The sequence below is a fragment of the Benincasa hispida genome, chromosome 2, assembly GCF_027475165.1.
Source record: "Benincasa hispida cultivar pf3 chromosome 2, pf3_genome.v1.1, whole genome shotgun sequence".
In the NCBI taxonomy this organism is placed as follows: domain Eukaryota; kingdom Viridiplantae; phylum Streptophyta; class Magnoliopsida; order Cucurbitales; family Cucurbitaceae; genus Benincasa; species Benincasa hispida.
The window spans coordinates 49,474,042-49,546,130 of NC_143479.1; the positions used below are offsets into that span (position 1 = coordinate 49,474,042).

The following is a 72,089-nucleotide window of genomic DNA, read 5'->3' on the forward strand; positions in this document are numbered from 1 at the left end:
ATAAAAAGTGAAAATTTGCAAGTTGGCTATCAAAATAGTAATTTGCTCATTGAATCCGCTTTCCTTCCTTCTCTATATATATTCTAAATAATCTTCACCTCCTAATTCTCACACTAAAAAGATAATCAGAAATCGACTTCTTCAAGAAATTTGTAAATCGAAACCAAACAAAATCTTTAATGTAATTTTAAGTAATTAAGAGCAATCGTGAATCGAACGAAATCAATTTGAAATCTTAGGGCTGCTGGTACTGTACAATGTCAAAGGTTGTAAAGCACAGAAGAAAAATATGGAAGATGAAGACTGATTTTAATTACAAGGGTAATTTTGGAATAAAAAAATAAATATGAAAATCCTGGTCTGAATAAATAACGTGATTTTAGTCATTTTAATAATTTTCAAGATTTTGACATATTTGCAAAAATTCAAATTTTGATGACATAGTTGCTAAACCATAATCTTAATTTGATACCTATTACAATTTCTCAAAAAAAAAATGACTTTACAAGTTTATACCATAGTGGATGGAAGTTTTTTTAATCTACAAAGTACCATACTCCTCTTATTCATATTAGGGGTGTTCAAAAAATCCGATGACCCGAAAAAAACGATCAACCCAATCTAACTCATGCGGTTTGGGTTGAGTTGGATTAGGTTTAAATAAATTAAATTTTTGTGAGTTGGATTGATTCATAAGTTCACCTAAAATGGCCTGAACCAACCCGAACTTATTATTAACTTTACAATGTATATTTTTTTACTTATGATACAATCATATATACATATATTTATTTAAGTTTTATATTTATTTTTTTTTTTTGATAATTTATTCTCCAACGACTAAACAGTTTTTTAGCACTTTGGAAAGAAAATATTCATTATATAAATTGAAATTGAGTTGTTAATCTTAATTCAATATATGAAAATAATTAAATCAAATTTTTACATATTAACAACTTACTTTCTTTTAGAACAAAAATAACCGATCAACCCGAACCAATCCAACCCAAATATTTCATGGTTAAGTTGGGTTGAGTTTATTTTTTAAGAAGGGTTATTTTGGTTGAAGAAATTAACAACCCGAACAATTGGGTTGGGTCCAAAAAGTTCTTCAACCCAACCCACGAACACCCCTAACTCACACTATAAATTTAGCTTTATAAATATTTGTAAACTTCACATTAATGTCACTAAATCCCAATCTATTTTTAAAAATACATTGACATGACATTCAATAAGTAGAGATAGTATGAAAAATGGTCGAATTAGTTTTTCACTCATAAAAGTTCAAAAGTCAATAACCAATTATGCTAAGTGGATCCAATTGAAATCTCTCCAATAGGATGGAAGAAAACAAAGCTTTTTTCTTTCTAAGTGAATCCTTTTGAAAAAAAAAAGTTTCTTGATTCAGATTATGATTTTTTATTATGAATGTAATATTTAGTAGATATTCATAACCCGCAAAAGTTATAAAATTCTATAACCTCTCATTGAATATCATCTTGTAACATATATCCTTCTATGTCTTATAAATAGTATTGTATGATGACTTTGTAAGATACGTCACAATTGAGTTCAATTGTTCTCTCTACTTTCTTCTCTTTACTTTGCTCTCTAATTTACTTCTTTTGTGTTTTTGTTTTGTTTTTATTTTACAATACGTTATCAGCACGAATCTCTACCACTTTAGGGATTTTGTAGAAATTGAAGTCGATTCATTATAATGCAACAACGTTAAAAACATGTTAGAATTATCTACATATTTTTAAGATACTTAGAATTTAAATTTGGAATATGGTGGGTATTTTTAATTAAGGTAGTTTGGCCTTTTTTTGTTTCTTATTTTTGGCAATATACATTTTGATTAGAACTACTTGGGTCCAAATTTTTATATTAAAACTCAGCTCACAAAAACATGGTCTTTTATTCTTGAAAAAGATGAATGTTGGTGAGTTTTATCTTTACATCAAAAGATATAGGCTAAAGTAATTGGCTTTAAAGTTGCCGAAATTTTTGTTTATAAGCTGAAACTTTTCCTATTTATGTGTGATAAATGAATCACTGTATTTAAGTTTTAATTTTAAATTAATTCTAAATTTCATACGTTAAGATTAAAAGTGGTACATAAATAATAAGGAAAACACCAAACATTAGTTTGATAATTAAACAAATAACAAAGTAATAAAATTTCTAAGAAATAAAATAATGATGATATGGGATGATATTTAAGTAGAAAAATCTAGTAAAATTAAGAATAAAATAAATAAATAAAATAACTAAGAACATTTGAGAAATATCTAGATAAGTTAAAATAAAAATAACAATAATAATAAATAATAAAAATTGAGTTGAGTTGAGTTGATTAGAAAATAGATAACAAAAAAATAAAATAATAAAATAATAATAATAATAAAATAGATAGATAAATAGATAAATTGGTTAATGGTTAGTAAGAGAGAGAGATAAATATTAAAAAAAAAAAAAAAAGAAAGAGAGAAAATCGGTTTGGAAAGGAAATAAAAATAAAAAATAAAATAAAAAGGAAGATAAGGATAGGAGAGGCGGTTTGGGGAAAAAAAGGGATGGAACACTCCTATAAAGAGGTGGATTGAAATCTGAGTATAAAAAAATAATAATAAAGTAAGTTATTTTTGGAGGAGTTGGTTAATTTAAGTAAGTCTTCTTCTTTAACATTTAAAAATTTCTTTTCTTTTTTTTTTTTTATAAAACTTCAATCATGAAAGATAAAATAAATCAACAAGATTATTAAGGTAATAAAGCTTCTCTATAGATTACAAACATCAAAAGAATAACAACTTAACAAAATGTATGAAATTTCTTTACTATTACTATTATTATGTTATATACTATTAATATCACTACAACTAATATTATTAGTACTATTACAATTAATACAAATAATATTATTACTATTACTATTATTGTTATTATTATTATTCTAGTACTATTACAATTATTATTATTATTTTTGTTATTGTTATACTAAGGCTATTATTATCATTATTATTATTATTATTCTACTACAACTACTATCATTATTATTATTATTCTACTATTACTATTATTATTATCATCAGCATCATCATCATTGTTAAATAATTAAGCATAGTTGTATTAGTATTCCAAAGATTTAATAATTATAATTCTAAAAATAAGTAACTATGTTCATCAAATTTCCTAATCCAATAGTCTTAAAACTAGTTTTAATAATAAGTGTTCTTTATGAAATCTATAGGACCAAACCATAAAGGAATAATTAGGATCGTAGTCGAGGTAAGTAGTTTGTCTCACCCTCTCTTTAAGTATTTTATGGTAGTGTACCTTTATTATGTTGAATAATTATGTTATTTTATGTTGTATTACATGTTTAAAATACGTTTCTCGACAAAGGACCCATGCATTATGTTTGTTCACGATGATGAAATAAGATTAAATTTTAATTAGATAAAGGTTACGCTTACAGGGTTAGCAGGGCATGTATGGTTGCACCCCTCTAGACCCAATTCTATGTCAAGTTTATGCTAGGGACTAGCCGTGTATGTATGGTTGCACCCCTCAAGTCCAATCTTACGTTTATGTTAATGGTGGATGTTGGATGCGACTCTGGCCCTACTGACTGCATGACCCACTAATCATCAGATGGGTTAGTTTCCGCTTAAGTCATCATCTTCCTACCAGGGCGGAGAAATTTACGTTGGAAGCATAACCGACCACCTCATGTTATTATATATTTTGTCTCAATCATATGCTTTCATGACATGTTGCATGTAATTGTGCATCTGGTCACTACCTTAAGTGAGAACTACTTACTGGGTATATTATATACTCATTCTATTTTATAGACTTTGTAGGTAAGGACACAACGTAGATGGCAGGATTGGACGTCGCTCAAAGGGCCAAACATCAAACTCACTATTATGCCATATATGCATTTTGTATCACTACGCTAAATATTTTATGGATCTTGATGTTTTGTAAAATAAATTTTTTATACAGTTTTCTACCTAATTAATAAAATTTTAGATATGTTCTTTTGAAATTTTTACCAAAACTCATCTCATGATAGAAAAGTCTAAGTATACATGTCGTAGCGGTCGGACCTTAATATGTAAGGGTCAGGTCGTTACAAAGATTCTCTCTCAATATAATATTATAATTTTATTGATTTATATCCTCTCCCAATAATATTACATTTTATTTGTTAAGCTTTCTTCTAATAATATTATCTTTTATCTTTTAAATATGATTAGAATAATTATCCATGGTTATCTTTAATTTTATTTTGAGTGGTTTAAGATTTAAGATATTGAAGATTATTTCTTAAATGAATTGATTTTAATAAGATTAAATATAAAAGTTAATAATTAAGTTTCATTAATCTATTAATTTACTCTTAATTAAAAGATTAAGGAATTTGAAATAAACTAAAAAATTGACTATAAAAGAACTCTGTTTAAAGATTGTTCTGGCTAGATCGAAGTAGTGACACTAGGGAAACACCTCTACCTGGTAATTACCTGAGAGTTAAAATTAGTCAAATTTTTGTTTGTCAAGTTAATGAATTACTTTATGGAAAAGTTTGAAAGTATTGCATAATAGTGAATTAGTGGTCCTATAGATAATTTTAATGAAATGCACCTGAAAGCTGCATTAATCAATTAGTACTTATTTTATTATATAAAACACAATTAAAGGTGCATGGTTTTTACTCATTTTTATTAGATGCATATGTAGTTGCACATCATTTAGAATAATAAATGTTTATAAACTAATAAGCATATGCTACTTTCATATATCAAACATGTTCCTGCAGTAGCAATTTGATAAAGAAATTTTGAAACATTTTGATAGACAAACATTATGCCATTGAGATTGAATAAAACAAATGAGAATATGAGCTTATGAAAATAATGAATTTCGATCAAATAATTTAATATCATTCCCTAAAGTGAATGTTGCAATATTTATTAATTATAGTCGGAATAATAAGGAAGAAATAATCAAATTAAGACCAAACACATATATAATGTTTGGAAGGAGAATTTTATTTTATTTTTTAAAAGTGGTGCAAAAGAGACAATAATCTTGTATATGTTTTACATTAAAAGTCTTTGAAAATTAAAATCTTCCGTCATTAAAAGGTGAATGATGTGTGAAAGCAAACTTTGAAAATTTATTTGGTATTGCAAATAGTAAATCTAAGCACATTATACTTAAAAGTAAAAATTATATTCTCCAAAATTTAAAATGTAAAATCAATATAATATCAAGTCTCATAGATTAAAGATATTGGTAAATACAATAGTATTTTGCCAATGTGAGCAAAATACTAGTAAATCTAATAGAAGTCTATTAAATTTGAAAGATATATCATCTATAAAGATAGTTATTAAAAATAATATATGGTATTTATATACTATATATTATTTCCTATAGGAAATGGATATAGGCAAGTTGTCTACTTTTCTTTCTAAATTATATTACACATATATTCGTGTGACTGAAATATATGTTATAATGAACTTGAAATTTATTGATCCAAATATCTTTAATATTTAACGTAATGAGTCATTTCATGTCAATAATGATGAAACTTCTGATTGGAAATATACATGGACATCCATTGTCAAATAAGTTGTCATGTATTGTTTGCTCTAAAGAGTTTAATTATTAACCTCTCACTAGTTAAAATCGAAACTGAATCTCTCATATTTTTAGAAAAAGTATGTGGTTGTGTATACCTGGATTTATTAATCCACAAGTAAACCATTTAAATATTTTATGATTTTTATTAACACATTCAGTAGATGATTACATATATGCTTATTATCATTTCAAAACCTTGTATTTGCAAGTTTAGTTGCTCAAATAATTAAGATATAGCAAAATTTCGTGATTTTTAAAATAAAAGAATCCTTTTGATAATGCTAGTGAGTTTATATCCCACATTTGATATTTATTTTATTTAAAATGGGTCCTCAAAAGAGGTTATAAATCTATGTTAGAATTGATTTTCCATCAATTATTAAATATTTTGAACCCCTAACAAGTGATATATTTACAGCACAATTTGCTAATTATCATTAATGAAATAAATTTTCCAATGTTGGGGGAGGAATTAAGAAGTTAGAAAAATAAATTGAATGAATACATAAGTATTGATTTTGATCATCATATAAATCACTTTGAACTAGAAGTTCAAAAGATAATATTTCACTTGTGAAATATATTACAAATCAAATGCCAAATATATTTACAAATGCCAAATATATTTACAAAGCAGGCAAGAAAATAACTAAGTTATATATATATTATATATGTTGCAAGTGTACCATCTAAGAGCAATACCTCGGTACAAGAAGTTATCACTACTAATGAGTCTTTAACATACTTGAAACGCAGTAAACCATTGGATTCCAAAAATAAAAATACTCGAAAAAAAAGTAATTAATAATCAAAATGACTCAATTGAAAATGTAGATATTTTAGAAAAAATATTGAATACAAGTAATTATAAGAATCTTGAAGTAAATGAGGATAATAAAGAGATTTCAATAAATTACATTTTGCATACAATGAGGATAATGTCATGAAAGAAAAAGCACGGAACCATACATACATAATTTGACAACATTTTTGCATACAATATTGCTCACGATATTATTTTTGAAAATGAGTATTACATACTTAGATATATTAAGAAATTGTTGATATAGAAAGGATTGACTAATATGAAAAGAAACAATTTGATAGAAATAAACTTATTTTGAAAAATCATGAAACTAGTAATTCAGACATTAGAGAATGTCAAACATGTGGAATACAAGTGAGTATTTGTAAGAAAAATAAATAGAAAGATCACAAGATATAAAGCGAGATAGATTCCAAAATAATTCTCACAATAGACTGGTACAGATTATGAAAAGACATTCTTTAATAGTGAATACAATAATACCATGAGATATCTAACTATGTATGAATAGCTTAGTATACATTTTAAGGATGTAATCATACCACATTGATATGAATTTTTTAATAATTATATTTATTTATGAAAATCAAAGTACCAAAATCATATCATTCAAATATAAAAGAATATATATATATCACATAGATTCTTATAAAACAATTTGTCGAATATGACACAATCATATTAAATATTTGTTGAAGTTAGGGTATAAAAATAACACTGTGTCCATATGTTCTCATAAAGAAAGTTGTGAAAAATAAAGTTTTATCTCAACTTACAAAGTATAAAGCATATGAGATTGTATTAATTTACAGATAAAGAATCTTATATAGACCAGTACATAATGAAACACTCTTATCCGGTCATTGACTCGATGTAAAAAGATGTATCATCCAATCTAAGGATATGATAATGAAGAAATTTAGATCTTAAAGAACCATAGCTTTTGAAAATAAGTGTATTAATATATTTACTAGTTATACACTACCTGTTAGTATTTCTAGTAATTTTATTACATAGATATAATATTCCTTCAAAAGTAAAATATTGGAGTAGAATTGAACGTATATTATGTTTTATTTGAGAATTAGTTTACATTGATTTATTTTTTTCATAATAAATTTAACTGTGATCTAGTTGATTGTAAAGATGCAGGTTACTTATCTAACCATAAGAGCTAGATCTTAAACAAGTTATTTAGTACATGGAGAAGAATTTTTATACTATGGCAGTTTATGAAGCAAACTATAACAGTTACTAAAATTCTGACGATTCATGAGGTTTGCCAAGAATCTTATTATATGAAGATAACACCACAGATGAACTTCTACATTCAAAAACTTGAAGAAAATGGTGACACCATTATCTATCAAATTTCTTTAAAAAGACAACTTGGCAAACGTATTATGAAGGTGTTATTTACAATAATATTTGAGAAGTTAGTACACAACATTTGAATGTGACAACTATGAGATGTCAAGTGATGTTTCCATCGGGGAGAGTAAACTTACTGCCCTCTTTTTTCCTTCACTATGGTTTTTTCCACTGAGTTTTTCTAGCAACGTTTTTAATAAGGCAACCATTAAAGTATATAAAATAATGTATGCCTTCTTTCACTAGAATTTTTTCCCATTGGATTTTTTCTTAGTAAGGTTTTAACGAGGCATTTACTTTATACAATATAGATGTCTGAGGGAGAGTATTATGAATATAATGTTTAATAGATATCCATAATCTAGATAGATTACAAAATTTCATAGACTCTCATTGAATTTTATCTTATAACATACATCATTCCACGTCTTATAAATAGTGTTATACGTTGACTTTGTAAGATACAACACAATTGAGTTAAATTATTCTTTATACTTTCTTCTCTTTACTTTACTCTCTAATTTACTTCTTTTGTTCGTGTCATTCTTATTTTACAATAATTTTACATTTATTAATAAATTTTAATTTTAATGGACTTATCATTTATAAAATGATGATGTGGGTAAGAATAGAATATGAGTATATATACTCGTAGTACTATAATTGTATTCAAAAATAAAACACAAGTAGTTGTATGGGTTAGAAGAATAATGAGATTCTCAACTTATACGTTTCAAAAGAATGTTTGAGAATCTTATAAGTTCAAAGACTTCAAGTTTTACTATAACCATATTCTATATATGTCTATGCATAAAAAAAATAGGGCGGTTAAAATATCATTTTAGTTTCCATACTATGAAGTTTGTTCGATTTTAATCTTTGTAGTTTTAATTATCCGATTTTAGTCTTCATATTTTCAATAAATCTTAAATTTAGTCTTTCAAAGTTAATTCTTACCCAAATTATTTAATAAAATACTTATAGATAACAAAAAAATAAAATTAAAAATTAAACAAAACCAATGATAAACTAGTACCGAAGACTAATTAAAGACTTATTGAAAATACAATGATTAAAATTGGACGATTGAAAGTACAACAACTAAAATTAAATAAACTTTAAAGTATGGGGACCAAAATTCTACTTTAGCCAAAAAGTCTCTGAGGGCCTGTTTTGTAAAGGATCCAGATTCTATTTATTTTTTCAAATTTATTGAATTTAGCAAATATGTGTTTGGCGGATAATCTAGATTCCGAGCAGGTTCGGATCACTTACGATACACGGCTCTACGAAGGAAGGGCTTGGTGGGTTAGGAACGTTTTTTAAAACAACATTTTTGTGTTTTCAATGTATCCTGATTTTAAATTTTAAATTTTAAAATACATAATTATGTTCAATAAAAATAAAAATATTTAGAAATACAATATGTCATGTTATAAACTCAATTCATTTTTTTTTAAAAAAAATATAATATGTATTTGTAATGTATTATGAGTTATATAATATTACAAAATAATAATTATATAAATTTTTTAAAAATAAATCATAGTCATAAATAAATTAATAATAGTTTATTGTCAACTGAATATTAGTTGGTAAATATAACTAGTTTTACAATTTATAAATATATACTATGAAATATATTTTAAATAATTTTTTAAATTAAAATCTAATTTTGAATATACTATCAAACACATATCCTAAAACAACTCTGTTTTCATATTTTTATATTCAAAATTTCTACCAGACAGTCGTAAGTCATTCAATTTTAAAAATTTTATTAATACCATCAAAATAATGATCTTTTAGTACAACAAGTAGAGATATGAGTGTTTGTATATCCGAACTAAAAAAAAATGTAATACATATAAATTACCGCTAAGTTATAGTCAACTTTTGATTTTATGAAAAGAATTTGTGAAATTTTTATAGTACAAGAATATAATAGACTGAGATATGGAGAATGAAATTTTCCCTTTTAAACACTCTTTTTATATAACTTGAAACTATTGTTGGAACACCAACCTATTAATTTTTTTAGTACAATGCGGGATTGAGGATTGAATCTTCGATCAGTTCGATTAGAGTACATGCTAACCCCATTAAATTAAGCTCATTTTGGCACGAACCTATTAATTGTTGTGTTATATAGTTTATTACTTGAAATATTCGTTAGTGGAAGTCCTTACCCATTTTCCTATTTAACTTACTACGGATTAGTGTACTTTAAAAAGTATATTTATTGAAGAAAATTTTTAATTTTTGTTATTGATTTTAAAAAATCTAATTATTTGATAAACTAGATCATAGCTTGAATATCAATAATTGAAAAAAAAAAAAATTGATCCTTAACTTTATGATCCACCCTTACAAATTATAAATCACATGAGCAAAATTGATTAACCCAAGTCCCAAAACAAGAAATCTACACACTAAAATCAAACACTTCTCTATTTGAGTGAGTTTGAAACTCAAAGCTGAAAAACTTAAAAAGTGATGAAAATAAGTGATAAAAATTACATATGTGAAATTGTGATTTATAAAAACTAATAGGAAAAATATTCACATCTAATTTGGGGTTGTATCAATTTAAACTTGAACTAATAATTTTAAGAATTGAATGCACCGACGATTTTAATTTATACCCTTCATTATATTTTGTTTGGATAAATATTGGGAGAGACTTATAATTTTATCTACTAAACTTGAGAAATCGTCAGAAATAATACGTTTAAGTTTTCACCTTACAAAACTAACACGCTTTTTGAAAACTCGCTAGAATAGTTTTTCTCGGTACATCTCGTTCAATATCGGTCGCTGAGATTTTGTTAAAAGAAAATAAGTTTTTCTAACTTATCAATTATTTTGAACCTTCTCGGTACATCTCAGCAGAATTACACACCAAGATTTACTAATTTTTCCAAATGTTATGTAATTTTTCCAAATCTTTCCAAAATTAAAAAATCACATTACCAAATATTAAACAATTTGGAGAAATTTGAAAGATAATTGGTAAATTATTTAGATAATCGGTAACTCAATTTTGAAATTCGTATAATTATGTAGATCTCGGTGTTAATCCCAACCAAAATAACACCGAGATTCTATATATTTAGGTTTTTTTTCGGTGAAACCGAGCATAATTGACACTAAAATTTGATATATTTGAGCTTTTTCGATGGAATCTCAGGTAGGATTAACACCGAAATTCAATATATATCCCAAATCTTACCCAATTTTTTGCAAAATTTGATCTTTCCCAAAATTTTGAAAATGACCGTGCAATCATCTTGAATCAATTTGAGAAATCTATTTTGATAATTGGAAAACCCATTTGAAATTTTGAAAACTCATACCATTGTGAAAATATAAAATTATACTAAAGATTTGAAAAATTACAAAATAATTTGATATAAGATTTAGTAAAGATAACTTAATTAGGAGAAATTTCAAAAGATATAAGATTTGGTATAGGGTTTGGGAAGATTATATAAAAAATTAGCAAATATGTGTAATCTGACGAGATGTACCGCCCAAAACAATCGATAAGTTGGAAAAAAATTATTTTTCTAACTAAATCTCGGGTAAGATGGATGAGAAAAATTATTCTAACGAATTTTCAAAAAATGTGAAAACTTAAAAATGTTATTTCTGACAATTTCCCACTAGACCTCCATAAACAAATCAATTTAGACTCTCAATTAAGATTTTCTTTGAAAATTGGTCATATATCATTTAAAAAAACTCTTGTAAGAATCAAATACATAGACGATTTTAAATATAATCTTAATAAGAAATCTAAATTAATTCACTTATAACAATTTAGAAGTTTAACCAAAAGAATTATATGTTTCACTTTCACACGATAGTTTTTTAACTAAGTCAAAAGGAGAGTATTAATTAATTAGGACAAATATCAATTTATACCCTAAACTTTTTGGATTGTATCAATTTAAATCCTAAACTATGAATTGTATCAATTTAAATCTTAAATTTTTGGGTTGCATCAATTTAAATCTTGGATTTTAGGATTTGTATCAATTTGAAACTCAAACAAATAATTATATCAATTTAAACCATGAACTTTCATAGATGTATCAATTTAAACCCTAAACTTTCATAAATATATCAATTTAAACTCGAAACAATATAAGTTGATACAATTACGAAGATTCAGGATTTAAATTGATGCACTTGTAAAAATTCAAAGTTTAAATTGATAAAATTATTAATTTAAGATTTAAATTGATACAATCTCCAAAGTTCAGAATTTATTGATACAATCCAAAAAGTTTAGAATTTAAATTGATACAATTATCAATTTAAGATCTAAATTGATACATCCAAAATCCAAAAATATAAAGTGATATTTACCTTAATTAATACACTTTTAAAAAGTTTATAATTTAAATGGATACAATCAATAATTCACAATCTAAATTTATACAACCCTCAAAGTGATTATCTAACATTTTCAACAACTATTGCTAGGACAAATTGCAAATGAAACACTAGCTTGTTTTCTAATTTCTTTTTTTTCTTTTTCTTTTCTTTTCTTTTCTTTTTTTTCAAAAAAAAAAAAAGAAAGAAAGAAAGAAAGAATCTAGTTGTTACTTTCAAGCTTATTGATTGATTGTCTTAAAAATATCATTGCACATAACTTGCAAGTTGCAAGTCAACTCCATCTGGGTGAGGAGAAATTTCAATTCTAGCACTATTCTTCCTTTAAATATGTCTGAAAAGGTTTACAATCAATATAATATGAAAAATAGGGGTAAAAAACAATAGTTTAAAAAAAAATCCAAAACTTCCTAAGATTCTATAGAAACTAAACACTCTATGTTACTCTAAATAAAGATCCTAAAATTGCATATCCATGGTACAATGGCCTTTTCAACAGCATCATCATGGATTTCTCAGTGAATAGAATTCATTCAAATCCAGATTTCATTGGATCCAACAAGCTCAAGTTTCGAATTTCTTCCACGAACATAGATGAAACCTGGCACGAACCTTCTTGATGCTTCTCTTTGCTTCAAAGATCCCTTCCAAGTACTTTGAAGTTGAGTTTCAAAATTTACATCTTCACAAAACTATAAAAAGAAAATTGCAATTGAGAGATATTGTCAAAAACCAAATATTACAATATGAAGAACACAAAACAAACATATATGGAAGAATCCTGAGAAGGAAAAGAAAAGAGGGGGGAGGGGTGTTGTTGGTTGAGGTTAATAGGTGAAGCCCCAGAACATACATTGCAAGAGATTATGTCACCACTGAACTAATCTGCATCGTTAGGAGTGATGGTCTTTCTTCTTTTTCCTCTTATTCTTTGGCTTCACGGCATCTTTCAAAGTTTTCTTCCCGTTATCTTCTGACAAAGTTTTAGCAGCAGCAGGAGGTAAATTTGTCTGATCAACTTTGGTTTCTTGTTCGTCAACCTCAGTCTCGGAGGACATCATTTCATCGCTCGGGTTCTCTTTTTTTGTCACAGTTAGATTTCCTGCAGCAAGCCAGCATAAGAAAAGGCAGACTGAAATGGAAGAGAATGATTTTGCAAGTTGATTTTTATAAACAATGAACTTTCGACTGCTGGATGCCATGAGCATATTTGGTTTCTAAGAGGGCCCAAATTAAGATGAAAAAGCAGAAAATATATCAAGATAAAGTTGTTCTTTTCACTCAGTAAGCCTGCAAATGCACTACAGTATACTTCCATATTTATTTACCCGATCCAACAAAATGCAACTACATGGATTGAACTCCCATCATTACCAGTAAACAAATGCAGACACAAAAAAGGGTGGGAAGGAAGCTATGCTAGTGTATGATGACTAAATTGAAACTAAGCCAATAAAAGAACAAATTCTACTGAATAACATCTAATCTGCTTAGATATTTTGTTCCTGAAATAGATATGCCACCTAGGAAACAATCATGAAGTTAGATAAGCATAGGAATAGTCCTTCCAGCTCTTCCACAGTTTTTGTGCCCCCTCTCTCTATCTTTAGAAGAACAGAAAAGGAGTTTGTTGAATTGAATTGATTTTCATCCATCCTCAATTGAATTGATTTTCTCATGAATTTTACTTTGATCAGCTTTTCTAAGATTTAGCCCGATCAGGAGTTTGTTGTTCAAAAAGTCTTCAAACTAACCATTCCAAAATCATAATGCATGTAAATTTTCCAGTTGCTTTGGTAGTCTTATTTCACAATCCTCAAGGGAGTGGGCATGGTCTTTTTTTTTCCTGGGCTCAACGCAACATTTGGAGCAGAGAGATTCAGGTCTTTTAACCTCTTGGTCAAAGGCATACGCCTTAACCAATTGAGCGATGCTTGGGTTGGTAACATGTAGTTAGCCTCTATAAAATAAAATAAAGCATATTTTAATTAATCAAAATTAAGATTCAATCAAAAAGATGAATCACGTTGAAGTATTAATTGTTTATGCCTATAACATCTCTATCTCAATGTGCATTCTTCTTTCATGCTCTTTATATGACTTTTCTGCATTATTGACACAAGATAAAGTAGTTATTCTTCCTAATGCTTTTAGCCATAATTGCAACAAGTTTCCCTCAAGACAGCCATAAAGCACGAGTTTTAAAGCTTTTCTGCATCAGTTGGCGTCAACATTGAAAACTAATTAAGAAAACATCCATACTTAACTCATATATACTACAGGGAAAAATGGATATGGAGCAACTGTTTCAGAGAATCATATAAAAATGATTTTTTTAAAAAAAAAATTAAAGCAAGAGAAATTATAGGGTCTCAGTGAAGTACCACGTGAAGCTAATGTAGCTTTCAAGAAATCTGAATCAACACCTTTGGAGTATGGGTCCCTGGAAAAAAAAATAGAGGTTGAGAAAAAAATTCTGAAGACAACACTATCAGATGGCATGTATATTAATGTACGATATTTGATCACAAAAATTCAGAGTTTATAACTGAGATTTTCTTTTTGGGAAGAACACATTAAATAACAGAAAAAGTCCTATTGTTGGGCACATAAATTGGTTAAAACTTATACGTAACCATAATCAAGGTAACACCTTACCAGCACGAAGGCCCCCCAATGAAATTCTTAGCATCAAAATCTCTCTTGTTTAATTGTCCTTGATTTGTTGATACATCACTCTTAATACTCCTGCTTGGACTGGCGATACTCTCTTCAGAATTCAATTTCAATCTGTCGGAAACATCATTGATACTCTTTCGACCATCGGATATGCCTTGGCTATGCTTCAGATTAGCTGCACCTTCGCCAACATCCAAATTAACAGAAGGGTGACGCTTAATCTTCCGCAATTGTCTAGCTGAATTGTGAGTCTCAACCTAACATAAAGTCATGGTGGAAATGAGTAAAAGGGGAGGTCCTATATATATTACCCACAAAATATACAAACAAAAGAAAATAATTGTCTCCATCATATAGCATAAGAAAAAAATATTAAATTATATTTCCCAAAAAGTACTAATTTTAATAATGGTTATAGGAAGCATTATTCAATGAAAACCCAACAGCATTATCTAAAATAAAGAACACGAAAATAAGAAATAGTAAAAAGACTCATACTATCGGGACATGGTGGAGGAGGTGCTCATACATCCCCCTCCCTTGGGGATGTATTATTTAGAAGGTTCTCACTACTTTGAGGAAGCCATAGATCAAGATAGACAAAGGAATCTTCAGAGGTTCATAGAAATCTTAGCAAAAAGGTTTCAAATGCCTTCACATTTCAGTGCCTCTAGGTGTTCTTCTTCGGAGTGTCTTACAAGTTAAACTAGGGCAAATTGCAAAAATCACCTTTGAAGTATGATAGTAGTTACAATTACACCCTCAAACTTTCAACTGTAAAAATTGGGGCCTCAAACTACTACAAGTATTAAAATTGGACCCTCAAACTAACAATAGTTGTAGCAATTGGACCCCCAAATGATAAAAATTGAACCCTCAAACTTATACAATTGTTACAATTTCTACAATTATGCAAGTATAAAATTCTAATTTTAACACTTGTATAAGTTTGAGTAAGGCTCCTAGTTAGGAATATATTGGGATAATTAGTATGATTAGTAGTAAGGAACATTCTAGTAATTAGTCATTAAGTTTGTTAAGGGAGAGAGTATGACTAGGGGTGTGAAGAATTTAGAAGAGTGTTTGGCTCTTGGAGAGAGGATTATCAACCCTCTAGAATGTGTTGAGGAGTTTGTTCATCTATCTTTACTTGTTCTAGATATTATCTTGATATTGTATTAAGAAATTTTCCTTCAAGTAAATATATAATCACAAGGGAGTTTGTCTTGTGAATTTCTAGGATATTGCTGTTTTTGTTGGGATTTCCTATTTGCAAAAAGAAGAATCCTAACAAATTGGTATCATAGCTTGTTCAATCATCATTTTAATAATGGATCTTGATCGAAGGAATGAAACACTGTTAGAGATATAGAGAGAAAAGAAAGCATTGCAACAAAGGATCAAGGATTCTCTGCAAAGAAATAGAGAAAGAAGAGGGAAGACTAACGGCTATCGAAGCAGAGAAAGAAGAATCGACTAAGAAAAAGTCAGAAAAATAGATAACGCTCGTGTCGGGTGTTGAACCTGAAATTTCTAGTCAGCTTACAGTCGGAAGTGTGTTTATAGAAGGATTTTCACAAACGCGCAAGGCATCGAGGACGAAGGAATGTTGTCAAGCTCTACTGAGAGGAAATCGCCACTGAAGATAGTAGTGAAGGAAGGTGAATCCAATGAAACCAGCAAGAATGGCAAGAAGATAAAATCGATGGAAACAAAAGAAAAGAATGGAAGGAGATGAAGAGCTCCAAGGCAGAGGGGAAGAAAGAAAGAAGAAGATGGTGCTCGAAGATGGAGGAATCAGAGGAAATGGGTCATGAAGAAGACGAAAGAAGAAGCATCGCCTGATTGTTAGTGTCCATGACTAGCAACGACGAAGGGTGAGATGATCGAAGAAAAGGAGATGGTGCAAGTGGAACTCCAATCAAAGGAGGCAGAAGCATCAAAGAGGAGACAAACATTATTGACGAGAAGGCGAGGAGGCAAACGGATGAAGAAAAAGGAGTCGTCGAGGATTCAGTGGCTTAGATGGCAAAGAGATCGAAAGAAATGTTGGTTTAGCAGTTGCAAGTTCCAAGAGAGGAGATAAGAGCGATGAAGACTATTGTCAGAGGAGATGGCATAAGTAGTCGGAGATGATGAATAATCGACATGGATAGGTTGAGGCTGAGTTGTGAAAGAAGAATTGGGGAAGATGGCATGGACAGTTCCAAAGGCCGAGGGGTATCCAAGTTAGATCCAAAAGCAAAGGGGACGTCCACCAAGGCCAACGACGAAAGGGAAGGTGGTTGACGGTGAGTACAACCTGGTGGTTAATGGTAGAAGAAGTCGCGATGACAGAAGGAAGGGAGCAATTGCATGACAAATGGGGACCACTAATGTGTCAAAAGCTAACGAGAAAAGCAATTAAATGGGAAGGGAAAGCCAACCGGAATGTTATGGGCTTAATTTGTTTGTATGGGCTAAGTGAGTTTGAAGCTTTGGAGGCCCATGATTATATTTTTACGTCAAGGAAAATTCAATGATACAATATCAAGATAATATCTATAACAAGTAAAGATAGATGAACAAACTCCTCATCACATTCGAGAAGCTGAGAATCCTCTTTCCAAGAACCAAACACTCTTCTAAATTTTTTACACCCCTAGCCATACTCTCTCCCACTATTTATAACCCAAAAACCTAACAAACTTAATGATTAATTACTAGAATGTCTTTTACTACTGATAATACTAATTGTCCCAATATATTCCTAACTAGAAGCCTTACAATTAAAAGTTTAAGGGTGCAATTGAAACTACCACCACATTGGGGGGTTTGCAAAACTAAAACACGTGGAGTGTCTCATAAGTTAAAACTATCCTCTGTTGTTTAATTTATATTAGAGTATTACGTAATTTTGTTTTACAGTTCTCTTCAACCTTATCCATTTTCTTTTTGTTCCTTTGTGTAGGCCATCTTTTCATTCTTCAAGGGCCTTCCTTGTGTACTTCCATTCAGCTTAACCAAGCTGATTTCTTATCCAAAATTATAGATATTTGAAACACAAGGCAATGATTTTTCCCTAAGCAAAATGGAACTAACTGTAGAGAAGCAGAAGTCAAGTTAGCTACCATAACTACAAGAGGTAAAACAAGGGAAAACAGAGTAGGATGCTACATCATTAAGTCTTATTCAAAAAGAATCTCACTGCATTTTTTATTTTAGTTGTAATATCACCAGCTTTGACACAAGCAATTCGCAGACATTGCATGATCACACTCTGAAGTACACCCTCTCCTCCTGCTTTTTGAATAGCGCAAACATCATTATTAGCATTAAGTGTGACGGTCATTCTTCCTCCCATAACGGCCTCTTCATAGTGAGTTGGATCTATCACCTGCACAGCACCCCAAAATTAGGAAAACCCTGCTATATAACTGAACTCTTTACAGAACACATTGAAATAACTTGAGCTTACCAGAGTGCTCTCACTACGAAAAAATGCAAAGGTTACTGCAATAGGGAGATGATGTATGATCAATGGAAGTGGCTCCCTAACCTGTCAAATAGCAACGTCCCTGTGATACATTCAAGGAACAGGCAGCTAGGATAGAATATAAACCCAAATGCTATTGTTTGTTTCACAAGAAAATAAATAAATCTAAGACCATGGATAAACATGTGGATGTCAAAGCAGAAAATTTGACGTTTACAATACATAAAACTGCTCAGATATGGGATAGTTGTGTTTGTATATAACATCATGTATTTAAGTAGATAATGTCACATCCTTTGAACAGGATGCACGTCAAGTTAACTTCCATGAAAATTTTGAAGAGCTTACCTCAGGGGGATGAACTATCACTTCCTGACCATCATCTCCCCCCAATGAGCATTCAGGTCTTCGAAAAGTTGATAAAGCAGCCAAAGCAGCAATATTAGCCGCATCCACAAGGTTTCTGCTTGCAGGATTGTTAAAAACCATAAATTAGCATCATTATAGCAATATGCAAAACCAAATAAAATAAAAGTTCAAAAGCTTACCCTCCATTATCTAAAATGTGGAGATCAACTCGGATGGCCCACACAGATTTGCCAGAAACAACACAAAGTGATTCCATATCCACTGCCCTACTCTCCCTACATTAAAACCTCCAACCTTAGATTACTGTTTATGGATTGATGTAATAGGTTACTTGTTGACTGTGAAGCTCGAGAAAAGGATAGTGCTCAATTTATTCTCTATCTACTATTTAGTCAACACAACAGGATTTAGATTGATAGTAAGAGAACCAAAAAGATAATTACCGCAGACCACGGTCTATTACACGCCCCAACTCGACAGCAGACTCTCCTGGACGGCCAGGCTCAAATGAGGGATCAGCCATAGGAGAAAACTCAGTATAGATAGAAAGAGTGCCCTCATTAGGACGATCCCTATATGGTTGAACTATCTGAGCAGTCACAAAGCCCATTACGTGTGTTTGGCCAAGCTGCACCTCTGAAGAACCATCATCCCTGCACAAAATTCATTATTACCACCAACAACAAAAAAACACACCAGAAAGGGAAAATACATAGTATGAAAGAAAACAAAACGTAAGAGAAACATTACTTGCCAAAGTTGATGGTGAGATTACGGTAGTCAAATGGGCGACGACCATCAACCCTCAAATCCGAAAGAAGGGCGGTTTCAATGAATTTCTTTTCGTTCGCAGAGAGACGCCATGTATTGGCTAATCGCTGCTCCATTTAGTGCACCCTTTTTCCTGCGACTTCAAACTATAACATTAGAGAGGCATTATGTTAAGGTGATGAAGAAGAGCACACCACAGACTAAAACAACCCAACAATTGAAGGAACAAGTAAGGATTTCCCATGCGTCTGATTTCGTAACGACCCAACTTCCTATGTAACACCCCCAAACTTTATATTGAATTAAGGAAACATTACCAAAGCTTTTACCTAATTAACACAAGTTCAACATTAAGAGACAATTGAAACAAACTAACATACTAATTTTTGCTCGAAGAACCTGAACAATACTAAAAAATTTAAAACTTACAACATTAAACAGAACAACAGAACACCTGAAATAACTAATATGATCCAAACTTAACTTAAAGGAAACATTCTAGTTAAACCGCTAAGGACAACTCAGTTAAGAATAACAATAACAATCCAACACTAAATTTCCAACCCACACTTAATGATAAAAAACAAGAGAATGAATTAGTAGTAAGTTCACACCAATCACCCAACTATAAAAAGCAAATGAAAATGATTTAGGGTTGTGTATTTCAAGTTTGGAAGTTGAAAAGTTGTTGCGAGATATTGCAAGATAAAAACAATACTTGAACAATTATCTAAAACATGTCTAAACCTATCCTAAATCACCTATAACACATAAAAATGAGTTCCAGTTGAGTGTTTCACGTTTGGAAGTTGTTGCATAGACCTAAAAAGGTAGCTAAAAACTGTCCATATTCACCCTAAATCACCTAAAACATATATAAAAATGAGTTCGAAATCATCGTTTCAAGTTTGGAAGTTGTTGCAATATGTTGTGAGTCAGAACCTAAAATGATATTCCAAACCTTCCTAATGTCTTCTATACCCACTCTAAATCACTTAAAAGATGCATATAAATGTGCCACAATGAGTTAAAAGTGGTGGTTACAAGTTTTTGTGCTTGGGTGAGATATTTGAAAGATAAAAAAATAACACCTAAATGTGGAGCAGCTGTTGTTTTCACAGAATAAAACTAACCAACAATGGTATTCACAAGAAGCAAAGAAAAATAAACCTTACTCTTCCATTTTGACAGCAAATATAAATATAAAAATCACAAAACTCAATTATAACAAAATCAGAAACCTCCAAAAAAATACAACAAAAATCAGCAGAGAATAAACTTAAAGAAAAAAGAACAGAAATCAGTAAACAACCCAAATTTCTAAAAGAAGTAGAAATTTTATCACAATTCAAAATCAAGGTTTAAGTTCCTTACAACAGTTGAAGTTTGAGTAAGAAGTTGCCAAGAAGTTGTTGTCCACGTCGCTGAAACGCGTGTTCACAGTTGTCCACGTCAAGGAAACGCGCCGCTGCAGCGGCTGTCCAACCCGTCGATCTTTCTGCCACCGTCCGAGTGCTGCTGCCAGGACTTGTGCGCAAGGGAGAGGGAATCGTGAAGAGAGGGAATGCAGAACAATTCAAGTTTTAGGGCTTTTAGTAAGGGACAATTTAGACATTTCAAATATTCATTTGTCCCAAAAAATAAATAAAAAATAAAAACTGCACGTCTTATGGCTCTTACTAGGATGTTCAAAAAATCTGATGACCCAAAAAAATTGATCAATCCAACTTGTGCAGTTTGGTTGAATTATCAACTCATTTGGATTGAATTTGGTTCAAATAAATAAAATTTTGAGTTTGGTTGGTTCATGATCACCTAATATAATCCAAAATAACCTGAATTTATTATTAACTTTAAAATATATATATATATTTTTAAAATATATATATATTTACTTATAACACAATTATGTATACTGATTTTAATTTTATTTAATTTTAATATTTTTTTAATAATTTATTCTTCAACAACTCTTAAAAATAATTTCTTTGTACTTTAAAAAGAAAATTCTCTATATAAATTGAAATTGAGTTGTTAATTTTAATTTAATATATGAAAATAATTAAATTAGATTTTTACATATTTATGTTTTGCTTCTTTTTAGAACAAAATTTTAAATAAATGACCCGATTAACCCAAACCAACCCAACCCAACCATAAACACCCCTAATTCTTACCGCACCCGTGTCAATTAAGCTATGTTCAATTTGGCTTCTTTTAATAATTAAAAGTTTGGGGTTATGTGGGAACATGTTAAATTAAGGGATTATTAGTTCTTGAGGTTTTTGTTTTTGTTAAGTTTAAATCATATTTTAGTCCTTAAACTTTGAATCTTGTTCTAGTTTGGTCCCCAAACATTCAAAAATGTTCATTTTATTCCCTAAATTTTTTTAAAAATTATTTATTTTGGTCTCTACTGTTAAATTATGTTAACTCTTCAATAGAAATGTGAAAGAGCTTGTATTTTTGAATGACTAGACTCTAGATGCATTGAGTAAGATGAATGTGAAATAAAATGCCAACAAACGATGTACACTAAAATACAAAACGACCAAAATTTTGAACTAAAATTCTTTTTTAAATTCTTCCGCTTTGTCATTTATTCAAAACTGAAACTCTAAATTTTTTAGCATAGCTAACTTTGGTAGTCTAGTCATCTAAAAATATAAGTCACTTAGCTATTTTGTAAAAAATTTAATAAAATCTTAATATATTATTGACTAAAATAAACACTTTTTAAAAGTTTAAGGATTAAACGATCATTTTTAAAAGTTTAAGAATTAAAATAAAATAATATTCAAAATTTAGGGACTAAAGTACGTTTTTTAAAATTTAGGGACCAAAATATAACATTATTCAAAGTTCAGGGACCAATATAAGATTTAACTTTTTTTGTTATTATATAATATTTTGATTGTTTAATGGTAACTTGTTTGGATTAAACCTTTAGATTTAGATTTTATATATAAGTAATTTGATAGCTGCAAATTTTGAGTAATTTTTTAAATTCAAATTGTAAGTGAAATCAATCCTATAAAAAAAAGGTCGAGAAATTTAACTATTGAGTAATTATTTAAATTAATTATATTTTTAAAAAATAAACGAGAAAAAAGAATTTGATCCTGTGAAATTGATAAATTTTGCACTGGTGGAGAATGAAATGGGAATGGATACAGAGAAGTCATCCCTAATCTCAATCCATATCGTGTAAACTTTACCACTAAGAGAGATTAGTTTAAATAATAAAATCACTAAAGATATTTTTAAATATAACAAAATGACAACACGAAATTTTGTGTATTTATAGATAAATTGGCCATTTTACTATATATTTGATCTTTTTGTTTCAAAATTTTAGATTTAATTTGAAGTTTTTTTTTTTTCAATTTCAAAAAAGAAACCACTCAAGTTTTCAATTAGATCTTTCCTCCCATCTTTTAGGTCTCGACTCTCTATTTTGGATTAATATTGGAAAATAAAAGTACATGTTGAATTAATAAATCCAAATTATTTCCTTTTTAAATAAAATAAAATTTGAAAATGGAAAAAATTATATATTTCTTATATTTATTTATTACTAAACTCAATGTTATTTTAATTCTAAAAACCTTTTAAAATCACATATCTTCATTTTTTCCTTTATTTTTTTAATTTCCTTAATCTTGTTTCGATTTTAAAATCCAATGTCTTTATCTCTAGCTCCACCTTCACGCCACCTTCGGTAAGTAAGTTTCTTTTTCCCTCTCGGTGCAATAGATCTCACCTTTTCACCAACTTTTGTTATGTTGTATAACTCAATCTAAGGCATGACAAAAAAAACAAGATTTGTAATTGTTGAATGAGAAATTTTGGACCAATCACAAGTCACCGTTGTTTGCTAAATTAACGATGAATTTCTAAATCATTGACTTTGGGTCCAATTGGAAGTTGACACATGTCCCGAATTGAATCAAGTTTCGATGACATCACGCGTGAATCAGATGATATTAAATTGGTCCAAGTTGATATTACTATTTAGGCTTAAAGTCCAAACTACAAAAAAAAAAAAGTTGAATTGGACCCAAATTCCAGATCAGGCCCAAAACCAACTAATTAGGCCCAAGGCTCAGACCCATGGACCAACCAAGCCCACGAAGCCCACCTGAGAACTCTATAAATAGAGAAGTTCCCTTCATTTGTAAGGGCAGCATTTTCAACACTCAGGAGACCCAGAGAGAATTCACTAACAAGCAGATGACTCCCAGGACTCCTGAAACTGCACTCCTAAAAGGCAGAAGACCTTTCCTTTGAAGAGACAAATACTCTTCTAAGACTTCTACTTCAAGCTTCCAAGACTCCTGAAGCTACACTCCTATAAGGCAGAAGATCTTTGAAAACATAAATACTCTTCCAAGACTTCTACTTCAAGCTTCCAAAATCCCTGAAGCTGCACTCCTATAAGGCAGAAGACCTTTGAAGATACAAATACTCTTCCAAGACTTCGACTTCAAGCTTTCTAGACTCCTGAAGCTGCACTCCTATAAGGCAAAAGACCTCTGAAGACACAAATACTCTTTCAAGACTTCTACTTCAAGCTTCCAAGACTTCTGAAGCTGCACTCCTATAAGGTAGAAGACCTTTGAAGACACAAATACTCTTCCAAGACTTCTACTTTAAGCTTCCAAGACTCCTGAAGCTGCACTCCTATAAGGCAGAAGACCTTTGAAGACACAAATACTCTTCCAAGACTTCTACTTCAAGCTTCCAAGACTCCTGAAGCTGCACTCCTATAAGGCAAAAGACCTCTGAAGACACAAATACTCTTTCAAGACTTCTACTTCAAGCTTCCAAGACTTCTGAAGCTACACTCCTATAAGGCAGAAGACTTTTGAAGACACAAATACTCTTTCAAGACTTCTACTTCAAGCTTCCAAGACTTTTGAAGCTGCACTCCTATAAGGCAAAAAATCTTTGAAGACATAAATACTCTTCCAAAACTTCTACTTCAAGCTTCCAAGACTCCTAAAGCTGCACTCCTATAAGGCAGAAGACCTTTGAAGACACAAATACTTTTCCAAGACTTTTACTCCAAGCTTCCAAGACTTCTACTTCAAGAACGTTCGGTGCTTTCCTTCTCCAAGTCAAGCATATTCACCCAACTGAGAGAGAATCAAAGGATCAAATATTAAAGATCGAACCACATCGCATCAAATCAACACCAACTCAAGTTCAACTCCACGAAACACGTTTCTTCGGAAACCTCGTGCAAACAAATTCCGACACAAAACAAGACTCAATAAAAGAAAGGCAAAAAGATGACACGAAAGCTTAAGCCTGCTAAGAAAGAAGACAAAGACTTCCCTCAATTTCGACGGCCGGCAACTTCGGCAGAATTTCTCCCAATAAGCTTTCTCAATAATCATCTAGAGAAAGTATCAGAAGTTATTGCATGTCACACTGTCGGCATAGTGGAAGTTGACAACAATCATGTGACTGCTGAAGAAGTCAAAGACTCCGAAGAAATGAAGCAAAGAACTTCTGTCTTCGATCGTATTAAGCCTTCAAGTGCTCGATCTTCAGTCTTTCAAAGATTGAGTATGGCCACGGTAGGAGAAGAAGACCAATGTCCAACGACTACTTCTGCTCAAAATTCAGCCTTCAAAAGGCTAAGTATATCCACATCAAAGAAAGATCAACCTCTAGCATCTGTTTTTGATCGTCTTAAGACAACAAGCGATCAACGTAAAGGAAGGATGAAAATCTTGAAGCCAACGTCATTCCATGAAGAAAACAATGACGAAAATATTCACAGTCGTATCCATTCATGCATGAAGAGGAAATTTTCTGTTGACATAAGTACAGAAAGTTCCTTGATAGTGAAGCCAAAACTCATCATATTAACGAATCCTACAAGTGAAGAGGATAATCAAAACCATGATGAAATAAGAGCTTCTAAAGTTTAAATGAAGAAGCTCCTCATCGCACAGCCTAAACTGCATGATGCTCCTAGCCCACATGAGCTTAAAATGTGAACGGCCCAAAAAAAAATTGTATGAACTACGTTACGACTTGATCCCTTTCGGTACGTAGGCAACTTAAAGTAATTTAAGTTCAGTCGCGCATAAAAAGAAAAAAAAAATCTCTTTGAACTACATTATGACTTGATTCCTATCATTAAGAAGGGTATGTAGGCAGCTTGAAAGAAACTTCAAGTTCAGTCCGGTTAAAAAAAAAAAAATTTGAACTACATCATGATTCGATCCCTTTCTTTAAAGGTATGAAGGAAATTTAAAGAAATTTAAGTTTAGTCCATCAGAAGAGGTACCACAACCACCTAAGTATAATACTACAAGATTGATGTTAATCATCCCCGTCAAAGAATGACACTTTAGATTGAAGATGTTCATCCCTATTGGGGGCAACACAATGGGTTGAAGATGTTCATCCCTCGTAAGGAGCCAACACAGTAAATAAAAGGAACACACATGGAATGCGCTTCGCTTCCTCTTTAAAAGTAAACTTATATGCTCCTCCATCTTCAAGTTTAGAGGCTCCATTGATGCTTCATCTTCATGCTCAAAATCACAAAGTCTAGCCTACTGCCAAAGCTTCATGCTTCATCAAACTCAAATGCGAAGAATTTGTCGATGCTTTGTCAAACTCAAGTGCGAAGGTCTCGTCGATGCTTCTCCATATTTAAGTTCAAAGGCTTCATCGATGCTTCTCCATCTTTAAGTTCAAAGGTTTCGTTGATGCCTTTCCATCTTTAAGTTCAAGATTGGCATTCATGGCCCTACTTCCATCTTCAAGTTAAAGGTCGATGTGCATGACTCCGCCCCATCTTCAAGTTCAAGGTCGGTGTGCATGGCTCGGCTCCATCTTCAATGACTCGGTCTACAAAATCATGACGCAGCTTCGCTTCATCTCCAAACTAATGACGCGGCTTCACTTCATCTCCAAGTCGTGGCGTGGCTTCGTGTCATCTCCAAACTAATGACACGGCTTCGCTTCATCTCCAAGTCGTGGCGTGGCTTCGTTTCATCTCAAAACTAATGACGCGGCTTCGCTTCATCTCCAAGTCGTGGCGTGGCTTCGTTTCATCTTAAAACTAATGACGTGGCTTCACTTCATCTTCAAAGTTGTGGCGTGGCTTCGTTTCATCTCTAAACTAACGATGCGGCTTTTCTTCATCTCTAAGTCGTGGCGTGGCTTCGTTTCATCTCCAAACTAATGACGCGACTTTGCTTCATCTCCAAGTCGTGGCGTGGTTTCGTTTCATCTCCAAACTAATGACGTAGCTTTCCTTCATCTTCAAAGTCGTGGCATGGCTTCGTTTTATCTCAAAACTAACGACGCGGCTTCGCTTCATCTCCAAGTCGTGGCATGGCTTCGTTTCATCTCCAAACTAATGACGCGGTTCCGCTTAATCTCCAAGTCATGGCGTGGCTTCGTTTCATCTCCAAACTAATGACGAGACTTCGCTTCATCTCCAAGTCGTGGCCTAGTTTTGTTTCATCTCAAAACTGATTATGCGACTTTGCTTCATCTTCAAAGTTGTGGTGCGGTTTCGTTTCCTCTCCAAAATATTGGTACAACTTCACCACTTCTCTAAAATTTGTGTAACTTCGCTTCCTCTCCAAAAATGTGGGTGTGGTTACACCTCATATGCGAGGACGACTCTAGTCCATCCGGCTCCACTTCATATGCGAGGACAACTCTGGTCCGTCTGGCTCCGCCTTGTACGCGAGGACGACTCTAGTCCATCCGGCTCCACTTCATATGCGAGGACAACTCTGGTCCGTCTGGCTCCGCCTTGTACGCGAGATCGACTCTAGCCAACCTGACTCCGTTCAAAATCTTGATGGCACATTCTTCTCATCTTCAAGGTTTAATGGCATATCTGCCTCATCTTCAAATACTCAATGGCATATTTCCCTTATCTTCAAATTTTGATCAAGGAGTAACATAACAAGGCAAACCTTTCGAGGATCCTCCCTAGGGTGATCGAATGGGAGAGTTGTATGCCTTTGCGGGGCCCTTTACCATGACGATCAGGATACACGAGCGACGCTACAAGGTAGACCTTCCCGAGATTCTCCCTAGGGTAATCAAATGGGAGAGTTGTAAGCCTTTGTGGGGCCCCTCTCATGACAATCAGGATACACAAGTGATGCTACAAGGTAGACCTTTTTGAGATCCTCCCTAGGGTCATCGAATGGGAGAGTTGTAAGCCTTTGCGGAGCCCATCCTATGACGATCAAGATGTACGAATGGTGCTACGAAGTAGACCTTTACGGGATCCACCTAAGGTGATCGAATGGGAGAGTTGTAAGCCTTTACGGGGCCCCTCCCATGACGATCAGGATACACGAGCGCACCAAAGACGGGTCGATGAGATTAAAAAAAAACTTGTTTTGTTGTACTCCTTTGGTTGCACCGTAACTCCTACAAAAAAATAGTAGGAGGGCAAGTTAGTAAAAAAAATAATAATAAAAAAAAGAGAGCAAAAAAAAAAAAAAAAAAAAAAAGAAAAAAAAAAAATATATATGAAAACAAAAAAGGAAGGGAAGCCTTAATTCCCCATCTTTCCTTCTTTCTCCCTTCTCCTCACTTACAGCTTCCTACTGCAATTCAAGGCTGATTTGCAATCCGAGTCCGATTGACAAAGGATGTAAAGAACGTAAGATCGAAAGAGAATCACAATTCAAACTGCAAAGGACGTAAGAACGAAGGAGATCACACTACAAGATGAAGAAGAGCATGCGTCCTGCCAGTATTTATATATCTAAGTTCGATGGGATTTTTTCTACTAATAAGTTGAAATCTAATAAAATCACGGGTTACTCGAACTGAATACTGTTTATTTTGTTGTGGAACTCCGATTCTTGCTGAAATTAGTTAAGAGTCAACAAAAAAGATCATGCTCGATTGGAGGCTGCCAGAATTAGGGGTCACGGTGGAGTTTTGAATCCCAAATTCAACGACGAGGAGTTTTAAGCTTACGACTTGAGAGAATCTGGCATAAGCCAACAGTATGGAGAAGGAAATCTCGCTAAGGCTGGTATCGCTAGCCACAAAGCAGACGGTTGCCTGAGATAAAAAAAAAAAAGAAAAAAATATTAATAATAAATAATAATAATAAGAATAATAAAAAGGGAGAATCTCGCTCGAAATCCTCTCGCTGATCTCGCTCTCTCCCACGATCTCGCTCTCTTCAGTGTCGGACACTCTCTCCAAAATCTTGCTCTCTCCACTCTCTCTCTCTCTCCCACTTTCTCGTTCACAATCTCGCTCTCTCCACTCTCGCTCTCTCCCACTTTCTCGCTCATAATCTCGCTCTGTCCCACGATCTCGCTCTCTCCAAAATCTCGCTCTCTCCACTCTCGCTCTTTCCCACTTTCTCGCTCACAATCTCGCTCTGTCCCACGATCTCGCTCTCTCTAAAATCTCGCTCTCTCCACTCTCGTTCTCTCCCACTTTCTCGCTCACAATCTCGCTCTCTCCAAAATCTCACTCTCGCTGGTGTCGCTCTCTCCCACAATCTTGCACGAAATGCTCTCGCTGATCTCGCTCTTTCCCACGATCTTGTTGGTAATGGCTTGGTATCGCTAGTAATGGCCTGATCTCGCTAGTAAGGTTGTCTTCCAAATACGTTGGCTCTCCAAAATCTCTTCCATTTAAGTTCAAATTCATATTCCATTCAGATTGGAATTAAAATCAACTGTTATTCCAAATCTCAATCTAAAGCTTTTAATCCAAATTTTTATTCTAAATTCAAGCCAGCCAAATCGAGTGAGATAAAAGTCAAATCCGTTCCAAATTAAAATTTGGCCATATCCCAAATTTTATCAATATTCGAATGGTTAACCTTGATATTGAGCTATGAATAAAATGACGAGTCAAAATTTGGCTATATTCTAAATTTTATCTCAAATTTAAATCAACCTTAGTTTTTATACTCATTTCCAAGTAAAATTGAGCATATCCCAAATTTTTATCTCAAACCAAAATTGATCAAGATTCAGTTTCACCCCAAATTCTATTCCGAATTCGAATTAAATTAAATTTGCAATTAAAGTGGAACATAAATTCTTCTTTAGTTCAAATTAAAGTTTACTTAGCGATAGTGTGTCAAACGAACAAGATTTCAAATCAAAATTTTGAGCTAAATTCTCATATTTTGATCATGATGATGCATCAAATTAAAATAGTCAAAAAATCATACTTTGATCTCAAATTACATTTTTTTCGAGATTCATCCACCCATATACGTACATAAATCTCGAAAAGGGGCATTTGTTGAATGAGAAATTTTGGACCAATCACAAGTCACCACGTCGTTTGCTAAATTAATGATGAATTTCTAAATCATTGACTTTGGGTCCAATTAGAAGTTGACACATGTCCCGAATTGAATCAAGTTTCAATGACATCATGCGGATGAATCAGATGAGATTAAATTGGTCCAATTTGATATTACTATTTAGGCTTAAAGTCTAAACTGCAAAAAAAAGTTGAATTTGACCCAAATTCCAGATCAGGCCCAAAACCAACTAATTGGGCCCAAGGGGCAGGCCCATGGACCAACCAAGCCCACGAAGCCCACCTGAGAACTCTATAAATAGAGAAGTTCTCTTCATTTGTAAGGGCAGCATTTTCTACAACCAAGAGACCCAAAGAGAATTCACTAACAAGTAGAGGACTCCTGAAGCTGCACTCCTATAAGGCATAAGACCTTTGAAGACACAAACACTCTTCCAAGACTTCCAAGACTTCTACTTCAAGCTTCCAAGACTCCTAAAGCTACACTCCTATAAGGCAGCTTCCAAGACTCTTAAAGCTACACTCTTATAAGGCAGAAGACCTTTGAAGACACAAATACTTGGACCTTTGAAGACACAAATACTTTTCCAAGACTTCTACTTCAAGCTTCCAAGACTCCTGAAGCTGCACTCATATAAGGCAGAAGACCTTTGAAGACACAAATACTCTTCCAAAACTTCTACTTTAAGCTTCCAAGACTCCTGAAGCTGCACTTCTATAAGACAGAAGACATTTGAAGACACAAATACTCTTTCAAGACTTCTACTTCAAGCTTCCAAGACTTTTGAAGCTGCACTCCTATGAGGCAGAAGACCTTTGAAGACACAAATACTCTTTCAAGACTTCTACTTCAAGTTTCCAAGACTTTTGAAGCTGCACTCCTATAAGGCAGAAGACCTTTGAAGACACAAATACTCTTCCAAGACTTCTACTTCAAGCTTCCAAGACTTCTGAAGCTACATTCCTATAAGACAGAAGACCTTTGAAGACACAAATACTCTTCCAAGACTTCTACTTCAAGCTTCCAATACTCCTGAAGCTGCACTCCTATAAGGCAGAAGACCTTTGAAGACACAAATACTTTTCCAAGACTTCTACTCCAAGCTTCCAAGACTTACAAGAACGTTCGGTGCTTTTCTTTTCCAAGTCAAGCATATTCACCCAACTGAGATAGAATCAGAGGATCAAATATTAGAGATCGAACCACATCGCATCAAATCAACTCCAACATCAACACCAACTCAAGTTCAACTCCACGAAACACGTTTCTCTCCGGAAACCTCGTGCGAACAGTAATTAATTTCTTTTTACGTCAATCAATTTTAATTTACAATGGAGGGTTTTATTTTTTCAGTTTTGGAGTTCGAAGAATTACACTGTAATTTATTCTTTTATAATGTCAATCATTAGATATTTTTTGTGTTGTTAGGTCAACCATTTATTTTAAATGGTAATTTATTCTTTTATAATGTCAATCATCATATATTTTTTTGTATTGTGAGGTCAACCATTTATTTTAAATGTTTATATCACATTTTAGTTTTTCAGGAAATTGGATATAGAAGGATGAATCAAATCCTTTTTTTTTTTTTATAAATAAAATATATTTTAAATATCAATAAAATCTAGTTTGTTATGGCTTTAAAAAATATGTATTTTTATTATATGTATTTTTATTTTGTTCTTCAAATATCCTCTATAAAAATCAAAACTTAAAATTATGGAGTAAGTGAAAAGAAATCAAAATAACTATATCTTAAAAAATCATTTTGATTTTTTTTTAAAAAAAATCACATATTTTTTAATGGGAACAAAAATAGATCGGTTCGTTTTTAAAATAATCTTAACTAACAAAATCTTCAACGTCAAAAAAGATTGATCAAAACTTTTGAAATGTGAGGTGAAAATACCAAATAAAGTATACTTTTACTTAATTTATGTATATGAAAATATTGAAAAAATAAAAGTTGATAGTAATAATAAAAACAACTTACCAATCTGCACAGACTGCAATTCGACCATACAACCTATCCAACTGCATACACGTCAGAGTAATTACAAAATTTTCATGGTTAGTCCACAACATTCAAATTCCTTTCGACTTTGATCTATTTATGGTTCACTCGTTTTAGTACCTCCCGTGAAATTTCTCAAAATTTGTGATCCATTCAAATCCAACCTTAAAAGATTCTCCGTTTTTCACTTCCATGATGACGACACCACTCAAAGCGGTGACCTTAACGCTAGGGGTGGTCATTCAAACCGCAAAAATCAAATCGAAAACTCAGTGAAACCGAAAAATGCGGTTTGAAAAAATTTTGAAACCGAAATAATTTGATTCGGTTCGGTTTCATTCTCAAAAATCGAACCGAACCGTTTTTAACTAATATATATCTATATTTATATTTTAAAAAAAGAGTAAAACCGAATTTAAAACCTTTTAATTTAAGGAACAAAACCAAATTTAAAACTAAACCGAATCGAATCGTTTTTTTAGTTAAAAAAGAATATAACATGGATTTTTTAAAAATGTCATTCGGTTTCAAATTCTAAAAAATTCGATTTGATTCGGTTTGACTATTAAATCGAACCGAATCGAACCGTTTTCACCCCTAGTTGACGCATGTCCAATACCAGAGGGAAATCAACTCGACCATTCTTTTGGCTTGAGTCTTTTTGGTCCCTGTCTTCATTAGCGTTGTACAGGTTTTGTATAGGTTTTTGTTAGAGCTACATTTGGTATGTTTCTTGGAGATTTGTGGTTTTAGGTTGTCAATTATGTGTTTTTCATCTACTTCCCAACATTAGAAGATGAACACTTGTCGAATACAAAAACGATGGATGCTTTGTCGATATTAAAAAAAAGTGAAAATCTAATTATAGTGAGAGTATTTTAGAACTTTAAAAAATCAGGAGTACGTGAGAGGAACCACTTTGCTATAATTCAAAATATTTATGCGATTTGCTATTTTTCTAAAGGAAAGTTTATTTAGTGCTATATGACTGAATTTCCCATAAGTAATCTCATTACCGTGATCAAACTATGAGTTTGAATGACTTTAAACTATTTGGTAAAGTAATCTCAATAAGTAATCACATACAACCTGAGTTGAATGAATTTAAACTAAATTTAAGGATCACAAATGTTTTTAAACTTTTTTTTTTTTCATTTCTCTTAAACATCCAAACAAGAAAATATAATTTAAGTAATATCAAATCAAATTGGTTCTAAATCCAGACACCAAATAAAGTATAATGAATAGTTTTAAGAGTATAATAGTTAGAAAGGAAAGGAGAAGGATGAATTATTTTAGTTTAGTTATGTCACAATTAAGATTTCAGGTGCTAATAATTCAAATAGTTGTTACACAATTTCTATACTTTCTTTGAAACTCCTATCAACATTAGTAACACTTTATTACTTCTTTTGTATGTTTCATGGACTTTTTAAAGATATAATAAAAAAGATGTCGAACTCATGAAAAATGTTGATAGAAATTTAATATCACTAGCATATCACTATCCATCTTCTCAATCCAATTAACCTTATTAAAAAAATAATAAAAATTATCTTAGATAATAAAATTAAGGCCCGTTTGACAACCATTTCATTTTTTGTTTTTGGTTTTTCAAAATTAAGTCTCTTTCTCCCTATTCTTTACAATGATTTGCATCTTTATTAATTACAATGGTAAAATTCTTAACCAAATTTCAAAAACAAACTTTTTAATAATTATTTTTTTTAATTTTTAAAATTTGACTTATTTTTTTTAACCATTGGTAAAAGGTGGATAACGAAGAAGAAATTTTACTTAATTTTTTTAAAAAAATAACAAAAAAATCAAATAGTTACCTACGAGTACTAAAATACTCTATTGTGGATTTTTGACGCATTCCTCAAGCATTAATATGTTGTTAACCAACATGAGCACATTTCTAAAAAAGACGAGAAATCTCTGTGACAAAATGAAATGAAATCATTAACTTTCCAAGAACTTAAGAACTTATTCATCTGCTGTGTTAGTTGTTCAGAACAAAATGAAATGAAATAATTGATTTTCCAATCAAATAAACAATGCAAATTTGAATTATGGATCCTGAAGAAACCCAAACAAATTATATAAATATTTGTTGGGCTCATGCACTGTCTATCTCTACAAATCTCACATAGAAAATTGCTCTCTTCTGCTGATGGTAACTAGAAAAATTTACACCAGTCATCTTCCCATCTATCAATCCTAATGCACATGAACTAACAATACATTTGAAAGTCCTCTAAAAGTGGTTGGTGTGGTTAAAAAATGGTACTACTTGGTGACTACTGTGTTTTTCTCAGTCGAAACTCCGTTCTCAACTTGGCTGTCAAATCCGTGGTAAGGTACTTCGATCATGGGTCGTGGCAAAGGACGACCTTGAAAGTCCTCTGGAAAGCATTCAAAATCAGGGCCGAAGTTGAACTTGACAACACAATTTGGTTGATTAGGTAGAGTGTACATGGAGGCTGCAGGATAATAGCGACCTCCGTTCAGATCCGTAAAAGCAACCCCTTGGCATACTCCGTTTTTGAAGAACGAAATTTCGCTTCCTGCATAACGAATGTTGGACACATCATGCAACTTCATAAAGGAGATGATATTTCAATCAAGATTTGAACTAGGAAAAGGGAGAAAGGAAAAGAGAATGAAAAAACACAACAGAGTTCAGGGGCATCTATCTCTAGTTTCCTGAATTCTCAATCAATCAATATATAACCAACATAACAGTTGATTCATAACGTGGAAAATGGTTGGTTATTAGATGATAATAGATGTGACCCAAAAGACAGACAGGCTCCAATTTTGGGAGTGATTAGTGCTGAAATTAAAACAAATCAGCACCCAACTGATGCAAATTCAAGTACTCAACTCAATTCAAGTAAAAGAAATGCAACCTCCTTCATTAATGACAAAATAACCAAATGGACTAACCCCTCTGCACCCTCCTGACCAAACAGCCCCCTCGCAGTCCTTCATTTCTATTATTTAATTGCACTACTGTTAATGAGCTAACTCCTCTCCCAACCCCATATATGCTCGAACTTGGAGCGTGCAAACATAAGGTGGTGGTAGGGGAAATTACTTCCCAAATGGCCCAGTTGACAGTCCAGTCAACCTTAAGAGTTAAGACAACGCATTGTAGAGGGTCAACAGGGCAATCTTAGCCTCAAGCCTAATTTTTGCCAGGCAAAGTTGGGACAAAAGGGTGATTTCTCCCAGTCCACGGATAATGGACTACTCTGTTAGGGACTTTTATGTGTGCCCTCCCTTGACCCACTTCTTTGGAGCGTTTATTCATCTTGGAATGAGTGGATTGAACGGTTGGCTTGAGTTTTATCACTTACTATCAAATACAACCAATTGCAGACATTTGAAGTATCAAATAAGGTGGAAACAGCATGCACCTTGTATTTATTACAATATCTTGTACTTCAGAGATTTTTTTCCTACAAAATTTGCACACGTTTATGAATTTTTTAACTTATTGATCTGGGCATCCTATTTTTATAGGTCACTTTTCTTTGCTGTCTCTCAAGTTGTTCTTGCAGTGAAATGGTTTCTCTTGCAACCAAGGAATGGTCAGAACACCCCCCTGCCCGAACTATGTCAGAGTCAAATGACTCAAATTTAGATGGAAACACAACCATGCGCAACACATGATAATCCTAGAGGAACCCAGTAGCTACTAGCAAGCTTCAAATAAAAGAGTAACAATGACAATAAAAACTATTTTTCATCATAAACCAATTGCACAAATTGGCTGAAACCTCAGCCCTGCTTGCCAGCCAGTGATATCTTGCCTCATGGACTAAGACTTTCTTTCTTCTCATCAATTGTTCACAGGGCAGCAGGACTGGCTAACACTAAGAAATTCTAAAAGTAGAAAAACATTAGGAACCAAAACATTTTTCCTAACTAACTCCAACAACCAATTGAATATTGAAAAAGAATATAGCATATCAAAAGTACAAGAGTAAATGAACTATTTTTATAACAATCAAGATGCAGTTGCAATGTTTTTCATAGAGCTTGCATAGAACATATAGCAGAAACTCAATCACTTCACTTAAAAAGACAATTGAACATAGAATTCATCACTTGGCAGCATTTAGTAAAGCAGTTTAACATACCAGGAACTACTTTAGGCGGCTCCTCTTTCCCTTCAGGAGCACAAATGTACCTCTGCCCCTTATACCAAACAAAATGTGGTGGCTTGGGCGCATAAGAAGCCCCATCAGGCAAATTGATGTAGAAACCAATGACATCACCTTCCTTATATCCCTCCTCTCCATATTTCTCTCTTAAAGCCTTATTCACTTTACTTCCATCAATATCTCTATACCCAAAACTATTCCCATCGTACCCGACCGGAGCCTGCAGGTCCCCTTTATCCGTCGACCATCCGAGCCGAGTATGCCCGGTCTCCCCCAAGCTCACCACCTTGATTTCAAAATACCATGCCCCTTCCTCCACCCCTCTAGTGGCTCTCACCATTCTATACCCCTTTGTACTACCAGCACTCATTCTATCATCACTCAATTCAACTTTCTCCGCCTTGTAAACCTTTGACAAACATATTTGCATATCGTTATTGTCATCCCCTTTATCAGGGAACCTCGGAACTGGAGTGATCAACACAGGGTCCTCAGTTGGAGCATTGTTATTGTTATTGGCTTTGTTCTTCTTTTTCCCTTTCCGGGTCGATTTCGTAACCCAAACATTATTGTTCTTCTTCTTCGATTTCTTCGGATTCAAAGACGTGGCTACCGGAGCAGCATTGCCATTGGCGGAACCGTTGTTTTTAGCAGAACTCGATTCGGGCAATGGCGATTTGTCCTCCTCCACAGGCTGGTTAAGCGAAGACAGTTGCTTTTGCTTTTTCGGAGGTGGGTCTTCATCATCTTCGTCATTCCCAGGTGACTTTGCTAATTTAGCCGATTTTTCAGTGTCATCAGAGGCAGGTTCCTCTTCGGAGATTTCTTCAGAGGCATCAGGTGGGTCTTGTCTGGTACTCTCCTGGGGGTCAGTTGAGGAGCCGCTAACATTGGCATCCATTGGTGGATCAGCAAGCTCAGGTGGGTCGATCTCAGAAGGGCGAACGGACTCGTCTTCTTCATCGTCTTCGTCTCTGTAAGTGGAACGGAGGGAATCCATGAGAATGATGAGCTCGTATAGGGTTTGAAAATTGGGGAGTAGGCGGAGAATGAAGATTAGATTCGTTCACATACGTTTCTGTAAACAGAAAGCTTGAGAATTTGGGGGAAATTTTGGAAGAACCATGAAAGGGTCCGATGAAGAAGGGGATTGGAATTGGAATTAGACACTCGAGTCTCAGATAGGGCAAAGAAGGGATAAATTTTTTGATACCTTTTCAAGTCTCCCTCTCTTACAGAATTCAAAAAGATTCTATAATTTTAATTTTGGTTAAATTATAAATTTGGTCTTTGAATTTTTTTTATAATCTAGTTCTTATAGTTTGGTAAAAATCCTCTAGCTATAGGACTATTTATTAAGAGTATAACAAAAAAAAAGACAAATCAAAACAGTTCACTGGTTTGGTTTGGGTTTTTAGAGTAAAATTGAACATATTGATTGGTTGGTTTCAATTTTTTACTAAAAGAACCAATAAAAAAATGAATGGAACCAATAGAATATATACCCTTAATTTTGAACCAATAGTGTACATATACTCTTAAATTTGAATGGACAATGACTTGTTAATATTTTTTAGTATTTTAATTCGTATGATGCGTGTACGTTTATTATATAGAAAAAGATTTCGTTATTATCATGACTATTTTCAAATATAAGAAAATAAGTCAATTTATTTACAAATATAATAAAATTTCATGGTCTATAGTGAATCTATTAGCGTCAATGATACACATTGATAAACAGTAATATTTTGCTATATTTGAAAATATTCCAAGTAATTTTGTAATTTAAAACAAATACCCTTGTTATTATTTTAAAAATGAAGATATCAAATTTTAATCTAAAAAATCGTCAAATTTTAATTTGAGAAAAACAAAAGTGCCTAGTTCAAAATAAAAAATGAAATAAAATTGAAAAATTGGAGGACAAATAAATAATAAGTAAAAGAGGCCCAATTAGGCCCAAAATCGAAATCCAATCTAATAAAAATTTATTGGGCTAACAAGAGGAATAACAAATTTTAACTTTTTATTTGTATAAATAGCAAATCAACATTTCATTCGTAAAAATGATCAAACGAATTTAAACTACCCCAGCCTTATAAATGAGATTGTAATTGATTTATTAAGAAATGTTTATAATTACAATGTAATTAAAACAAACATCTAGAGACTATCGGTGTCTCTCTTGGTCAAGCTGTGAGCACCACACCGATCTCTTCTCCAACCAAGTTGTTGCAATTTTTCTCTCCAAAATCAGCTTCTCAGCCCACAATTGTGACACTTTTGACTTCAATTCTGTCTTCATCCCTTGCTCCATTGGGCGTGGCTCCCTCTTCTTCTACCAAAACTTCACCACCAGCTTCGACTTCTGCTCCTTCTCCACCGACCTCACTTACTGCTCCTTCAAAGTCACCATTGATCACTGCAGTTCCATCTTCTTCTATCTCAACTTCTCCGTCACATATTCTCGTGGACCACAAACTTAGCAATGGTGTTGTCGTGAATAGAATTATTGTCTCTGAATCTATCACCGTAGTCATAATTTTCTCACTTTAGTAATTTAAATGCAATTGATTTGGTTTCACTCTTCACTCTACTATTTTAAGGAAGCCATCGATGCAAAGAAGAAGATGGAGGGAAAGCGTGCAACGTTGTTGGGTTAATATAACTTAATTTTTTTTAATCTTATATTTGATTGTATAAATTTTCTAAACTAATTAAAAATCAAAATATAAAAACATAAAATAAGTCAAGAAAATTAATTTTGATATTTGAAAAAAAATATATGGTTTTTTGATTTAAAATAGGGGAAATATTTTAGGACAAAATAAAGATCTATAATAAAATAAATGTACAAAAAAAATTAGTTACACTATAATTTGGATAAGGGTTTTGTAGTCATAAAAGGTCTTGTGAAAGCTTTTAGCAATAAGATATTTACATGACCTACAAATATACGGTAGTTAGTCTCTAAACTACGCCTAACAAATACACTTAACTAAACAAATACACTGCAATTGAAAATCAATTAACCAACCCCATCTAAATCACTCACGAACTTACCCAAAATTTTGTAACAATACTTTTTCTTATTCTAGACCCAAAATATCAGTTTAAAAAGTGAGGGTTGGACTGATAATCACTTTATCTAAATAATTGCATTTATGAAGAAATAAACCGATTTAGATTGGAGTATGAAAATCTCAATTAAACACCATAAATTGAAATTACTAACCAATTATGATGTGGTGTACTTAATCTCAGTAAATTTTATAGATGAATGGAAATTACTAACCAATTATGATGTGGTGTACTTAATCTCAGTAAATTTTCATTGATGGGATCAAACCTAAAGGATATGAATGGATTTACAAAAAGGAGACTTGAAAGTGTAGAACTTGGAGATAGAGATCTTCAAAGTAAGACTCTTGGCGTAAGGTGAAAACCAGCAGTAGAACCAGTAGGTGAAAATAGACTATGAGTCAATTTTCTCATTAGTTATTTTAATAGAGTCTTTATGCATTATTTGATTCATTGTTGCATATGAGATATGTAAAAATGAATAACCTCTTTTATGAAATGAAGTTCAATGCATCTACACATATTTGAGCAGACTTCAAAGACTAAATTGCAAAAGGTTTGCAAAACTAGGATGTTCATTTAAGAAATGAATCTCACTGTTAAGATCTTTGAGAATAAGGGTTTGATATAGTATCATAACCAATGGCTTTGATCAATGACGTTATTCTTGTACAAACAAGAAAATGAAAAATGGGTATTTATCTGTTATATATTGATATTTACTCATATGAATGAAGTAGAGATCATTGTGAAAGTTTGACTATTTAACCAATTTCAAATAGTTGATTTGAAATGATTTTTATATTAAATGTCCACATATAGATGTTGAGGACATACGTTAAGTTTGTCTCATGCATCTTACATTTATAAAGTTGTAGTTTAATGTTCGATGTAATAGCTTTAGATGGAATGGTAAAGTACTATTCTATAAGTTGGCATGTCTAAGGGAAAAGTTGCCTAAGATACCTGAAGTGTTGAGGAGATGTAAATCTTACATGAGACTTAATTAACATTTAATATACAATTGGTTACTTATATCGATTAAATCAATGGTATGAACATTGAGTTTGAAAATTAAAACTTATGAATAATGAGACGCGGTATATAAATTTGAAGATTTGATCTTTTACGGGATACACTGTTTCATACAGGATTTAGAGAAATCCATGCTTTATCCTAAGTGGTGTAAATTAGACTACAAGAAAATACTTTTGCTTATGAAGCAATATTTTGCATAGTCAAGTATATCCTTAAATATTTGAAAGTTGTTTCAAATATGCATTAGTCTATCCACTTTATAAGATAATATGGTGCAAGGACTAAGTTTGAGGATAATAGTAAATGCCAAGTTGTAGGAATAAAACAGAACGAGGAAAAAAAAATCTTGGTGGTGACCAAATGATATTTGTTGACATAACAGTTTGATTTATATAAATGGATTCTCTAGGCTAAAGTGTAAAAGGATCTCCTAGAATGTCTAGGACTATGAGACATGTCTCAAGTGTGCTAGGGCAACTGGGAGAGCAAGAATATGCTTTAGGTACATATCTCATCAACTTATGTCTCACCGATTTAGTGTAAGTAGGAGATTGTTGGGATGTATGTCCTAAAGCCTCGGAATTATATGTTATTTGAAATACTGGTTGATTATATTATATATGCAATAATCCATTAAAGAATTATATGTTATTAGAAATACTGGTTGATTATATTGTATACATAATAATCCATTAAAGAAAAATCAAAGGTTATTTTTTGGCTGATTGCTAAAGAGAAATTTTCATTGAAAGCGATTCCTTCGCTTAAGAACTAGACTCAAACGATTGTGCCTACCAGTCAAGACAAGATAACTTAAACATATATTTGGTTGACATACAGGTGAATCATGTTTAAGTAATAACCTGAATGATCTATAGTAAATGGGGTTGGGTGCCTTATCCTAGTAATATTACAGATATGACCCAATTTGTAATTGTCACAATAGTTGTAAAGTATTACAAATGATTTGATCTTAATCATTCAGGTGGAGACATGTGAGTGGAGGCATCCTATACAAAGAGTTTGGTAAGATCGGACAGAGAAATGATTACTCTTTCTTTATAACATCATTGATTGAAGAGATTAATATTTCATAGAATGACCATAGGAGACTCGATTTTAATCCTGAGTGAGTTGAGGGGTAAAACGGCAATTTGGCTTAGTTGTAGTTACGAGCAACTCGTGAAGGATCAACTTACTGGTGTTAGTTATATCCATGGACACAGAAATATATCTACAATGTGAATAGTGCAGTTGTAAATCTTTAGTGGAGTGACATTCAATTAATGAATGTTGATTAATTTAATTAAATAGTTTAATTAATTACTCTCGTATCGTTGGAGCTTCTAAGGTCCATTAGGTTTTCTTCTATGAAGCATAGATATCGATATGGATACGATCGGATATGGCGATTCGTGAATTTCTAAAAAACTAAGATACAGATATGCCATTTTTAATTTTTTTTCATATATATAAATTTAACCATAAAGAAAGATACTAAAATGTAATACACCAAAACATAAAATACCAAATTAATAACATAAAAATTAATCAACGAAATACATATTACAAAGTTCTTAGTACAAACTAGAGAAACTTGAAACATTATCACTTTGTCCCACTACAAAGTTCTTAGAACAAACTAAATTAGTAACATAAAGATTAACATAAAGACTAGAAAATAGAGAAACTTGAAACACTCAAATCTTAAATCTCTATAACATCATCATCATCAACATTATTATCACTTTCACCACCATCATGATCTCCCAAAACATCAGCCTCTAACTCTGGTTCATCTAAAGATAAATTGGCTACTCCAACATACCAACATCTTCAAAAGAATCAAAACTATCTCCAGCAATGTCCCATGTTTCAGCCTCCCCTCTTGAATATTCTAGAGTACCCCTTGACAAAAGGCGTAGATTGCTGTGAATATATACCAAATCTTCTGCACGTTGAGGTGTCAACTTGTTCTTTTTGAGAGAGTTAATAAAAGAGTATGTGCTCCAATTTCTCTCACAACAGGAAGAGGAAGAAGGTTGCTTGAGTACTTTCAATGCAATTGGTTGAATCATTGGGGCATAGACACCATATGTGGCCCACTAGCTTATAGGATCAATGATACATCTTTGAGCTATGGAATCAGGGTCACTAAAATCTCTAGATTTGGTAGAAAAGTTTGCAAACTCTATGTTCACTTTTGCACGATCCCCAGGGTCACTAAAATATTTCTTAAAACACTTCATCCTCTCTTGAGATAGTTCGATATCTTGGTGTGGGGACACTCGATTAGGGGACTCTAAAAGCCATGCTTCACTGTAGTACCTAAATAGAAGTTTAAATAACGTTAAAACTCTTATAAAATATAATCTATAAGGTTAGAATATAAGATAGACAATATATATATATATGTATAAAGATAAACAAGATAGTGTAATTAAGTGCCTCGGATTCAAGGAGTGTGCTAAACAATGAAGTGGAGTATTGTTTTTATTCCAAGATCAATGAGAATTTTATACACCACGTCATAAAAAGAGGAAAAGTCACTAGGTTCAGTTGGTTTCAATCCTCCATGCTTATAAATAGTTGCCTTCACCTTTACAATCATTTCATCCCACATATCATACACCAAATGTAGACAAGGTGCATCTGTATCACAAGCTCTAATCATGTCACCGATAGGTGCAGTGAAGGCAAGAATATAATCAATTTTGTCCCATCATAAGTCGTTAAGCACCAAATCCTTCACACGTCTTGCCTTTATCACATTATCTTCCCTATAATTTACCCATTTATCATTGATGACCATGGCTTGTAAACCACCTTTAATAAGTTCAAACCTCTTAAGCATGATGATAATAGATGTAAAGTGTGTTTCAGCCATAGAAAGCAATTTCAAAGATACAAATTCATTAAACATGGCAAGCCGCATCGAATGATTCATAATAAAATTTGTCACAAACATGACTTCACTAACAATATCCGAGATCCAACTGCACTCCTTATATATAAGTTGGTTGTTTTCAACATTCTTAGCAACACATATATTCTTCGAAGCAAGGTTCAAGGTATGCACTACACATGGTGTCCATACAATCGTGGAAAATTGTGATTCGATAAATTGTCCTACGGCTTTGCAATCAGGAGTATTGTCAGTTATCACTTGAATCACTTTCTCATGCCCAACTTCATTAATAACTTCTTTAATCAAAGTTGCAATGAAATACTTGTCTCTAGTCTCATCAGAACAATCCACTGACTTTAGAAACATAGGTTTTCCTTCTGAAATTACCATAAAATTAATCAAAGGCCTCCTTTGTGAGTCACTCCATCCATCACTCACAATACTCACTTTAGTATGCCATCCATCTCTAATTGGAATCAATAACCGCTCAATATTTGTCTTTTCTTTCTGAAGAAGAGCCATCCTCAACATATTATATCCATGAGGCAAATATCCTGACAACAAATGATTTGCAGCATAAGCAAATACTCCTCTAAGTGTGGATTTCTCGCTAAATGAAATGGCAAACCAACCGAATAAAACATTCTGGCAATTAGTGAATGTAATTGGTCTCGTGATGCATTGTTGAATGATTTTTCAATTGCACTTGTATCACTATTACTATACTTTCTCTTCTTCTCAAAGTCCAATTTGCTTGTAATAGGAGAATTACTGACATTAACACCACTAATTGTTATGACCGAAGGTGGTAAGGGAACATTCTTTGGACCTTTTCTTTTTAGCCGAGCCTTTACTTCTTCTTCCAATTTTTGCATTTCACTCAAAATAGAAGAAACGACTTTTAAACAAGGTCCAATTCCTTGACCACTTATCTTCAATAAATGAGCTTTAACCTGTGTGTAAGAGCTCCTCTTTGAAATATTACAAAGGTTACATTGCCAATAGAAATTTCCACCCCCATCGCCTAATTTTTGAATTTTGGTCACATATTTCCAAAGAGGTTTTGTATCATCTTCAACAATGGAGGAGGATGAGTTTATGGAAGGATTTGATGATTGACTTTGACTTGATGAAGATGCCAGATTTGATGGTTTGTTATGTTATCTTACTAGACTATTCATTCCAAATCGACATAAATCTGCAACCATGCCAAAAATGGATTTTATGATAGAGATCCATTATAAGAATCAGAAACATGGGGGCAAGTAATTTCCTAAGAAGTAAGAACATTTAAATAAGAACAAAGCCAGAAGTTGTACAATAAACAAGAACTGAGAAAAAATGAAAATGGAAATTAAAATTTTAACTTATCACTGTTAAAAATTAAAATAAAAAACCTAAAATCAAAGATTCAAAGGAAATGGAAATTTCAGAGATTGAAAATGAAAAGTTGAAAACTTAAAACTAAAAAGAAATGGAAATCAAAATTTGAACTGAAGAACAAATTGAAGAAGAAGAACGAATGTTACAGTTGATGATGAGCTAAAGAACGAACCTTTACTTTTAGGCGTCCTCGGCGAACTGAAGAACGAACGAAGCATTGACGGTAGAAGTCTGGTCGACAGCAAACTGAAGAACGAACGAAGCGTCGACGGCGGAAGTCTGGTTGACGGTGAACTGAAGAATGAACGAAGAACCAATTGAACTGAAGATTAAAGAACAAACTAAAGAATGAGGAAGAGACGAAGAGTTGTGTCGTCGGGTGGGCTGAAGAACTGAAGAAGCAAAGTGCGAAGAAGAAGAAAAGAACTACAATTTTAGTTTTAGGGTTTTCGTTTTTAGTCTTACTTTTTGTTTTTAATTTATTATAATATTATAAATTGTAATTCAATAATTATATTAATAAAATATAAAACTAAGTGAGTTATTTTGGGTTAACGGGCTATTGGGCTTAAAATTTAGCCCAAAATAAAGAAATTTTAGCTCGGCGTATCCCCTTCATGTATCTTGAAGGGGATACGTGTATCCAAAATTAATTAAAAAAAATAAGATACTTCATTTCATGTATCGAACACGTATCTGCTACGTATCTGGACATATCAGTATTAGATACGTATCTGATATCGATTCTATGCACCTTTTGAAGTATCTGTGCTTCATAGGTTCTCTTACTAGCTCACTATGGATTAAAACAAGGAACAAATGTTTTTGAAATAGTTTGAATTGTTCAAATTATTTAAAGGGTGTAGAGATGTGATTTATATTAATGTGATTAATATAAAGTATAATGTATATCGATACATTAGAATATATAGGTAATTATAAATATGATTTATAATAATATTATATATGAGAGAGAGAAATATTTGAATAAGATTCAAATTAATATAATGTATATTGATACATTTTAATATATAGTTGATTATAAATATGTTTTATAAATACTATATAATTTATTTGAGAAATATACTTAAATAAGACATATTAATTATATGAATGTGATTCATATAGATTCTATAAGTTACGATATGAATGAGATTAATATTAAAACTTTGAATAAGATGAAAATATTAAATTTGTGAAACCTGAATTTCCATTTTTCCTACTTAAGTAGGTGATTAAGGGAATTAACTAAGTGAAAGTCAAATCCTATATTGAAGAAAAAGGAATTTCTAAGTATTGAATAGATTTTCCTTGAGTAATTTTAAGTTAAGCCTTACCTAGTAAAATTTGGCTAAGTGTAAAGCCAAAAGGAACTATGCGTTTGGTGTTAACGCGTGAGATAAGGCTAAGATGAGTAGAAAGGCAACCATGCGTTTGTGAGGTTGGACGCATGATTGGCCGAGGCGTTGCCTAAAGTTACTCATGCGTTGAGGATGCGTGAGCGAGAGCGGAGAGAGCAAGATATTGAGCGCAAGGCACTAGGTAGGCGAACGTGTAGCAAATGAGCGGTGCTACACGATGAGGTAGGTGATCGTATAGCAAATGCGCGAAACTTAGCGATGCGCTAGACGATGAGAAGTGGCACACTAGACGACTAGGCTATACGATAGGCGGTAAGTACTACACAATCAGTGTAAGCATTAGACGATAAGTGTGAAAGCTAGGCGATAGCGCTAAATGTAGCACTATATGATAGTGTTAAGCGTTAAGCGATGCGCGGACGCTAAGCGGTAGACTACACGATGGCACTATGCGATGGGTGTGGGCACTAGACGATAGCCTTGTTGTGCTAGATGATGAGCAGACGCGCTATACGATAGGCGAAATACTACGCGATGGGTGTTACATGATAGACACGGACGCTGGGCGATGATGCTATGCGATGAGCAGATGCGTTGGACGATAAGGTGTCGGTGCTAAACGATAGGCGCGACAGCTAAGCGATGGGCTATGAGTGAGATCGTTGAGAGCGAGATCGCTTACTAAACGATTGAGCTACACGATGGGGTGTTGGAGCTAAGTGACAGATGCAAGAACTAAGCGATGGAGCAGTGCTGAGGCTTGCATTATGCAAGGTTGATGAGTTCACTCGGACAAATGGCTGTACCGAGAGATGGTTAAACTTAAATTAGTAGGAGCTGGACAAATGAAGTTTCATGCAAAGGAAGTCTTATGCATGAGGAAGACAACACAAGTATGTGTGTGGAATGAGAGTAGGTGAATGTCAAGGGAGTAGGTGGTGGTAAAACATGGTGCTAACACCCCAAAGTAGGAGGTGTCTTGCGTTGAGACTTGGTAAAGATGATAAGGATTGCTTCCTTTGGCCTATAAATACCACCACAAGATGTCTCTTACATTCATAAGCCAAATCCTCTTCAAAGAGTGTAAGGAAGTGTGTTAGAAAGTGAATTTGAAGGAGACCTTGCGTTGGGAGTAAGACCATACGTTGACCATGAAGTTCCAAGAGAAGGAGATGCTATCGAACAGTGAGGTCTAGAAGTAGCATCAATTTGGGATGAGGATTTCTCCTAGAAACTCATGCATTTGGAGTGATTCTAAAGCCAACTGAAAGCTCTAAGAGTCTAGTTTTCAGGGTAGGGCTGCCGAAGAAGAAACTTCAAGGAATCTGGCTAGAGAGTGAAGAAAAATTAGAAGGGTCGAGCTGTCGGGTAAGCTTAAGCTGGCCTTGATGTTTTGATGATTTTGGCCAAACCACAAGGAGTTATGAGCTAAGATTTTAAAGTAAGCTTTATAAGACATTTTAGAGCATGATTGTAGAAAGAAGTATCTCAGGATAAGGCTCAGAACTATGAGTAATCTGAGCTTTAAGTTGAATCTGAAATTTAGGGTTCAAAAGAGGAGCCCAAGAAGACCAAAGGAACTTCTAGAAAGAAAAATTCCTACCTTACCAAGGCGAGTGGTATTTCCTTTAAGTCTTAAGCATATCTTAAGGTAAATTGTATATGCTGATGTTATGAATGAGTAAATAGCATGAGAATGAGATTATGTGATCGGGATAGTCAGGGGGTCAGGGGAACCTCACGGGATGGTCAGGGGACCGAGAGGTCTAGTTCCTATGCCTGTGAGAGGATCCTTGTATAGGATGGTCAGAGGGCCGACGGGCCTAGCTTCTAAGCCCATAAGCGGGGAGCTATATGTACATAGGGAACAAAGGGAAAACGCAAGAGAGTAAGTGTTTATGATTAGTAAAAGTTAACTATCTACCGTGTGTGTAGATAGAAGTAGAGACCAGACTCATTTAAAGCGGAAGTTTGAGTATTAACCTCATATATATGATATGCTTGTTAATATGAGTTGAAATAGACTCTAGAAGTTGCTTACCACTCACTGAGCTTTGTGAAGCTCATTCTTTTCTTTCATGCTTTTCTTCCCAGATAGCGAAAGGTGAGGAGTTCCAGGGTGCTGCTAAGGTCAAGGTCTGCCACAAGCCACAGTCACACTTCTGGGGTTTTATCAGTTGTTGTAAACTTTGTAGCTAAGTCTGGGAGTTATATAAACATTACATTGTTGTAATAAAATAGACCTACTTAATCAATTGTTGTTTATCTCCTTGACATAAAGTTTACTGAGAGTAAAGAGGTTCAGTTGGACAGTAGGTATCAAAAAAGGATGGTATCTACGGTCCGTCATGCCTCACCTCGAGCTTAAGAGGTGGGCTCGGGGTGGGGTGTGACAAAATTAATATGAATAAAATTCATAGTAAAACTACAGGTTAAAATTAATATGAATGAGACTCATATTAATACCATATGTTATGTAAGATGTTATTTGAATACGATTCAAATTAACTTAAAAATATGATATTTATTTTTTAATTAATTAAATTATTTAATCATATATTAAATTAGGTTTAATATATTGGATAAATAATATAAAGTTTGAATAAACCCCTTGGGAGTTATTATACGTATAATGGAGGGTAGTTATAACTCCCTCTCAATTCATCCTCTCTGGATAAGCAAATCTCTCACAAGAATTCTGTAATGGTTACACAAAAATTCTCTCAACACCAAAAGAAACTATCTTAATCTCTCCACTTATTCCTTTGATTCTTCAAAAATGGAAAGGATACCACTATCCTGTTCCTTGTCCTGAGAATAACAAGGAAGACTCAATGGTGGTGTTCCTGTACGTTGAGTTCGAGGGAGATGTTCGTGGAATGAGGTGTTCGTAACATAGAGAGGAAAGTGTTGAAGATTGTCTTCAAGAGTTAGTCTTCTTCCTCTTTTCTCTGTATCGGCGTGCTTATCTATAAATGTATGTTTATCCTGTGTTGTTTTATTTGTTTCTTTGTTTTTCCTTGATTTCTAAAATGAATTCCGAAAGTACACGCGGTGCTTCCGTTGAGGAATTCGATTCCTTCACATGGTCCACATGACTGAACCCCTCAGAAAGTTAGCTCATGACTAGAAACGAATGAATAACTTGTAGGAATGAAAGCTCTAACGTAGCAGAAATAACATAACCAAACTCGTTATTGATTTGGGATTTATGAAATATGCATACACTAGGAAATTTAGAAAAAGTTATAGAGCCTAACAAAATTACAGTCTACTGTAAAATAATTCTAATATAGGTTAATCATGCATAAATTAATTCAACAGAGAAAGGGAAAGAAAACCTTACCTTTGTAGAATCAAACAAAATTCAATTCACCATTTGATTTCACGAATAACACAACAAGATTTGCTTGCCTATCCTTTGAGATTTCATGAGATAAAATTTGGTTTGTGGGAACCAAAATTGATTGGACAGAGCAGGGGAATAATTTTGTTTCTGAAGAGAAAAAGCTTCACAGAACCTTTATGTATTTTCTAAAATCAATCACAATTACGTTTTGCAGGTCCCTTAACCGACAGGAGAGAGAGCATGAATGTCCATTTAGATAACTCCCCTATGTGGAAGTTATCTTTTTAATTAAAATTAATAATTAATTAAATCTTATTAATTAATGATTTTATTTAAATCATATTTAAATGAAACATCTCTCACATAACGTATACTTTTAAGGGCTGTTTTTAAATATAGAAAAATGAATCAAAATATTTACAAAACATAGCAAAATTTTAGAACTATCAATAATAGACGCTGATAGACAACTTCTATCAGTATCTATCAGTGACATTGTTAGACACTGAAAGTCTATCAGTGTCTATTAACGTTTATCATTCATAGTTCTGAAATTTTGCTATATTTTGTAAATATTTTTAGCAGTTTTACCATTTAAAATAATTTTCTTACTTTTAATTCAATTAATTTAACTAAATCAAATCAAATCAAATGAAATCATATAATTATTTAATCATCTAATTAAATAGTTACTAAATTAAATATCAAATATTTAATTTAGTCTACATTCGAATCATATACACTTTAATTTTAACCTATAATTCCAATTAAAATTAATATTTGAACTCCTTCAAATATTTGATTCTCCCATAAATTAATTTTGAATCATATCCAAAATTAAATTTATATTAAAAAGTTTAATTAAAATATAAACTTTATTTTATAATGCATCATTGTACATTATATTATTTCCCTAAGTGAATTTGAACATTTCAAATTCAAGACATAATTGCCTCAATTCCCTTTACGAGTTAGGAAGAGACCTCATGGACCTACAGATCAGAAGCTCCAATGATATGAGATTAGTTGGCTAAACTCATTAACCAAATTAATCAATATTCATTAACTATGGGTACACTCCATTAAAGACCCACAACTGCACTTTTCTCACTGTAGATATATTTGTGTCCACGAATATAAACCAATGACAGCAAGTTAGTCCTTCACGAGTGTTTGTAACACTAGTTGGGTCAAATTACCATTTTACCCCTGGGTTACCTCTGTATCCTTAACTACCCATGCTTCTCTAATGAATAACCTATTTATGGTCCAACTATTAAACAGAAATACCTCTTGGGCCAGTGAGAGAAAAGGACCCTTTGTTTAAGTCCCAGAGACACCACTTAAGGGAAAACTCATCTACTTACCCTAAAGTCAAGAAGGAGTGAAATTCATCTTGTATTATTATGTTCCCAGCTCCCCACTTGGTCTTGTCTCCAAAATGGTAGGTCTATTGAGTCGGCGAACTAGCCACTCTCACCTATACAAATTAAAGGACAATCCCTTGTGAACAAAAGCTCATAATACACATAGGATTAAGACTAAGTTGTCTAAGTCATCCTATTGAAATAGAAACCCAACTAGTCAACGATATTACATCTAGTGGTTATTATTTCGTGGTCTGCTCTTATGCAAACTCATTGCATAAGATACTCTCATTCATATGTCACCTTCATAAACACATTGATCATTCCGTTTGTAACAAATACATAATGGGCCATACCCATAGTTTCACCAGGATAAGGTACCCAACCTTATCCCTATATTATAGGCCCTTTAGACTGTATCTTGAATATTGATCCCTATATGTCTCCACATACAGTTCAAGACTCATAAGACTGTTGGGAATGTCCTAAAACTCGCAGTTCATAAATATTAGAAATATATTCTATTTATCAATAAAAGTATTATTGAGTTTCCATTCAATAAAATGTTATTGATATTGCATTCTGTTGTAAAACCCAATAAATGAATCCATGATTATAGTATGAATACTTTAACTTTATGTAGAGACATAAATATGAATCAAGTTCTAGTTTATAGCTAGAATGGTCTATAAGTATATGGGTGAGATTGGGTACCTCATTCTAGTGATACTATTGGATGCAACCTACTTTGTATACTGATACAAATGATGTGATCTCAAAATCATTCATGTGTAGACATGTGAGTGGAGGTATCGTATGCAAAGGATGTTTGTATAAGACCGAACCATGAAATAGTCACTTTTCTTTATAGCGACCGTTTACTATTAAACCTGAGCTAACTCGATCTTAATCCTGATTTAACTATGAACTCCTGTTTATTTGGGATTATCCTTTGATCTGCATAGGTGAGAGTAGTTCAACAGCATTGCTCAATAAGCATCCCATTTTGGGGATAAGATCGGATAGATAGCTGGGAACATAGTCTTTCAAGATGAAATTCACTTCTACCCAATTTAGGGTTAGCAGATAGGTTATTCTCTTAAGTACTATTTTTTGGTTTTGAACAATGGGGCCCCGCCCTCTCATGGTCGAGAGGGACATGGTTTATTAGTTAGACTATAAACCAATCGTTCAATAGAGGATCAATGGGAATTTAAGGAGCAAGATGTATTTACAGGGGTAAAATGGTATTTTGACCTAGTTATAAATACGAACAACTTGTGAAAGATCGACTTGCTGATTATGGTTAAAGTGGACAAAAATATATCTACAATGAGGAGAGTGCAATTCTCGAGCTATAGTGGTGTGTCTCGATAGTTAACGAATATTGATTAACTCAGTCTAAAGAGTTTAGCCAATTAATCTCAAATTGTTGGAGCTCATGATCTGTAGGTCCATAAGGTCCCTCTACTAGCTCGTAAAATTATATCTTGGATTAATGAATTGAGCGGCTTTGAAATGTTAAAAATCGAAACTAGGATTTTGAATTTGAAGTGTTCAAATTCAATTTAGGGTTTGATTAATTGTATTTGATACAACTAAAACGTTTAATTTTGTTGAAATTGAACGGAATCAAAGAGATTAGAATATTTAAATATTGCATTAAGATGAATAGGATTCATGTTTAAATTAGGTATTTAAATTAATTTAATATTTAATATTTGATATTAAATTGTTATTTATTTATTTAATTAATTATTTAAATATAACATTTTTCAAATTTTTGAAATTCAAAATTCACTTTTGAATTTAATTAAATTTAATTTTGTGAAAATTAATTTTAATTTTGAAAAATGAATTTAAAAAGGAAAAAAAAAAAGGGAAGTTAGTGGTATTGGATTAATCCTCTAAGTAACACCTAGCCCACTATAATCAGCTCCTTGAGGTCTCAATGAGAATGTTGAATTTTAGTACTGAAAGGATGATACATTTGGATTTTCTGAAATCTTGAAAATCTCTCCCAAACCCTATTTCTTCTCAATCCAATCGATCTCAATTAAGTGTTTCCACCACATAATCTGAGTTAAAGGATAGTAGAGAAGATCCTTTTGGTGGTCTATTGTGCATTTGGAGATCCAATTCGAGGAGAGGAGCTGGAATTGCTGAGATCTACAAAGGTATTGTGTTCATATAAACCCTCCTTATTGAAATTAGTTTTCTTGCATGTTTTTCAACTCAAATTAAGTGTAATTAGAGTGCTTATTGATTTCGATTTCTTCCGCTGCATCTATGTATACTCCATCAAAGACAACCTAGGATATTAGTTTATTGGATTTAGGATTATTAAGACAAAACGAATACAACACAATTAATAATACTTATTGAAATAATATCCATAACTCTTTATTGATGACAATCAATTATTTACATTTATTATCTACGAGTTTTAGAGTATAAAACTCAATAAACTCCCACTTGAATTAAAACTTTAGTTAGTGGAATATACATAATATCAAAACCCAAAACAATGGGAATGGTAAATAAATACAACAAACTAGGGCATCCATATACCCATTACACATCTCCCACATGCTCTAGATTATACAATGTACATGTGTCGCAGATCTAGACTCTCTAGATGACTCTCAAACACTTTAGTAGAGAAAGCCTTTATAACTGGATCAGCAATGTTATGCTCTAAAGCGATCTATGCGATGATCACATCTCTTCATTGTACAATCTCTCGTATTAAGTGATACTTCCTCTCAATATATTTTCCTCGTTTGTGACTGCGAGAGTCTTTAGAGTTGACTATTGTCCCACTATTATCACAATATAAGGTGATAGACAAGTGCATGTTAGGAACCACTTCCAAATCACTTAGGAACTTCTCGAGCCAAAATGCTTCCTTTGTTGCTTCACAAGCAACTACATATTCAGTCTCCATAATGGAGTCTACAATGTACCCTTGCTTGATGCTACACTATACTATAGCTTCCCTATTCAGGGTAAACACTGATCCTGACATGGATTTCCTAGAATCCTTGTCAGTTTAAATCAAAGTTGGTTTATCCCGTAAGGATCAAATCTTTAGATCCATACACCAACATATAGTTTCTCGTTCTCCTAAGATACTTGAGGATGTTCTTAACCAAAACGTAGTGGTCTAACCTGGATTGAACTGGTACTAATTGACTATTCCTACTATATAACAAACATCTGGCATAGTGCAGAGCATAACATACATTAAGCTGCCCACAGTTGAGGCATAAAGAATACGTCTCATATCCTCAACTTCTTGAGGTGTCTTAAGACACTATTCCTTAGACAAGTGAACCCCGTGCCTAAAAACTAATAAACCTTTCTTAGAATTCTGCATCGAATATCGAGTCAACATTTTGTCAATATAAGTTGCTTGAGACAGAGCCAATGTTCTATTCATGTGATCTCTAATGATCTGGATCCTAAGCATATACAACGCCTCTTCCAAATCTTTCATTTGGAATTAGGTTGCCAACCATTTCTTAGTATCGATAAGTTACCCTACATCATTAATAATGAGTAAGGTATCGTCCACATAAAGAAATAAGAAAGCTACTTTACTGTTGATGATTTTTTTGTAGAAACAAGGTTCATTAATATTCTGATTAAAACCAAAAGATTTTATTGCAGTATTAAATATAATTTTCCAAGATCTAAACACTTGCTTCAACCCATAAGTGGATCGATTCAGCTTTCAAACTTTTTGCTTCTAACCTTGGGCTACGAACCCCTCGGGCTGAGACATAAAGATGCTCTCTTCAAGATTGCCATACAGAAAGGAAGTCTTGACATCTATTTGCCATATCTCATTGTCATAATATGTGGCTATGGATAAGAGAATTCTTATAGACGCATAGTAACAGGGGAGAAAGTTTCCTAATAGTCAACCCTTCCTTCTGGATATAATCTTTTGCTACAAGTCTAGCTTTGAAGGTCTATATCTTCCCAGCAACATCTCTCATTCTTTTATAAATCCATTTACACCATATGGGTTTAACCCTTTAAGGTAGATCTATAGATTCACATATTGAATTGAAGTACATAGACTTTATTTCAAGGTCCATAGCTTTGACCCATTGGTCTTTGTCTATGTCATTCATTGCCTACTTATAGGACAATAGATTCTTGATGCTATCATCTGGTATGACAACCTGAGTTTTAGTTAGACCCAAGTAATGTTCAGGTTGTGATATAATCCTCTCACTGCGTCAAGGCACTCTCAAGGATTGAAAAGGACGAGACTGACCTGAAGTGTTGGTTTCTTCATTAACTCTTGATGAGTGACTAGTTGCATCAACAACTCTTGTTGATTCTTCAGTAGTTTCATTTAATACTAATTTGCTTCATGGTTTATGATCTCTCATGTGGTCCTCCTCTAAGAATGCAACGTTTGTTGATACAAACATCTTGTTTTCTTGGGGGTCGTAGAATAGACCACCATTCCTTTCCTTAGGGTAACTGATGCGTTTCTATAGATGCAATGAAACGATTCTATGCTTTGGTTTCTTTAATTGTGTCAAGAAAGTGTTTTATCTAACAAACCCAAGTGTAAGCTTAACTAGAGTCCTAGTGAGTCCAGGGCCAAACTCAGGAATCGTGCTCTAAAGATGCAGTGAAATGCTTGTTTTAGATCTTAATGCAACTTTGTGTCAATAATATGGAAGATTAGATTTATTCTACCATTATTACTAAAATGCATGAAAGGGGGATGTGTGAGTACTACAGTTCAAATGAAGCAAGATTTAGATAGAAATGTAAAATTCTAATGAATGAAATAGGGTTGAGGAAAAATAACTACTAACACTTCTGAAGCAATGCATATACCACGCATTCAAGCAACTTACCCATGATCACAAGCTACACTTCACAGTGCATTCAGCCACAACATCCTATTTCTAGAACGCATGCAATGAGTATTTAATGCAAAAGACGTAACTTTATGTCTAAAGATATTTCTTTCCTTGTTTAATGAGATCTGGAATCCTTTTCTTTTTCAAACAACGATTAGTTCTATTTAGGCCAATCTTTCGACTTAATCAAAATAGTTTATGAAGCACGCATTAAACAAGTTGAATGCTAGTACATGAATTACTTAGTACATGTTAGTTTCATTTTCCTCAACCCATTATGAAATTAGTTGCACATATTTGGTAAGAAAAAAGATGGATAGATAGGAAAATGTGATGGCATTCATATTGGTAATGAAAGTTTCTCAACGTTACACAACAATACAAATGTTAATGAAAATGTAAAACGAAAGATAAGGATAGAGTGTCAAGCCGTCAGATGCAATTTCTTGCAGCCGTCAGATGCAATTTCTTGCACCTTCTGGCTCCTTTGAATGACTGCTTCACGTTGGTTTTGATGAAGTTAATGTCCTTCTTCCTTTGCTACTAGTGGAAATCTTGAGCTTTCACTTAAGATTTCTCAAATGGAAAGCTTGAGAGAAAGTTATCTCGGGGAAGGAATGGAAAATTTTTACAAAGCTTTTGACGGTTTTTCTTTTTTTCACTTGTGCATCTTCTGCACAGGAACCTTGTGGCTATTTATAGATGTCGATGAGGAATATTTCCGTTTCTCACTAATGATTGTGCCGACACCAGACATTAATTTCCATACCCTACCACACTGCATTCCTCACGCCAGCAATTCATTGGCTTTGTCGCAAACCTTTCATGTCTTCTACCAACTTTGATTAAACCTCCACGACCTATGCGTCAATTGTATTTAATGTCATGTCTCCTCTCGTTGCATTGAACTTATGCAATTCCATTTTAGGCGTCAGGTTTTTCCATGCGCTCCGGCGACAACAGTTGCTTTATCGCTTTAAGTAGACTTATGCGTTCAAAAAGTTAAAATTTCATAATTTATATGGATTGTGAATCTTTGTATGCTAGCGATCGCATAATGTAGTTAATTACATCATTTCCATGTTAAGCTAATGTATTTTCAATGATTTTTCCTAATTTTTTTAGATAAAAGGAGTAAAATAACTTGTATTTTTACAATTTATCAGTAACCAACAAATTGGCATAACCTTGTGCAAGGTTCGAACTTCTTAGGATTTGTCACTAGTACATGTGTAGGACAACCCCAGATTCTAAAGTAATATAAACTAGGTTTACACCCCTTCCATAACTTGAAAAGTGTTTTAGGAACACTCTTCGAGGGAACATTATTCAAGATATGAACTGTAGTCTCTACTGTATACCCTCAAAATGAGCTAGGCAATTGAGCATAGTTCATCATAGAACGAATTATTTCTAACAAAGCTCTGTTTCTCCTTTCTAATACACCATTTTGCTGAGGTGTACCAGGTGTTGAACGTTGGGATTGGATTCCATGTTTTATCATATAGTCTTAGAATGCTAAATCCATGCACTCTCCACCCTGATCTAATCAAAGTGTTTTAATCATTTTACCTAACAGGTTTTTAACTTCAACCTTATACTCCTTGATCTTTTCAAGGGCTTCAGACTTATGTTCCATTATATATAAGTAACCATACCTCGAATAATCATCTATGAAAGAGATGAAGTATTCATACTCTCCTTGAGCTTTTACATTCATTAGCCCATAAAGATCTGAATGTATGAGTTCTAAGGGCTTTTTTGCTCTATAACCTTTTCCACTAAAAGGGCTTTTAATCATTTTTCCTTCAAGACAGGATTCACATGGAGGTAATGAATCATCTTCTAACTCGCTTAGAAGTCCATTCATTACCAGTCTCCTGATCCTATCGAGATTTATATGACTTAATCTTAAATGCCAAAGATATGTATTATTGTTAGTTAGAGAAATTCTTTGCCTTTTTGTTTGAGTATTTTCAGTTTTAAACATCTCATGATTTAAAAGTGCTTTTGATTCAATTGGTCTTAACACATATAAGTTGCTTTCTAGTTTAGCTAAACAAATAGTCAACACCATTTTTCATAATGAATGCTTCACTGGATGAAAAAGAAACTAAATAATATTATTCAATTAAACAAGAAATATATACAAGGCTCCTCTTAATTTTGGCAACTATATATAAATTATCCAAATTAAGTATCTATTTTTAAAAAAACAAATTAGTAGCTCCCATTGCACGAGCTAAAATGGCGTCTCCCATTCCAACCTTGAGCGTCATTTCACCCTCATCGAGCTGTTGAACGGAACTAATTCTCTATAAAGGAGAACAGACGTGATTAATGGCTCTTGAATCAAGTATCTAGGCATTATGGTTTTCCACTAAATAAGTTTCTAGAACTAGTAAATCATATTTACCTTCTTTGTCTTTCTTCTTCTTAGCAAGGTACTTGGGGAAATTTCACTTCCAGTGACCATCCATATTGCAGTGGAAACACTTGTCCTTGTCAGCTACCTTGGCCTTGGCTTTGCCTTTCTCAGTAGTGGAAGCCTTTCCCTTCCCTCATTTCTTTTTCTGGATCTTCTTAGAACCAGAAGATAAGGGAACAAACTTAGTTCTAAAAGATGAACACTTGTAGAACTTCTTAGAATGGATAACATTTGCCTCTCCTTCTATCGGTCCTTTACATTTCATAAGAGACTGATAAGTCTATAACTCATTTAGAAGGGTAGTTATAACATATTCTATTTTATATGTAACTACATTGCTATGGAATTGGATGAAACTCTTCGGAAGAGATTCCAAAATAAAGGACATCTTACTTTGCTCGTCAATGACTGCGCCGTTCATCTCGGCGACATTTTAGTGGACCATCATGTCGAGAAAATGTTTTCTTATTGACTGGCCTTCCTTCATGCATGCATTATAAACGTACTTCAGGGCCTCGTGCTAGATCTGAGAGGATAGTTGTCCAAACATCTCCTAGAGGGACTCCATGATCTGACGTGTAGTGATCATGGTCTTGTGTTTCTTTGTAAGAACGTCAGACAGAATTTCCAAGATATAGACTCAGACCTTGTCATTGGTCTTCGTCCAACGGCTATATGCATCCCTTAATGCATGGGATACATTACGGGCAGGATTGGAGGAAATTCATCCATTAAGACGAATCGTATATCATCTATAATGAGAATCGTATTCAAGTTAGATTTTCACGTCGCACAATTTTTACTGGTTAGTTTTTCGTTATTAAGCAAGGAAATTATGAAATTATTGTGGAAGACATGCTGAAACAAATAACAAACAATTGACCATTATACTAAAAAAAAAAAAAAACAAGTATCTAATCAATTCAGCAAAAACATGCAGTCACAAAACCCAAATTAAACTATTGATTTTGTTTTTGCAACAATATTTCAGAGGTTTAGAGCAACATACATTGAAGGGTGATCGACTATCCCTCCCTTGAATTAAGACAATCTCAGCTAATCACTAATACCAGAATAACTCTTATTCCTATAGTTCTTAGCTATTGTTTTTTGGTCAATGACCATTAACTAGTTTAATTCATCTTGTAAGTGTGATCCTCCCATTTTCAGATCTCAGAGATACGCTTCAATAGGCTACCATAAGGAAATACAACTGTTGAAGATTAACCAAAGAAACCCTATCCATTATTGGAGTTTGCGTTGTTCCGAATCTTATGATCAAACCCTCAAAGGGATAGTTGCTCCAGGACGACACGTAGGCGAGCGTAGGAATCTCACAGTGCAACCTAATGGAAGAGACCGTAGGATACATTAACATATGTCCTTCTCCCACTTACTATGAATACTTTCCTTATTCACCTTGGTATTAACCCATGCATACAATTTCTGAAGGGAGGCCGCACCTAGGGCAACACGAAGCCAAGCATGGATCTCATGGTGTGAATTCTTAGGGACGTGAGAGATAAAAATTGATATATCCCATGTACCATTTTTCTCCCACTAAAGTATTATACTATTTTAGGGTTTTATTATACTTAGTTACATTTAGGCTAATGATTCTATCTAAGTCTATGCTTATTATAACTCTTATAATAAGGTCTTCACTCTAATATTTTAGGTGAATTAAATCATTTAGTTAACCTAGTGACATTGCATACTAACAGGATTAAGGTTAATTCAACTCAAGTTCCATGTCAGCTCTTAAGTAGGAGGTGTTCTATAAACCGTCATCTTAAGATCTCCCAACCTAGACAGAACTTCACCGGTAGAGTTCCCTTATAACCTAAGTCCTATTTGTCCTATTAGTCATATTTTAAATCTATTAAAACAAATAGGACAAAATTTTGATCTTATTAGAATTAATGTGATCTAAGGTCTAGATTAATTTTAAACAATTAAAATTAAATCCAAATCCCTAAGATCCTAAGTTTGCATGGAACTTTTTATTATAAGTTGACGGTTACTAAATATTAATTTATAACTATTACAATTAATTCTTAGCCTTATAATCATGCTTTCTATGGTTTATTTAAGTAACAATCAAATTCTAATTAACAAGAAAACCATATATGTGCATTTCATGACTTTAATATAACAATTATATTAAACTATGGATGTGACATGCTCAATGCAAATTGATTTTCAACTTTATTAATATAACACTTATATTAAACAACTCATGAAAATATACCAAGTACATACAAGACATTATAAATATAACTCTTTATATTTACCTAAGTAATGTCATGCATCATGCTTTTCCAATTTCATATATTTAACATAGCATAATACATTAAATAACTCATGAAATGATATCCACATCATGCATTAAAACCATACATCACTTATAACATATTAAAAATGTATGATCATGCTTAACCCATGGTAGGATTTATCAAAATGACATCTACAAAGCATTTAAATAGCAAATAAACCGGTACTTTTGGCTCCTAGGATAAAATAAAGCAAGAAACTAAAATAATTATGTTAATTTTATCCTAAAATAAGTTTCTGCTGCTCTAGAATTGGACCAGACCAACTCGAATTCACCTAAACCGCTTCAAATTAAACCAAAAAACCACGAACTGAGCCAACACAATACTAAACCAGACCAAACCACTTTGAACCAATCGAACCAAATCGAACCACCCTAGGTCAACGCTGAACCGTGTGCAACACAACCCTAACGTCGCATTGTCATAGCGTTGTAACGCCGCGGTACCAGATTGCGTTCCTAGGCAAATTCTTCGACTATTCTTCGTTTTTGGCCAAAATTGGTCTCGATCTTCATCAAATTCAGGCCTATTTCTAGATACGGACTTATAGAAGACATTGAATTTGGGCCTTTACAAATTTGACCGAAAATCTATAGTCATAAACTATTGTAAACATTCATTTGCAATGGAAATCACAGAGACTAACAAAATTACAACCTACTGTAATACCCATACACTAGAAATTTCAGGAAAAATTATAAAGACTAACAAAATTACAACCTACTGTAAAATAATTCTCATCTAGGTTAAGCATGCATAAATTAATTCTACCGAGAAAGGGAAAGGAAACCTTACCTTTTTAGAATCAAACAAAATCCAATTCTTCAATTGATTTCACAAACAACACCACAAGAAATGCCTCCCTATCCTTTGAGGTTTCTTGAGTTAAAATTGGGTTGGTGGGAACCAAAATTGATTGGAAAGAGTAGATAAATAATTGTTTTTCTGAAGAGAAAAGGCTTCACAAAACCTTTTTATGTTTTCTAAAATCAATTGCAATTCACCTGCAAAACTTACTTTTTGTAGGTCTTTTAACCAATAGAAGAGAGAGCATGAATGTAGAAGAACCCACGATTCAGATAACTCCCCTATGTAAGAGTTATCTTTTTAATTAATTTGATTAATTAAATTAATTAATAATTAATTAATTCTGATTTAATTAATTATTTCATTTAAATCATTTTTAAATGAAACATCTCTCACATAATCTATAGTTTTAATTCAAATAATTTAACTAAATCAAATTAAATAATTATTTAATCCTCCAATTATTACCAAATTAAATATCAAATATTTAATTTATCCTACATTTGAATCATATTTAATTATATTCTCTCATAACCTATAGTTTTAATGTACATCTAATACACATTAATTTTAACCTATAGTTCCAATTAAAATTAATATTTGAACTTCTTCATGTTGGGTTTGATGCCCTAAATCTCGTAGAGTCCCATAGTTTGTAATTGTACTGTACAAACTTATTATTTATTTAATAAAATATATAATGTTTTATTTCAAAATTAGTTGCATTAACCACAAACCAATAAACTAACATTCAAGGTTATCTTGTAGCTTAAACATGTATGTAGAGACATACATGTGAATCGTGTTTAAGTGATAATGTAAATGGTCTGTAGTAGATGGATAAGGTTGGGGTACCTTATCCTGGTGACACTACGAGTATGACCCGCTTTGTAGGTGTTACAATTATTGTAAAGTGCTACAAATGATTTGATCCTGATTATTCATGTATAGACATGTGAGCGGGAATATTCTATACAAAGGAGTTTGTATAAGACCGGACCACGAAATGTTTAGTCTCATTATCTAACGCCGTTCATAATAGAGACTTACATTTCACCAGGATGACTATAGGTAACATAACCTAAATCCTGAGTGAGTTGTGAACTCTTGCCTATGAGGGCGGTCCTTTGATTTGTATGGGTGAGAGTGTCCAGATCACCGACTCAATAAACCTACCATTTTGAGGATTCGTCTAATTGGGGAGTTGGGAACACAGCTACATAAGAAGGAATTCACTCCTTCCCCAAGGTCAGGGTAAGTAGATAAATTGCTCCCCTAAAGGCTGATTCCAAGGCTTGAACAATGTAGCGCCACACCCTCTCTTGACCTGAGATGGGTTATTCATAGTTGAACTATGATCTATTGTTCATTAGAGGGATCAGTAATACTTAAGGAGTTAGATGTAACTACAAGGGCAAAACGATAATTTTGGCCTAGCTATACTTACGAGTAATTTGTGAATGGTTATCATACTTTTGATTGGTTATATCCAATTGACACAAAAATATATCTATAGTATGAAAAGTGCACTGTTGGTATTTAGTAAAGTGCCCAACAGTTAACTGATGATGAATAATTTAATTAAAGAGTTTAATTGATTATTCACGTACTGTTAGAACTTTAAGCTACAGGTCCATGAGGTCCCTTTGGTAGCTCAATAGGACTAAACGAGAATCAATACTAGATTAATTTGAATTGTTCAAATTATTTGAGGGAATTGATAACATATGATATAATTAAGTTATTTTTAATTATATGTGATATAGTTATTATAATGTATTTGAGACATTATATTATTTATGAGAGGAAGCAAATATTTGAATATAATTCAAATGTTGATATATGAATTGGATTCATAATTGTTAAATTTAATATAAATGTGATTTATACTAAATGGCATATGTGAGAGAAAAGAAACTATAGGTTATATTTTATATGATACAATATTAAAACTATAGGTTATATGTTATAGTTGATATAATATATAGTTTAATATATATATTATAGGATAAGTTAGTATCATATTTATATATATATTAAATGATAATTTAAATAAATTTATTAATTTTATTTTTAAAATTAATTTAATTTGAATGTGGGAGGGAGTTACAATTCCCTTCCCTCTTTTCTCTCCACCCATGTAAATGGATGGTTTTTATTTTTTGGATTTGAAGTGAGTCTTCATCTTCAACTTGCAAGCAAGAGAAAACATAGCGTGAGACAGAAAAGTTCTCTGGAAAATCTCAGAGAGAAAAATTCCTCATACCTTCTCTCATTCTCCTTCCCACAATCCAAATTCATCAGAGCCCACTCCTCCTAGAATCTCACTAGAGAATACCAAGGACTCCAAGTGGTCGTGCCCAATTGGCCATTTTCAATTTGTACCGAGGGATTTCTTGAAGAAAGTCTTCAAAGGTAAGGTTTAATGAAACCCTAAATTTCTTTTTAATTGAACATGTTGTATTTATTTGTTAAGATGCATAGTCTGTTTGATTTTTTTTTGTAAAATTCCTTTCTCTGTAAAAATGGGATTTGGGACAATTCCATTTCCACTCAAGGGCCCTTCAATAGGATCCTTCACTTCAAATATTTAATTCTCTCATAAATTAATTTTGAACCATATCCAAAATTAAATTTATATAATAAAGTTTAATTAAAATATAAACTTTATATTATAATGCATCATTATACATTATATTATTTCCCTAAGTGAATTTGAATATTTCAAATTCAAGACATTGTTACCTCAATTCCCTTTATGAGCTGAGAATGAGACCTCATAGACCTATAGATCAGAAGTTCTAACGATATGAAATTAGTTGGCTAAACTCATCAACCAAATTAATCAATATTCGTTAACTGTGGGTACACTCCACTAAAGACCCACAACTGCACTCTTCTTACTGCAGATATATTTTTGTGTCCATGGATATAGACCAATGACAAAAAGTTACTCCTTCACGAGTGTTCGTAACACTAGTTAGGTCAAATTACCTGGGTTACCTTTGTATCCTTAAGTACCAATGCTCCTCTAATGAACAACCTATTTATGGTCCAACAAAAAACCCCTTAGGCCAATGAGAGGGGGAGGATCCTTTGTTCAAGTCCCAGAGACACCACTTAAGGAAACATTCATCTACTTACCCTAAAGTTGAGAATGAGTGAAATCCATCTTGTATTATTATGTTTCCAGCTCTCCACTCGGTCTTGTCTCCAAAATGGTAGGCTTATGAGTCAGTGAACTGATTACTCTCACCCATACAAATCAAAGGACAATCCCTTGTGAACAGGAGTTCATAATACACTCAAGATTAAGACTAAGTTGCCTAGGTTATTCTATTGAAATTGAAACTTAACTAGTCAATGGTGTTACATCTAGTGGTTACTATTTTGCGATCTAGTCGTATGCAAACTTATAACATAGGATACCCCCACTCGTATGTCACCTACACGAACACATTGGATTACTGCGTTTGTATCAAATACATAGTGGACTGTATCCAAAGTGTCACCAAGATAAGGTACCCAATCTTATCCCTATATTATAAACCCTTTAGGCTGTATTTTGAACATTGATCCCTATAGTCTCCACATACAGTTCAAGACTCATAAGACAACCTAGGATGTTAGTTTATTGGATTTAGGATTATTAAGACAAAATGAATACAACACTATCAATAACTCTTATTGAAATTATATTGATAACTCTTTATTTATGACAATCAATTATTTAAATTTACTATCTACGAGTTTTAGGACATAAAACCCAACACAACTTTCATTAAATCAAAAGTCACATGTATACTGAATACTTTCAAAGAATAAAGAAATGAGAAATGAAAAGTGCAAAAAGAAAGAACGAAATAATTTTTGGAAAAATACAATAACAAGACTTCTTTAGATAAACTCTCACTCTCTAGGGCTCTCTAGATTGAATTCAACCTTTTTCAAGGGTGAATCTTCACTGTATAGACGATCTCATGAGGTAGAGATGACCTAAAACTAGGATTATTCAGAGGAACTTTCATTCTTGAAGACTTGCTGAAGGTGGTTTGTAAGAGTTCTTCTATGTGAGTGTAAGGTTGTTGAAGAAGAAGGGTTCCACTCCTTTATTTAGGCCAAGATTATTGAGAAAAGGGCAAAAATCATGATTTGAAAGCTTTCCAGTTAGTTTCGGTGTTGTAAAATGGTTGTGGACCAAAAAAGACAACCACGAACGATTGGGCACGATTATGGAATTTTAAAGTTTTTTATGAGCGAACCGCTTTATCTAATGTAGACGCATCTCTATAATTTTCTGTAAAACAGTTAAAAACCACTGTAAAAGCTTATAAAGTCAGTCCAAAATAGTAAAAGCAAATTTTAAATAGTTTAAGGACATGTTTTTGCTCATTTTATCCAATTTAAACCTTTAACGGGAGGTAAATTGTTGGGATTTGTGCCTAAATCCTCCTAGTTAATTATCTAATATAGTATTTAATTTAATTATTAAATATGCAATAATGAATTATTCATTACAATAAAAATCCAAGGTTATTTCATGAGGATTGAACAATATGTAGTTGACATAGAGGTGGATCATGTTCAAGTAATAACCTAAAGAGTATATAGTGTATGAATAAGATTGGATGCCTTATCCTGGTAACACTGGATACGACCCACTTTATAATCGTTACAAATGATGTGACCTAAATCGTTCATGTGAAGACATGCAAGTGGGGTTATCCTATGCAAAGAGTTTGTAAGCGAAATAATTAATCTCTCTTTGCAACACAATTGATTGAAGAGATTAATATTTTATAGGATTACCATATGTAACTTAATCTAAATCTTGAGTGAGTTATAAACTCCTACCTATGAGGGCTCATCCTTTGATTTGCATGGGTGGGGAGTGGCCAAGTCGCCGACTTAATAAGTCTACCATTTTTGGGATTTGACTGGGCGGGAGCTAAGAATATAACTACACAAGATGAAATTCACTCATTCCCACCTTAGGATAAGTAGATGAGTAGTTCCCTTAAGTGCTGATACCAGGCCTTGAGCAATGGGCCCCACCCTTTCATTGGCTTGAAAGGAACATGGTTTATGGTTGGACCATAAATAAATTTTTTATTAGAGGATAGATGGTACTTAAGGAGAAAAAGGTAATTATAGGAGTAAAACGATAACTTGACCCAACTGTAGTTACGAACAACTTGTGAGGAATTGACTTATTTTTAGTAGCTATACCCGTGGACACAACATGTTGTCCAGTGCATAAGAGTGCAACTATATGAGTCTTTAGTGGAGTGCCCTGAAATTTTATTAATGTTCACACAATATAAAGAAGAAATAATACCTGCTTCAAAGATGTTAGGAAATGCCTCTCTTTTATTTCTGTTCTCAATATACGAATTTCTATTTGTTGCATATGCAATCCGTCTCATTTCCTCAACCTATTGAGGTGTCATAGGAGTTAATGAATGTCAATTAATTTAGTTAAAGAGTTTGATTAATTAATCTCAGATAATTGAAGTTTATAATTTGTAGGTCCATTAAGTCCACTGCTAGCTCACGATAAATAAAACAAGGACTAAGAGTTTTGAAAGAATTTGAAATATTCAAATTGATTAAGGGAATATATGTTAGTTGTATATGATACAATTAATATAATGTATTTAGATACATTATAATATAAAGTTGATTTTGAGTGAGATTAACAATTAAACTATATAATATGAGAGATTTAAATAATATGAATGAGATTCATATTATAAGTGTAGGTTAAAATTAATGTGAATGAAATTCATATTATAATTATAGATTAAAATTAATGTGAATTATATTCATATTAAAACTATATGTTATGAGAGAAGTATATTTGAATATGATTCAAATATATATCTAATTAAATATAAGATATTTAAATAAATAAACAAATAAAATTATTAAATTAAATTAAATTAAATAATTAATTGCTATGTTGCAGGGAAATGGGAGTTACCGAAGAGAGTTACAACTTCTCAGTCCCTCACTTACGTTTAATTGCAGAGGGTCTGCATGAAAAAGAATGAATTATTTTTTAATGTAAAGCCTCTCTCTCAAAAGGAAAAAACTCTCTAAAAATTTTATGGAGAATGAGTTCTCTGCCAAAAACACATTATTTATTATTTTTAAAGGAGATTCCCACCAACCGGTCCTTACCAGATAACAGTAGGGAAGATCTGAAGGAGGTGTCTTACTTGCTGAAAAGACTTGGAGAAGATAGAAGAACCGTTCTTCAAAGGTAGTATTTCTCAATCTTATTTATATGCTCAACCTAGTATATTTACAACATGTTTATGTTTTGTGATTTATATCGTACAATTTTCTTCCAATTCAAAGATAAGAACGATAAAACGTTTCCGCTACGGGATTCAATCCCTTCATAAATAAAATGTAAAAATCTACTTTTACTAGAGAAAAGTTAAATATATATATCAAAATAATGCACTTTGTGACATTTATCGTATTGTTTGCTTGTATGTGATGATATGTTGATAATTCACACAAATAGAAGTCTCACTTATCCCATGAAAAGATGTTGAAATCTAACTTTGATATGAAAGAACTTGGTCTTGCTGATGTTATACTTGAAATTAAAATCAAATGGATTTAATTATGTAGATATATATATTCATGGTTAGAAACTCTTAGGTTGGATTGAAATCATCAAATTAGATGATGTTTCATGTACAAATTTAATATATAAATTTGTAGTCTCATCAATTTGAATGAATTATTTTTTATTTGGTCAAGTGAGTTAAATTTGAAAAATGTTTGAATTTTGTATTTATTCGATTTGATTTTTTTCTTTCTATATTTTGGAGAGGTTTCAATTACTAACTTATAATTAGCAACTTGTTTATTCATTTGTAGGATCTCATTCCAAATTGAAGAGTTCTCTCTTTTTTTCTTCTCTTGATCTTGAGTTGAGTTTTAGAGTAAGTATCTAAAAGTTGTCCCTGATCCAAGTAGTTTGAGGTTGTACTCTACCTAAATTAGTCATTGTATCTCATTAAGATGATCGTTGGTCTGATTGCTGTCAATGCACAACGAATAATTATCTTTAGAGATAGTATTTATCAAAAGCATGTCTGACTATCCTTTGAATCTTCACAAGTTTGTGAGGTTTTTATAAGTTCTATATGTCCTCAATGCCATCTACAAACGTCTGGGTCCAAATGAAATGTCCCTTTTTGGAAATGTGTTGATTATCATGATCAAAACCCCACTCCTATCTTTTTTTTTTTTTTTTTTTTTTTTTTTTTAATCTTTAAATCAACTTTAGGGTTAAAAAAACTTGGTCCTCCTCATATGTAGTGGTTGGAACAAAATTCTCTTTTGTAAAAATGGTAGGGTTAAAACAGCTTGGACCTTCTCTAGGAAACAAAACTTTATATTTCTATGAGAGTGGTTCGGTTAAAACAATTTGATCTTTTTTTTTGTATGCGGTATAAAATTATTGTTAATTCAACCATATATTTCAAAAAAATTCAAAAGAAAAATAAAGAGGTAATTTTCACTCCTACGGTATAAAATTAATTGGCAAATGTCCTACACTTAATTTTTTAAAAGAGATATGTCATACAAGCTTTATTAAGTAGTAAAGAGAGCAAGAAAACCTTACAATTCAAGGATATAGAAGAAATCATAATTACAAAAAAGGTTTTTTTTTTTTCACTAGTAACCAAAATTTGTATAGACCATTCAAATTAGGGTTTTTTTTTTTAACTCCAAATAATTATTATTCTCTCTTAAATGTGGTATATAATGATAGTCGCATTTATGTAACCATAATTCCCTCCTTCAATAGTATTTTAAAAAAAGTTATAAATTTTTAGAATTGAGAATTACCTAATTTTGAGTTCTAAACAAGTTGTGGATGTCAGAATTGGAATTAAGTTCAATACCATTTTCTTTATTTTATCCTGTCAATACTTACCGGGCTTTTTTGTTCCAATAAATTGTAATAAAATAATTTATTTTATTTGAAAACACAACAAAAATCCTTGATCGCCAAATGTTGTGAGAGTTTTCGACACTACTAGATGAGTACAATTATCATCAACCCAAAACTCAAATCTATACACTAAAGGGTCTAGAGAGATTTTTGATTTTTTTTTTATCCCTTTTAGTTGATGGATATAATTTTAGGTAATTAAATATTTAAATTTTTAAATAAAAACTTCCTCATTTCTTGACACTCACACCTTAAATTAGAAAAGAAAAGAGTTTTATTTTATTCCTGGCTTGGTCAATATTTGGTGGGCTTTTTTGTTCCAATAAATTGTACTAAAATAATTTATTTTATTTGAAAACACAACAAAAATTGTTATCGTCAAATGTGGTGAGGGTCTTCTTGACACTATTAGATGAGTATAATTATCATCGACTACCAAAACTCAAATCTATACACTATCTAAAAGGGCCTAGAGAGAAGCTTTTGATTTTCTTTTTTATTCATTTTAGTTGATGGATATAATTTTAGGTAATTAAATATTTAAATTATTAAATAAAAACTTCCCCTATTTCTTGACACTCACACTTTAAATTAGAGAAGAAAAAGAGTTTTATTTATAATTTATTTATTATTGACTACCAAAACTCAAATCTATACACTGTCTAAAAGATCCTAGAGAGAAACTTTTGAATTTCTTTTTTATCCCTTTTAGTTGATGATATAATTTTAGGTAATTAAATATTTAAATTATTAAATAAAAACTTCCCCTATTTCTTGACCCTCACACTTTAAATTAGAGAAAAAAAAAGTTTTATTTTATTCTTGGTTGGCGAATACCTAGTTGGGTTTTTTTGTTCCAATAAATTGTATAAAATAATTTATTTTATTTGAAAACAAAACAAAAATCCTTGATCGTTAAATGTGGTGAGGGTCTTCGACACTACTAGATGAGTACAATTATCATCAATCAACAAAACTCAAATCTATACACTATCTAAAAAGGTGTAGAGAGAAATTTTTTATTTTCTTTTTTATCCCTTTTAATTGATAGATATAATTTCAAGTAGTTAAATGTTTAAATTATTAAATAAAAACTTCCCATATTTCTTGATACTCACACTTTAAATTAGAAAAGAAAAGAGTTTTTAATTTTATTTTTTTTTTATTGCATTCACACATTAAAGAATACTAATTTAGAAACCAATCACATTTTGTCTTATTTTATCATTGAATCTCTAATGGTTAATTTTTTTTTTTTAAAATCACATTTTGACATTCACATGCAAATAATTAGAAAACAGGGTTTCCCTAATTTTTGAAATTCAAGTAAAAAAAATATATTTTATCCCCTAATCTCAAATTCACTTATCACATTTTATCTCTATCTCATATTATCTAAATTTTAAAGGATAATTTTTTTTTAATTACAAATAAAAAGGAAAAAAAATCTAATAAAATTATCTATTTTTTTTTTGGCATTCACACATTAAAAAAAATCACATTTTATTTTTAATTCAAAATTAAAAAAATCACATTTAATCTCAAATTCACATCGAAAAAATAATTTTGAAAAAATCTCTTGTTAAGTATTGTTCCAAATAAATGATAGTGATTTTTTTTTTTTAAAAAAAGCCCCTATGTTTTCTTGGTATTCACACATTAAAAGAAAAAAAACATTTTATTTATAATTTGAATTTAAAGTTTATCTCTAATTCATATTGAAAAAAATTCTAAAAAAAGTGTGATTTTATCTTAAAAATCTTTTGTTCACAATAAATGATAGTAATTTTTTTAAAAAAAAATAATTTCTCCCCATTGTTTCGCATTCATTCAAAGAAAAAAAAAACCACATTTTCCCACAATTTTAGCATTCACACCTTTAAAGAAAAATATGAAAAAATAAAAATCTATCCCTAATTCACATTTAAAGAAAAAAATTCTAAAAAAATTCCATATAATCGAAAATTTTCATGTTTAGTTTTTAGATTTTGTCATTTTTATCTTTAATTAATGTTAAAAGAAGAAAAAATGTAAAAAATCTCATATTATCTAAAAACCTACCATTCAAATTAAATTATAGTACACTTTAAAAAAAAAATACAAAAGGATTTTTTTTTTAAAAAAATCTAATTTTACATAATAATTTTGATTTAAAAAAACCTCATTTTATCTAATTCACATCAAATCCTTAAATAATCTCATTTTACCTCAATTTTTCTATAGATAGTTAAACCTTTAGTTTCCATATGATATATATTTTTTTGTTTTTTTATTTTGGTTTTAATTTCACTCTCCCTATTTTTTTTATATAATTTTTTAGCATCAAGTATTTTTTATAAAAAATCCATTAAGCACTATTACCACATTTTTGTATTTTTTCCTTGTTCTTTAACATTTTAAGTTGTTTTAGCTTTAAGAATAGGATTGTTTACAATTTTTCTACTTTAGCAATTTTTTTTTTTTTTAAAATTTCTCTTGTATCACACCTCCATTTTTCTTTTCTTATATTTTTTAAGTTATTATTTTTTCAATTTTTATTTTTCTTATCATTGAACATAAACCGTGTTTTTTTAATCTTTGCATGAGATCGACATTGAAGACTTTTTTCTTTTAATAAAAGAATAATCCTCTTTTTTCTTTTCTTTTTTAAAAGAAGTCAAATATTAGTTAGAAATATATTCAAAGAAGGGTTTTTATTTCTAATTAAAGTGATTAGCATTTATTTTAAAGTTTTCTTATTATGAAAGCAAATATTATTAGTTTATTTGTTCTCTTACTATCAAAGATTTCAATTAAGAGATCAAAAATTCAGTTCGAAAACTTTTTAAAAAAAAATTTAAGAAAATGGACCTTTTTAAATATAAAAATATTTACATTTTATAGCAAAATGTTCCAAAAAAGTTCAAAAAGTACGAAAGCACTTTTGAAACTTTTTACTATAAAATGTAAATATTTTTTAAAATTTTCTATTTATAAGAATTTCTCTTCAGAAATTATTAATTTAATTTTTTTAGTATATATATATATATAAATGATTTTGCAAGTATAAGACTCTTATTTCAATCTATACATGGACATTTAATTTTTAATTTTGTAGCTTAGCT

At 32.1% G+C, this 72,089-nt stretch overlaps 2 protein-coding genes and 1 pseudogene across 6 annotated transcripts; all 3 read right to left on the reverse strand.

The window, feature by feature from the left end:
* Nucleotides 1–12,554: 12,554 nt before the first annotated feature.
* Nucleotides 12,555–21,177, reverse strand: LOC120071379 (exosome complex component RRP45A-like). 4 transcript variants are annotated; one of them, XM_039023629.2, is made up of 11 exons: nt 20,934–21,177; nt 19,539–19,698; nt 19,232–19,441; nt 18,968–19,063; nt 18,768–18,882; nt 18,402–18,482; nt 18,132–18,320; nt 14,924–15,201; nt 14,650–14,708; nt 13,119–13,367; nt 12,555–12,957 (listed from the first exon to the last, which is right to left on the reverse strand). In XM_039023629.2, exons 2-10 carry the CDS (start codon nt 19,673–19,675, stop codon nt 13,159–13,161), a joined length of 1,374 nt encoding a protein of 457 aa, XP_038879557.1. In that variant the 5' UTR covers nt 19,676–19,698; nt 20,934–21,177; the 3' UTR covers nt 12,555–12,957; nt 13,119–13,158. The 4 variants fall into 4 exon arrangements, with proteins under 4 accessions (XP_038879557.1, XP_038879556.1, XP_038879558.1 ...); XM_039023628.2 differs by having other exon boundaries at nt 19,539–19,692; nt 20,934–21,172; XM_039023630.2 differs by having other exon boundaries at nt 19,539–19,705; nt 20,934–21,127.
* Nucleotides 21,178–33,917: 12,740 nt separating this feature from the next.
* Nucleotides 33,918–37,305, reverse strand: TRO (histone H3K4 methyltransferase TRAUCO). The gene is made up of 2 exons (XM_039022421.2): nt 36,028–37,305; nt 33,918–34,446 (listed from the first exon to the last, which is right to left on the reverse strand). Exons 1-2 carry the CDS (start codon nt 37,049–37,051, stop codon nt 34,169–34,171), a joined length of 1,302 nt encoding a protein of 433 aa, XP_038878349.1. The 5' UTR covers nt 37,052–37,305; the 3' UTR covers nt 33,918–34,168.
* A 4,388-nt stretch (nt 37,306–41,693) lies between these two features.
* LOC150037971 (uncharacterized) lies at nt 41,694–44,241 on the reverse strand (annotated as a pseudogene). Its single transcript, XR_016527815.1, has 2 exons — nt 43,469–44,241; nt 41,694–42,501 (listed from the first exon to the last, which is right to left on the reverse strand). The product of XR_016527815.1 is annotated as an uncharacterized LOC150037971 (transcript).
* Nucleotides 44,242–72,089: the final 27,848 nt, after the last annotated feature.

What these genes read in the sequence shown, in the direction of transcription:
- LOC120071379 (XM_039023629.2), bottom strand. Translation starts at nt 19,675, where the DNA reads ATGGAGCAGCGATTAGCCAATACATGGCGTCTCTCTGCGAACGAAAAG. An exon ending in GTAATAGACCGTGGTCTGCG is followed by an intron (nt 19,064 to 19,231) that starts GTAATTATCTTT and finishes GTTTTAATGTAG; the next exon opens with GGAGAGTAGGGCAGTGGATA. An exon ending in TGATAGTTCATCCCCCTGAG is followed by an intron (nt 18,483 to 18,767) that starts GTAAGCTCTTCA and finishes GCTATTTGACAG; the next exon opens with GTTAGGGAGCCACTTCCATT.
- TRO (XM_039022421.2), bottom strand. Translation starts at nt 37,051, where the DNA reads ATGGATTCCCTCCGTTCCACTTACAGAGACGAAGACGATGAAGAAGAC. An exon ending in GCCGCCTAAAGTAGTTCCTG is followed by an intron (nt 34,447 to 36,027) that starts GTATGTTAAACT and finishes TTCGTTATGCAG; the next exon opens with GAAGCGAAATTTCGTTCTTC.